Consider the following 72,089-nt stretch of genomic DNA (forward strand, 5'->3'; position numbering starts at 1 on the left):
CATCTAGCATGCATCTATGCCTAAAAAGTCCACTTTCAGGTTATCATCCGAACCCCTTCCGGTATTAAGTTGCAAGCAACAGACAATTGCATTAAGTATGGTGCGTAATGTAATCAACACAAATATCCTTAGACATAGCATCGATGTTTTATCCCTAGTGGCAACAGCACATCCACAACCTTAGAACTTTCTGTCACTGTCCCAGATTTAATGGAGGCATGAACCCACTATCGAGCATAAATACTCCCTCTTGGAGTTACAAGTATCAACTTGGCCAGAGCCTCTACTAGCAACGGAGAGCATGCAAGAACATAAATAACATATATGATAGATTGATAATCAACTTGACATAGTATTCAATATCCATCGGATCCCAACAAACACAACATGAAGGATTACAAATAGACGATCTTGATCATGATAGGCAGCTCACAAGATCGAACATGATAGCACAATTAGGAGAAGACGACCATCTAGCTACTGCTATGGACCCATGGTCCAGGGGTGAACTACTCACACATCAATCCGGAGGCGATCATGGCGATGAAGAGTCCTCCGGGAGATGATTCCCCTCTCCGGCAGGGTGCCGAAGGCGATCTCCTGAATCCCCCGAGATGGGATTGGCGGCGGCTGCGTCTCTGGAAGGTTTTTCGTATCGTGGCTCTCGGTACTGGGGGTTTCGCGACGAAGACTTTAAGTAGGCGGAAGGGCAGGTCAGGGGGCCACACGAGGGCCCCACACAACAGGCCGGCGCGGCCAAGGCCCAGGCCGCGCCGCCCTAGTGTGTGGCCGCCTCATGGCCCCACTTCTTATCCTCTTCGGTCTTCTGGAAGCTTCATGTGAAAATAGGACCCTGGGCGTTGATTTCGTCCAATTCCGAGAATATTTCCTTACTAGGATTTCTGAAACCAAAAACAGCAGAAAACAGCAACTGGCTCTTCGGCATCTCGTCAATAGGTTAGTGCCGGAAAATGCATAATAATGACATATAATGTGTATAAAACATGTGAGTATCATCATAAAAGTATCATGGAACATAAGAAATTATAGATACGTTTGGGACGTATCAGCCTCCCAGCGTCGGATTTCTTCCGGCGCTTCCTTAACTTCTACGAACTCCAACCCCACCATCTTCCAGGTAACTCGATCTTTTACCTTTCCTCCTTCACCTCTTTCATGGAGGGATACACCGGTATCACTCCTTCTGTCGATAACTTCTCTTTCTTTTACTATCTCCGGAAGAATTATATCCAAGATAGAAAACTTCCATACCCCAAACCTTTTGTCCGGTGCAGGGGTTGTATCCTGTCTCCCCGTCCCGGGAGCAACTTCTACAAGCTCTCCGGTCTGGAATCTGTCCGGACCTGGCAGAAATCCTTCTTTTACGTCCGGAACGGTGGCCCGGAGGATTTCATCAATCTTCCGGCGTACGTTCCCGGGCCGCCCACCATGAAGAACTGGCTCCACCATCCCAAGGACGACAAGGAGTCCATACGGATTGCCGGCTTCATCGATACCAACAAGGAGGAGACCAACCTCTGCGCGGAGGATCTGGTTCGGGCTTTCCTTGCGCGTCGGGTGCTGCCCCTTCAGCGGCGCGCCCATAAGATCAGCCAAATGTCGGGCCCAATGGACCCGACGCGGATCACAACTCACCGGTTGAGCTCCAGCGACTTGGTCCTTAAGGCCAAGCAGATCTGCCAAAACCCGCTGAGCCCCAGCGGAAAATACGGGCTGGCCCCTTACAGCCGCAACAATTCTCCTCCGCCCCGAGTAAGACCTCGGGATCTCCGGAAAGCTTTTACCGGTGTAACCATGAGTATTTTGTTCTAACGTGTTCTTTTGTATTTCACAATTTCCGCCGGATCACCCAGGAGGAGCCGGCCTCTTTCACTCCCGACCGGATTTTCCGGGACGATTGCGACGCTGACCCCTTCGTGAAGAAGCACAAGATGGGTCCAACACACACCAAGCTTCCCGGTAACTTCCCCACTCCTCTTCCGGCAAATGATTCCGGTTCTGACGACGAGGTCACCATCCTTGAGGTATTTTGCTCACTCGTTTCCTTTTAGATGGCTTCTTTGTAGATCCTGCCTCAGCCGACGCCAACCCCCAGGTCGTGGAGCGCGCGGCTCCGCTGCAAGCGGAAGTTGGCCAGGAGTTCCTGGACAACCTGGCCTCCCGGGGACGCAAGAACAAGGCCCCGACGCCTGAGGCCAGCCCCAGCGAAGCTCCCCCCGCCAAGCGCTCCAAGAAAGGTGGCGGCGGCAAGCCCTACAGCACGAAGCGGTACCGCGGCCAGATGCCGGTAGCCAGCGGGTAAGCTTCCGGTTTTTCTTTCTTTCTCTTTTGCTTGTGATTTCCCTTGCTCCATTGCTTCTTCTAACTTTCTTTTTTTCTTTTTCTTTCTCAGGCCTGCTCTGAGCATCACCCGGAGCGCACCGGGCAAGAGGCCGGAAGCCTCCGAGGACGCCACCAGGACCTCAATTCCCCCTCATCCAAGTCCGGTACCATCTGGTGCCGGCAAATCTTCAGCCTCCCCTCTGGGAGGCAACACAAGTGCGGGGCGCGCGGCCCCTGATACTTCCCATCACCGCGCGGAGGAGGATTTCTTTTCCCCTCCAGATACCGAAGACACCGGCGCCAGCAACATCGGCGCCGGAAAGGAAGTAGCAGAGCGGGCGGAACCTCCGGTTCCCCCTTCTCCCAAGAAGAAGAAGAAGGCCGCTACCTCTCCCGCCAAGACCATGCCGGAAACTTCCGCGCCGGCAAGCTCACCACCAGCAAAGGAAGCACCGGAAGCTCCTGCGCCATCCAAGGACGCGCCAGCACCTCCTCTGGAAGCCTCAACCGGCAAGCCAGCTCACCCGGGAGGCGCCCCTCTTACCGCCCAGCAACTTGATGTTGTGGTCACAGCAGCGACCGCGCCCCCTTCCGGCTCGCAGGCACTGACGCTGCACGCCGGCCGCGCTGCGGTTACAGCCAGTGATAAGGCTTCAGCTCAGCTGGGCCGGATTACTGAGCTTAGCCGTGGCGAGGTCAGCCTGGGCCCGTTGCAGGCGTACGCTGAGAAGTGGAACCTGGCGGACTTGTCCCCAAAGGTTTCTTCATAGCATTATCAGCAAGATTAACATCCAAATAACAATTTTTCAATGGTGGCAAGTCAAGCATATCATAGATTTTCTTAGGCATAACCGAAATACTTGCACCAAGATCACATAAAGCATTACAATCAAAATCATTGACCCTCATCTTAATGATGGGCTCCCAACCATCTTCTAACTTCCTAGGAATAGAAGTTTCAAGTTTTAGTTTCTCTTCTCTAGCTTTTATGAGAGCATTTGTAATATGTTTTGTAAAGGCCAAATTTATAGCACTAGCATTGGGACTTCTAGCAAGTTTTTGTAAGAACTTTATAACTTCAGAGATGTAACAATCATCAAAATCTAAACCATTATGATCTACAGCAATGGGATCATTGTCCCCAATGTTGGAAAAAATTTCAGCAGTTTTATCACAAGCAGTTTCAGCAGTTTTAGCAATTTCAGGTAATTTTGCATGCTTTGCACTAGGAGTAGAAACATTGCCAACACCAATTATTTTACCATTGATAGTAGGAGGTGTAGAAACATGTGAATCATTATCATTACTAGTGGTGGTAATAGTCCAAACTTTAGCTACATTATTCTCTTTAGCTAGTTTTTCATTTTCTTCTCTATCCCACCTAGCACGCAATTCAGCCATTAATCTTATATTCTCATTAATTCTAACTTGGATGGAATTTGCTGTAGTAACAATCTTATTATCAATATCCTTATTACGCATAACTTTCAATTTTAAAAGATCAACATCAGAGGCAAGTCTATCAACTCTAGAGGCAAGAATATCGATTTTATCAAGCTTTTCCTCAACAGATTTGTTAAAAGCAGTTTGTGTACTAATAAATTCTTTAAGCATGGCTTCAAGACCAGAGGGTACATTCCTATTATTGTTGTAAGAATTCCCATAAGAATTACCATAACCATTACCATTATTAGAAGGATATGGCCTATAGTTGTTACCAGAATTATTCCTATAAGCATTGTTGTTGAAATTATTATTTTTAATGAAATTCACATCAACATTCTCTTCTTGAGCAACCAATGAAGCTAAAGGAACATTATTAGGATCAACATTAGATCTACCATTCACAAGCATTGACATAATCACATCAATCTTATCACTCAAGGAAGAGGTTTCTTCAACAGAATTTACCTTCTTACCTTGTGGAGCCCTTTCCGTATGCCATTCAGAGTAATTGACCATCATATCATCAAGAAGCTTTGTAGCCGCCCCCAAGGTGATGGACATAAAGGTACCTCCAGCAGCTGAATCCAATAGGTTCCGCGAAGAAAAATTCAGTCCTGCATAAAAGGTTTGGATGATCATCCAAGTAGTTAGTCCATGGGTTGGCCAATTCTTTACCAAAGATTTCATTCTCTCCCATGCTTCAGCAACATGTTCATTATCCAATTGCTTAAAATTCATTATGCTACTTCTCAAAGATATAATTTTAGCGGGAGGATAATATCTACCAATAAAAGCATCCTTACATTTAGTCCATGAATCAATACTATTCTTAGGCAAAGATAGCAACCAATCTTTAGCTCTTCCTCTTAATGAGAAAGGAAACAATTTCAATTTTATAATATCACCATCTACATCCTTATACTTTTGCATTTCACATAGTTCAACAAAATTATTAAGATGGGCAGCAGCATCATCAGAACTAATACCAGAAAATTGCTCTCTCATAACAAGATTCAGTAAAGCAGGTTTAATTTCAAAGAATTCTGCTGTAGTAGCAGGTGGAGCAATAGGTGTGCATAGGAAATCATTATTATTTGTGTTTGTGAAGTCACACAACTTAGTGTTTTCAGGAGTATTCATTTTAGCAACAGTAAATAAAGCAAAATAGATAAAGTAAATGCAAGTAACTAATTTTTTTGTGTTTTTGATATAGAGAACGCAAACAAGATAGTAAATAAAGTAAAGCTAGCAACTAATATTTTTTGTGTTTTGTTTTAGTGCAGCAAACAAAGTAGTAAATAAAATAAAGCAAGACAAAAACAAAGTAAAGAGATTGGAAGTGGAGACTCCCCTTGCAGCGTGTCTTGATCTCCCAGGCAACGGCGCCAGAAAAAGTGCTTAATGCGTGCAATTAACACACGTCCGTTGGGAACCCCAAGAGGAAGTTGTGATGCAGACAATAGCAAGTTTTCCCTCAGAAAGAAACCAAGGTTTATCGAACCAGGAGGAGCCAAGAAGCACGCTGAAGGTTGATGGCGGCGAAGTGTAGTGCGGCGCAACACCAGGGATTCCGGCGCCAACGTGGAACCTGCACAACACAACCAAAGTACTTTGCCCCAACGTAACAGTGAGGTTGTCAATCTCACCGGCTTGCTGTGAACAAAGGATTAACCGTATTGTGTGGAAGATGATTGTTTGCGAAGAACAGTAAAGAACAAGTATTGTAGTAGATTGTATTTCAGATGTAAAGAATAGGACCGGGGTCCACAGTTCACTAGTGGTGTCTCTCCCATAAGATAAATAGCATGTTGGGTGAACAAATTACAGTTGGGCAATTGACAAATAAAGAAGGCATAACAATGCACATACATATATCATGATGAGTACTATGAGATTTAATCAGGGCATTACGACAAAGTACATAGACCGCCATCCAGCATGCATCTATGCCTAAAAAGTCCACTTTCAGGTTATCATCCGAACCCCTTCCGGTATTAAGTTGCAAGCAACAGACAATTGCATTAAGTATGGTGCGTAATGTAATCAACACAAATATCCTTAGACATAGCATCGATGTTTTATCCCTAGTGGCAACAGCACATCCACAACCTTAGAACTTTCATCATCGTCCCAGATTTAATGGAGGCATGAACCCACTATCGAGCATAAATACTCCCTCTTGGAGTTACAAGTATCAACTTGGCCAGAGCCTCTACTAGCAACGGAGAGCATGCAAGAACATAAATAACATATATGATAGATTGATAATCAACTTGACATAGTATTCAATATCCATCGGATCCCAACAAACACAACATGAAGGATTACAAATAGACGATCTTGATCATGATAGGCAGCTCACAAGATCGAACATGATAGCACAATTAGGAGAAGACGACCATCTAGCTACTGCTATGGACCCATGGTCCAGGGGTGAACTACTCACACATCAATCCGGAGGCGATCATGGCGATGAAGAGTCCTCCGGGAGATGATTCCCCTCTCCGGCAGGGTGCTGAAGGCGATCTCCTGAATCCCCCGAGATGGGATTGGCGGCGGCTGCGTCTCTGGAAGGTTTTTCGTATCGTGGCTCTCGGTACTGGGGGTTTCGCGACGAAGACTTTAAGTAGGCGGAAGGGCAGGTCAGGGGGCCACACGAGGGCCCCACACAACAGGCCGGCGCGGCCAAGGCCCAGGCCGCGCCGCCCTAGTGTGTGGCCGCCTCATGGCCCCACTTCTTATCCTCTTCGGTCTTCTGGAAGCTTCATGTGAAAATAGGACCCTGGGCGTTGATTTCGTCCAATTCCGAGAATATTTCCTTACTAGGATTTCTGAAACCAAAAACAGCAGAAAATAGCAACTGGCTCTTCGGCATCTCGTCAATAGGTTAGTGCCGGAAAATGCATAATAATGACATATAATGTGTATAAAACATGTGAGTATCATCATAAAAGTATCATGGAACATGAGAAATTATAGATACGTTTGGGACGTATCAGCCTCCCAGCGTCGGATTTCTTCCGGCGCTTCCTTAACTTCTACGAACTCCAACCCCACCATCTTCCAGGTAACTCGATCTTTTACCTTTCCTCCTTCACCTCTTTCATGGAGGGATACACTGGTATCACTCCTTCTGTCGATAACTTCTCTTTCTTTTACTATCTCCGGAAGAATTATATCCAAGATAGAAAACTTCCATACCCCAAACCTTTTGTCCGGTGCAGGGGTTGTATCCTGTCTCCCCGTCCCGGGAGCAACTTCTACAAGCTCTCCGGTCTGGAATCTGTCCGGACCTGGCAGAAATCCTTCTTTTACGTCCGGAACGGTGGCCCGGAGGATTTCATCAATCTTCCGGCGTACGTTCCCGGGCCGCCCACCATGAAGAACTGGCTCCACCATCCCAAGGACGACAAGGAGTCCATACGGATTGCCGGCTTCATCGATACCAACAAGGAGGAGACCAACCTCTGCGCGGAGGATCTGGTTCGGGCTTTCCTTGCGCGTCGGGTGCTGCCCCTTCAGCGGCGCGCCCATAAGATCAGCCAAATGTCGGGCCCAATGGACCCGACGCGGATCACAACTCACCGGTTGAGCTCCAGCGACTTGGTCCTTAAGGCCAAGCAGATCTGCCAAAACCCGCTGAGCCCCAGCGGAAAATACGGGCTGGCCCCTTACAGCCGCAACAATTCTCCTCCGCCCCGAGTAAGACCTCGGGATCTCCGGAAAGCTTTTACCGGTGTAACCATGAGTATTTTGTTCTAACGTGTTCTTTTGTATTTCACAATTTCCGCCGGATCACCCAGGAGGAGCCGGCCTCTTTCACTCCCGACCGGATTTTCCGGGACGATTGCGACGCTGACCCCTTCGTGAAGAAGCACAAGATGGGTCCAACACACACCAAGCTTCCCGGTAACTTCCCCACTCCTCTTCCGGCAAATGATTCCGGTTCTGACGACGAGGTCACCATCCTTGAGGTATTTTGCTCACTCGTTTCCTTTTAGATGGCTTCTTTGTAGATCCTGCCTCAGCCGACGCCAACCCCCAGGTCGTGGAGCGCGCGGCTCCGCTGCAAGCGAAAGTTGGCCAGGAGTTCCTGGACAACCTGGCCTCCCGGGGACGCAAGAACAAGGCCCCGACGCCTGAGGCCAGCCCCAGCGAAGCTCCCCCCGCCAAGCGCTCCAAGAAAGGTGGCGGCGGCAAGCCCTACAGCACGAAGCGGTACCGCGGCCAGATGCCGGTAGCCAGCGGGTAAGCTTCCGGTTTTTCTTTCTTTCTCTTTTGCTTGTGATTTCCCTTGCTCCATTGCTTCTTCTAACTTTCTTTTTTTCTTTTTCTTTCTCAGGCCTGCTCTGAGCATCACCCGGAGCGCACCGGGCAAGAGGCCGGAAGCCTCCGAGGACGCCACCAGGACCTCAACTCCCCCTCATCCAAGTCCGGTACCATCTGGTGCCGGCAAATCTTCAGCCTCCCCTCTGGGAGGCAACACAAGTGCGGGGCGCGCGGCCCCTGATACTTCCCATCACCGCGCGGAGGAGGATTTCTTTTCCCCTCCAGATACCGAAGACACCGGCGCCAGCAACATCGGCGCCGGAAAGGAAGTAGCAGAGCGGGCGGAACCTCCGGTTCCCCCTTCTCCCAAGAAGAAGAAGAAGGCCGCTACCTCTCCCGCCAAGACCATGCCGGAAACTTCCGCGCCGGCAAGCTCACCACCAGCAAAGGAAGCACCGGAAGCTCCTGCGCCATCCAAGGACGCGCCAGCACCTCCTCTGGAAGCCTCAACCGGCAAGCCAGCTCACCCGGGAGGCGCCCCTCTTACCGCCCAGCAACTTGATGTTGTGGTCACAGCAGCGACCGCGCCCCCTTCCGGCTCGCAGGCACTGACGCTGCACGCCGGCCGCGCTGCGGTTACAGCCAGTGATAAGGCTTCAGCTCAACTGGGCCGGATTACTGAGCTTAGCCGTGGCGAGGTCAGCCTGGGCCCGTTGCAGGCGTACGCTGAGAAGTGGAACCTGGCGGACTTGTCCCCAGTCAACCGCGGCTTGAGCAAGGACAAACTTCCGGTTGCTGACCCTTCCGGCCCGCGGAGCTCGGCACAACACCTGAGCCGGCTTAAACGTGCCGTCAAGGAGTTCGACCTCGCGTGGCACGACGTCAGCGGCAACGTGGTGGTAAGTTCGACACCCACAACCTTTTCTTCTTTCAACAATGCCGGTTTTCAATCTCTCAACTTATAGATATATCCTCGTAGTCCCCGAGTTTCGGGTTAAGTGCGCAGTTCTTAGCGCGAAACTTTGCTGAAATAAAAAACCGGCATAGCCAGTCCCCAAGTTTCGGGTTGAGCACGCAGTTCTTAGCGCGAAACTTGCTTGAAAAACAAAAAACCGGCATAGCCAGTCCCCGAGTTTCGGGTTGAGTACGCAGTTCTTAGCGCGAAACTTGCTTGAAACAAAAAACCGGCATAGCCAGTCCCCGAGTTTCGGGTTGAGCACGCAGTTCTTAGCGCGAAACTTGCTTAAAACAAAAAATCGGCATAGCCAGTCCCCGAGTTTCGGGTTGAGCACGCAGTTCTTAGCGCGAAACTTGCTTGAAAACAAAAAACCGGCATAGCCAGTCCCCGAGTTTCGGGTTGAGCACGCAGTTCTTAGCGCGAAACTTGCTTGAAACAAAAAACCGGCATAGCCAGTCCCCGAGTTTCGGGTTGAGCACGCAATTCTTAGCGCGAAACTTTTGTAGAAATAACACGCCGGCATAGCCTTACCGGAATCTCTTTCATGGACAGGGCACGCTGGACAGCCGGAAGCAGCTCTTCGAGGAGCTTCTGTGGGAGCACCGGTTCCTTTCCAAGACCCACAGCAAGTGCCAAGGTGAGTTTCCATCTTCCGGCCTCTTTTCTACCGGTTGCTTTTGATAATGTATATTCACAAGTTTTTTGTACAGCTGCCCTTCCGGAAGCCTCTTCTGAGGACCTCTCCGCCCAGCTCTTCGCGCTCAAAGGTACCATTTCCTTGCTCATTTTACTTTTCCTCTTTTGAATCTACCGGTTTCTTTTTGCCAATCCTTTGTTCTTCCGGATTACAGCTGAAAAGGAGCAGCTTGCCCTCGAGCACCGCAAGGCCCTGGACGCTCAAGAGAAAATCTCTTCTGAGCTGAAGGATAAGCGTTTGCAAGCTGAACTCTGGCACGCGCGGGAGCTCAAGGAGGCCCAGGCCACTGCTGAGACAAAGCTGGACGAGTCGTTGAAGGACTTCACCGATGCCAGCGCACAGCTGCGGAAGGAACTGGAGGAGGAGTCCCGGTTGCTGAAGGAGGTGCGGGACCGGAACGCCGTGCTCACCTCGGATCAGGCTGAGTATGACCGGTTGGTCATTCAAGCCGATACGCTGTCCCTCAGTAAGGCTTTTTTCTCTTCCTTTTTGCTTATAAGCTTATACCTTCCGGTAATATATCCTTATGCCGGTTCCTTTTTTCTTTCCCTTTCTTTCCTTAAAGACCTTTTCCCGGAGTCTCAGCCGCACGCATATCAGAAGGTGGCAGAGCGCAGGGCTGAGCAAGCTCTGAGCAACCCGGATGCGCCCTGGGACGCCTACGACCATCTTGTGGCGCTGGCCACCCGGATCTCCCACATGAGGTGTGTGGACCGGCATCTGGTCGATCTGCCGGATGTGGACATGTAGATTTTCAAGGTCATGTGGCCCGGGGAAGCACCACCGGCGAACCTGACGCTCCTCTCCAACCGTCTGAAAGACACCGGCAAGAGGTTCAGCGACTGGCGACGCTCATCTGCCCGTGCCGGAGCTGACGCAGCGCTACGCGTTGCCTGCTCTTGGTACGAGGATCTGGACCTCGACGCCCTCCACAGCTTGCGCGGCGGTGCGCCAACCGACACCGACCCCGCCAAGACTGCAAAGCGCAAGGACCGTGCATACCGGATCGCCCAGTCCGCTCCTACCAGCACCTTCATCCCTCCTCCTGCTGACTTAGCAGATGAACTGTCTGATGATGATGAGGAGGAGGATGCCGGCGAGGATGAGGAGGAGGCTCCGGAAGACGACGTCGTCCCAGATCAAGCCCCGGAAGCTCCAGCTGCCTGAAGTATCCTGCTTTGTTTGCTTACCACACCTGTTGCTTTAAAACAATGTTCGTTAAATTCTCCCCCGGTGTGCCGGGGTGTTTGATGTAAGATAATACTTGGAAATTCTTTTGGTTGTGCCATATTTCACTATGCCGGTATCTTATATGATACACCGGTAACTTATTAAGTTATGTTGATATGCTATCTTAGCGATTTGCCTTTGTCGTTTTGCTTTGATCTTGCACAGTGAAGATTCCGGAATTGTTTCCGCATCCAATCTGATGCACACTTGGTTCTTTTGCTTTGGCTCTGCCTACCTCTCTGGGTTTTTTGGCGTATGAGTCACAAAGTTCTTTTGCCAAGCAAGCACTTTCTTGAACTTAGAAAAATTCGAATTTTTTCACAAAAAACCGGTACAACCGGGGTTAGTTAAACTTTCCTCGGATTACTTGTTCCCAATTTCCCTTCGGATTTTTCACGTGTTTGGGTCCTTCCGGTTTATCTTGCTTGCCATGAAGCCGGGTTTCGGACAGCAGCAAGTCGAAGACTCCGGTAGGTTTAGCACGTTACTAGACCGGAAAAGACATTGTCCAACAACTAAACCGGTATACCGAAAAAATAAACACATTGCATGCAATTCCGGTAGAGGCAGTCCCCGAGTTTCACTCGAGGTGCCGGTATCTTTTATTCATAGCAAATAAGGTACAAAAAAGGAACTGCTTACAGCACATCTTCGGGAATAGAAAGGACGCAGCAAAGCTATGTTCCATGGATGCTTGGTTTCATCTCCGGACCTGTCCGCCTTTCCTTTGTTCGATTCCTGAGCATCGATTAAGTAGTAGGCATCATTGTGCAGAGCCTTGCTCACAATGAATGGCCCTTCCCACAGAGGTGAGAGTTTGTGGCGCCCCTCAGTGCACTGCACTAGGCGTAGCACCACGTCCCCTTCCCGGAACACTCTCGGATTAACCTTCCGGCTATGATAGCGTCTGAGGTTTTGCTGGTAAATGGCTGTTCTTGCCAGGGCCAGCTCTCTTGCTTCCTCGAGTAGGTCCACATCATTTTCTCAGGCCTCTTTTACCTCTTCTTCGGTATAGAGCTGAACCCTTGGTGAGTCATGAATAATGTCGGTCGGTATCACGGCCTCTGCCCCATAGACCATGAAGAATGGAGTGTATCCGGTAGACCGGTTCGGAGTCGTTCTTATGCTCCACAGCACTGATGGTAGCTCATCGAGCCAACATCCCGGTGTCTTTTCGAGTGGTTCAACGAGCCTTGGTTTGATACCGGAAAGCACCAGCGCATTTGTTCTTTCCACTTGGCCATTGCCTTGCGGGTGTGCCACTGAACACAAATCCAACCGGATGTTGTTATCCTCACAGAATCGCTTGAATTCTCCTTGGGCAAAGTTTGTCCCATTGTCAGTGATGATGCTATGAGGGTATCCATACCGCAAGATAACATCTTTCAAGAACTTCATCACCGTGTGCCCATCACATTTTGCGATAGGTTTCACTTCCAACCACTTTGTGAACTTATCCGCCATCACTAGGATGTGAGTCATGCTTCCCCTTGCAGTTTTGAATGGGCCAACCATGTCAAGGCACCAAACAGCGGATGGCCAAGTTCACGGTATGGTTTTCAGACTGGATGCCGGGGTATGGTTTTGCTTGGCGTACCTCTGGCACCCGTTGCATTTCCGTACCAGATCCTCGGCATCTTCCAGTGCAGTGGGCCAATAGAACCCATGCCGAAACACTTTTGCCACCAGCGCCCTGGACGAGGCGTGATGCCCGCATTCTCCTTGGTGAATTTCCACCAGCATCTCTTTTCCTTCTTCCGGTTCCACACATCTTTGAAGGACACCGGTAATGCTTCTCTTGTACACCTCACCGTTGATGATGGTATAAGCCTTGGATCTCCTCTGGATCCTCCTTGATTAAGTTTCGTCAACCGGCAGCGTGCCGTTGATCAGGAATTCCTTAATAGGTTCAACCCAAGTTGGTGCTTCACGAACCGTAAACACCGGTACATCTATCTCCATGCTATCCACCAGCATAGTTTCCTCCGGTTTCAATTCCGAAGTCCCCGGGTTTGCCGGAACAGTCCACGTGCTTCCTTCGTCAACATCCATTGGCACAACATGTGATTCCGGTACGAAAATTGATTCGGATTCTGGACTTGGTTTGATTGACGGTATCCTTAAGTGAGCCAAAGCTATTCCGGGAGGAATTTCCTGCCTGGACGAGCCCATCTTGGATAAAGCATCCGCGGCTTCATTTTCCGCCCGCGGTACATGGTGAAACTCACACCCTTCAAAGAATCCGGCAATCTTTTGCACATGAAACCGGTACGAGGCCATGTTGGCATCTTTTGCATCCCAATCTCCGGAACACTGCTGCACCACAAGTTCCGAGTCACCGTAGCAAATGATCCGGTGTGAACCAATTTCTTTTGCGACCTTGAGTCCATGGATCAGAGCCTCATACTCAGCGACATTGTTCGATGCCCTGAAATGTACTTGCAGAACATACCGGAGATGATCTCCCTTAGGTGAAGTGAGAACCACACCGGCACCTAGACCTTCTTTGAGCTTGGATCCATCAAAATGCATTTTCCAGTACTCTATTTTTTGTTCCAGCGGCTTGTATTGCATTTCTGCCCAATCAACTAGGAAATTAGCTAAGGCTTGTGATTTTATCGCATCTCTTCTCTCGTATACCGGTACGTAAGGTGACAGCTGAATTTCCCATTTTGCAATCCTGCTACTAGCATCCTTGTTGCACATGATGTCTGAGATTGGTGCCTCACGCACCACTTTCATCGGGTGCTCCTCGAAGTAATATGTTTGAGCTTGGTGGCGGCCATGAACACGCCGTAAGTCATTTTCTGGAAGTGCGGGTAGTTTTGTTTTGAGAGGGAGAGCACCTCGCTCAGGTAGTATACCGGCCTCTGCACGGTTTTTCCTTCCTCTTCTCTTTCCACCACAACCACACCGCTCACAACCCGGTTTGTTGCTGCCATGTATAACAACATGGGTTCTCTTTCCAAGGGCGAAGCCAATACAGGAGCTGTTGCAAGCATTTGCTTAAGCTCCTTGAATGCTACGTCTGCATGCGAGGTCCAGACGAAGGTATCGGATTTTCTCATCAGCGCATATAGCGGCAAGGCTTTTTCTCCCAACCGGCTAATAAACTGGCTCAACGACGCCAAGCTTCCGGTAAATTTTTGCACATCCTTAAGATCTTGCGGTACAGTCATTCTCTCTATGGCTCTGATTTTTACCGGGTTAACCTCTCTACCGCGGCTTGACACCAGAAAGCCAAGCAATTTGCCGGCAGGGACACCGAAGCTACACTTTGCCGGATTGAGTTTCATCTGGAACCTTCTCAAGTTGTCAAATGTTTGCCTCAGATCATCGATCAAGGTCTCTTTTACCTTAGTTTTTATCACGACATCGTCCACATAGACTTGCACGTTTTTACCAATTTGATCAAACATGCATTTTTGCATACAACGCTGGTATGTTGCACCAGCGTTGCGCAAACCGAAAGGCATAGTGACATAGGAATAAGCCCCGTGCGGGGTAATGAATGCAGTCTTTATTTGATCTTCCTTTTTCAGGGGGATTTGATGGAAACCGGAATAAGCATCCAGAAAAGACAACAACTCGCAACCAGCAGTGGAATCGATCACCTGATCAATCCGGGGTAAAGGAAATGGATCCTTTGGACATGCCTTGTTCAGGTTGGTGTAGTCAATGCACATGCGCCACACCTTTGGAGCCTTGGGGTCCTCCTCTTTTTTCTTCTCGACCAGCACTGGATTGGCCAGCCACTCGGTATGTAGCACCTCCACGATGAAACCAGCAACCAGCAACTTCGTCACTTCTTCTCCTATGATTTTCCTCCTGTCTTCGGCGAACCGGCGTAAAGGCTGCCTTACCGGCTTCGCATCTTTCCGGACATTTAAAGAGTGCTCAGCCAGCTCTCTCGGAACACCCAACAAGTCATCAGTTGACCAAGCAAAGATATTTCGATTCTCACGGAGGAAGCTGACGAGCGCGCTTTCCTATGCCTCATTCAGGCCGGCACCGATACGAACGGTACGCTCTGGGTATGCCGGGTCCAGCACAATGTCATTTGTTTCTTTTTTTGGCTTGAATGCCGGTGTGCCTAAGTTTCCGCTCATCACCGCTAAGCTCAGCTGCGAGGACTGATCCAGCGCCACAACAGTTTGCATTCTTTTCTTTTCTTTCGCTATCACCAGCGATTCCGCCAAGTTTGATCCGGCAGAAGCGGTTTCGAGTGAGACTTTATAATTTCCCACCACAGTTAAGGGTCCTCGAGGTGCCGACATTTTCATCTTGAGATATGTGGTATGAGTGGAGGCCATGAACGCCGCCAATGCCGGTCTCCCCAGCAATGCATGGTAAGGGCTATCCAAATCCACTACTTCGAACAGAAGATTTTCGACCCGGCAATTGTCACGTCCTCCAAAGGACACGTCCACCCGGAATTTTCCCATAGGAGAGCAGGACAATCCCGGAACAATCCCATGGAAAGTTGTGTGAGTTGGCTGCAACATGTTCTCTGTGATGCCCAGCGTCCTCATTGTGTGCCGGTACATTATGTTTATGCTGCTCCCATTGTCTATCAGCACTTTGCTGAACTTGACTCTTGTCGTTGGCCCATGCATGATTGGATCCACAACCAGTGCATAACCACCCGGGTTTGGCATTATATTTGGGTGATCTTTGAACGACCAGGTGATTTCCTGATCTGACCACAACATGTACTTTGGAACTGCCGGCATCACCGCGTTCACTTCCATCGAACGGCGATGCATACTTTGCTTATCTGTGGGCTCAGTGACGAACACGACACAGCATAGGTGTGGATCTAGGTAAACATTCCGGCCCAAAGGTGCCGGTGGTGGTGCTTGGTCATTGCCATTTTCCACCTGATGAACCTCTTGCTGCTGCTGCCAGTTAGGCTGAGGCAACACAGGTTGCGCATTCGCACTGGTAAGCGGTGGCGGTGGTGGTAACCTCCCGGAACCTTGATTTCCGCCATCTTTCATCATGCCTCTCTCCATCAACCTCTTGGTCCAGGAGCAATCTTTCGTCAAATGATTTGCCGGTCTCGCCGGATTCGGTGTGTGCCACCGGCACGGTTGATCCATTGCGGATTCCATGGTGTATCTATCTTCATTTTGCCACGGTTTCTTCTCAACCCATTGCTTTTTTGGACCCGCCCACAGCTGTGATCCTGTTTTTTGTCTCTGGCTTCCGCTGGCGCCGGAATGATCCTGCACCGCGGCCACCTGCTGCGGTCCATACCTTCGATCCGAAAAATCCTCCCTTCTTTTGTTGTGCCGGTTATCCCGTTAGTGATCTTGGCGTGGCTGGCTCGATTGTGCTGGCTCAGCCTGAACCGCCGGTTGCATTGGATCTCCCAATGTGTAGCTATCTGCTACACGTATCATTTCTGCCAAAGTCGTTGGCATGTTTCTCTGCAGCTTTTGCCACAGCAGTGAACCTCTTCTGCACCCATTACAAAACCAAGCAATGGCCTATGCCTCAATTACCCCTTCACAAGAATTTCTCGTGGAGTTCCACCGGGTCAGGTAATCCCGGTCTGTTTCGTTGGAGCGCTGCTGGCATAGAGCGAGCTGTTGCGGCCTGTTTGGCCTGCGGTACGTGCTGCTGAAGTTGCTCACGAAAGCTTCCTCAAAGTCCAGCCAACCATTTATGCTTACCTTTGGCAAATTGTTAAGCCAAATTCGTGCCGGTCCTACCAGGAAGGACGGTATGATTCTCACGGCCCAACGCCGGTTTCCTCCGCCTGTCGCGGAACCTCCGCCACCAGCGACGTATACTGCGGTCACATAATCCGCAAGCCAATCTTCCGGCTTAGTGGTGCCATCGTATGTTTTTGTATCACGGGGTAACTGGAAGTTGCGAACCGGTGGTTCCTCTCTCATGATCCGCGGGCCAAAGCACTTTGGACCCGGAGGGCCCTCAGCTTCAATTATCTCAAAGAGATGCACTCTGTCCAGCCTGTGCCTCGCATCCTGGTCTGGCAGAAGTCTTTCTCGAACACGTTCTCCCAATGGGTTCCGGTAAGCTCCGACCCTTTCCATGCCTGAATCGGCTTCATCGTAATATTCCGGTACCGCGGCTCTTGCCTGCCGGTACCTTGGCGGTGGCATTTCATCTTCAACATATGCTTCCCTTGTAGCTCGATAATTTTGCCCGGTTTCACCTTTACCGTCATAATTGTTTCCGGCATAGCCTTTTCCGGCGTAGCCACGACCTGCCCCTTGGCTTTTTCTACCCGCATCGTGTTGCCCGGCCTGTTGTTTTCCGACAAGCACCGGATCATACACAGTCATCTGCTGCGCATTTGCCTCTTTTTCTCTTCTTTTGTCCGGATGGGGGGACGATGCCTGCCCATGGGATTTGCTTTCGGCATTTCTTGCCGAACGCACTGATTTTGATGCCGCAGCTGCTTGGTTTGCCTTAGCAAGCTCAGCATTTTGCTCTTGTATCATTTCTAGCAATTCTCTAACTCGATCTTGTTGCTTAGCTAGAGCATCGCCGGTAAGCGAATCACACATTTCTACCGCAGCCTTAGCAGCTTTTATTGTTTTATCCGGGCTGCTGTACTTAGGTTTCTCTACGATGCTCAAGGATGCCGATGTACTTTTTCCGGCAAGAACTTCCCGGCGCAAATCCTGATCTAGATTGCAAGCTCTAAGCCGGTTTTCCGGCACTCTAGCAGCATGAGCGCTAACAGAAGCAAATCCATGGGCAGCGTTATACTCACGTAGGGTTAGGTTCAGCTCGCGCTGCGCCCTGATGATGTTCGCGCCTCCGGAGAGCAGCTTCTTTCGCGTCGCCTCCAGCTCCGCCTGAGCCGCTGCTGGGTCGATGTTTTGCGCGATGGGCGTCTGATGAGGTCTAAGACCCCGTGTGTGGCCCGATCTCGCGGTTGACCCAAAATCCAAAGGGGAAAGAGAGGGAGAGCGCGAAGAACACGATGAACACGAGGAACTCACGCACGCACACCTACCCGATACAATCGATACTTACCCTCGTGGCTCGATGGACTACGCCAATAGAATCAACCCGGAAGAGACACGCGGTAGAATTCCGAGGTGAGAGATCGGTGAGGGAGATGAATCTAGGAGTGGGAGAGAGAGTGGTAGCACTAGAATCTCACACACCAAATCCAATCATCCAACAAGGGTAGCCTTGATGCAAAGGGGATGAAACCCTAGGGAGACAAAGCTCAAATCCATGTCTAAGCCTAAATCTTGTCTAAGGGGTAAAGGGGATGACCTAGGTGCTTATATAGAGGTACAAGGCGACTTGGGTCGAAAAGGTACGCGGTTGGTCGACTCGGGCCGTTTCCGGTCGAGTCTGTCCCGTGAAATCCGGTCAACCGGGTTTCAACCGGGCCTGGGACCGGGCTGCCTGGCGCCAGGGCCTGTCAACCGGCCGCCAACCGGGAAGTTCGCAAAAGTTTCCCTAGTTGGTTCCGGTACGACGCCGGTTGTTGCCGGGGTGGATCCGATCTGGGGCCCGGTCTGACCGGCCCTGGGACCGGCCTGGCCGGCCTGGGGCCCGGTTTGGCCGGCTTCTGGGCCGGCTGGGCCTCTTCCTCCCGCCTCTTCTTCCTCTTCCTTCTTCTCTTCTTTCCTTCTTCTTCTTCTCTCTTCCTTGCACCATGGGAGTTCCTTCTCTCTTGGTCCTTGTCGATGTCGGCACCTATAGACACAATGATGATAGGCATGAGGTAGCATGCCATTCAAGTTGGTGTTGAGGTCGACCATAGAGAGGAAAGAGTTCACCTTGACATATATGGCGGGGGTTTGTGTTGTTGGTCCACTTGGGGGACTCCTTGACCATGGTGTATCGTCGACGATAGGCGGGGCTGCACTTGATGGTTTTGAGGTGGAGGTGTCCGAAAGCCACCCCGCATCATCTCCCCCCTTGGGGAAGAGTCGTCCTCGACTCTTGTTCCTCCTCAATGATGATGTAGACGTTGATGCTTGTAGCTTGGGGAAGGACTTGTATAGTTTCCCTTGTTTCCTTATGGATGCTCGTCGTGGTGCGGGCGTCCTTGTTGTAGTCCACGTCGGGTCTCCCATGTAGTTGTGGGGGGATAAAGTCGCGGTCGAAGAAGAACTTGGGGAAAAACAACTTGCGAATGGAAAGCTTGTGGATGCCAATTTTGTGATCGGCTAACAAGAGGCTCTCAATCAAATGCGAAGCATCAAGTCGTTTCTCCAAGAGGCAATTGGCAAAAATGGAAACCAAAAGAGTGTCGATATATCCAAAATTTGGTGGGGCAAAAGTTTGTGCATGTAAAAGTTTGGTTTGTAAAGTGTCAAAAATGTGATGTGTAGCATTGTCCCACACAAATGGAACAATCAAAAGGCAAATATCGGCGGCAAAATTTGGGGCAAAATTGTTATGTGCAATGGCAAAGCTATGGAGACCTCTAGCTTGGGAAAGTATGGTTGGCGTGAGCCGATTATGGGTATCCTCAAGTGTCAAAGAATCCATTGCAAATGCCAAAGATGAAATGAGAAATCCAAACGAGAGCAACTTTTGGTGTAACATGTGGCACAAGATGCATAGGGTGTCTCTCACATGTATGACATGGTCCTTGAGATTCTCGGAGTGTATGATGATATCATCAATACATACAACAACCATTGTGCCAACAAGATGTTTCAAGATATGTTGCATAAGAAGCACAAGAGGTGACGAGGAATTGGACCAAACCGGAAGCTCGACAAGAAATGTCGGAAACACACGATGGCGAAGGCGTTGGGAAACATACCCTTTGGTTTGAATCCCATGGGTAAGGCCCTTGTTGGGGTAGCTCTCAATTGCGCGTTTCGTCAACTCATGTTCCGTGGCGGTGGAAGCGGTCGTCCGTGTACCTACACATGGAAGAAGCAAAACAAAAAGCGTGTGTGCATGGTAGATGAATACATCATCCATCATGATGTTCCATGTCTTGTGCACATCACCATTAGTGTCAAGCAAGATAGTATGAAATGCATGGCGATGGTGCATATGGCAAGAAGGTGCATTCATGGCATGTGGTAACTTATGATCATCAAAAATTGAGAAGGCTATGGGGGGCATCTCATGGACAATGAAATAAGCATTCTTGCATACCAAGCATAAGAAAGAGCAATTGTTCACAATCTTGGATGCAAGGAACATGGAATAGTGCAAACATTTTGGGCAAAGCATGTTCAACATGTTATCATTGTTGTCGACAACCCTATGGAAAGAGCAAGTGTTCATCAAGGGTGTCACAACACAAGCATTATCATAATCATTATCATTGCAAGCAATCGGAGCAAATATGAAACTCTCGTAGCATGGCATGTTCATAGTATCACAATCAATCAATTCCACATGATCAACAATGTTATCAAGCAAAGCATCACATGGGAATATGAAGGAAGCATGTGACGTGGCAAATGTATCATCAAGATCATGCATGCACTCATAAGTCATCATGTCCACTAGTGGGATCATGGCATCATTAACACCTATGTTGTTACCTTTGTAGGCCGGCTCATGTGAAGTAGGTGTTGTGGAAGGAGGAGGATCCATGTGGTCGACATGTCCATCTTGGAGCAAGCATGGTGAGATATCATCATCTTCATGCACCATGTACATCTTCTCCATGAGCGGGAACTCGTCCTCCGTGGAACCTAGTGCAACATAAGAAGACACAAACGAGGGAGAGGTTAATGTGTTAGCAAATGCGATGTCCTCCATGGACCTATCATCTACCTCTCTCAACTCACTTTGTGTATCACTCATGTCCTCCAAATGGAAGCACTCAAACTCACATATGGGGTGGAAGTAACTCAACTCACTATCACTCTCGCTCAAGTGGGCTAAGTGGCTCTCATGCTCACATGGGATTGGTACCAACTCATTAATCAAGCACGTAGAAGTAGGTTCGACTTGCTCATCTCCATGCGCCTCCGTGGTTGAAGGGAACTTCCCATGCTCAACCATCTCAACTCCGTTGCCTCCCAAGTCGTCCTCCATCGATGGCGCCGTAGTGTCGTGGAGAGCTAGGCTCGGATCCACGTCATCCGTGCGTTGGCCTTGTAGGTCTTCATCTTGAAGTTTGGGCGCCAAAGGCTTCTTGGTGGCTTGGGCTTGTAGCTCGTCGAAGTAGAGCGTCTTGGCGCTTGGCGTTGTGCATTGCCATGCCTCGTGACCCTTGGCCTTGCACACCTCACATAGGAGACTGGGACATTCCCGTGGAGGGTGGCCTTGTTGCTTGCACTTGTAGCATCGGAGTCCATAGGCATGTGACGAGGTAGGGGCCATTGTGGTGGTGGCACAAGAGGTGGAAGTCGCCTCATGAGGAAGGTATGCGCGATGTGCACTTGCCGTCCTTGTAGTGGTGGACACCCTATGATGGTGTTTGTCGTCTTCATGTCGAGGATCTCGTCTTCGTGCATCATCACCATGGCTTGATGGGTGTCGTCGAGGATCCGTGGAAGATGTTTGTCGATGGCGCTCATGTGGTGACTTGTGTCGGTGAAGATCACGTGGTGACGTATGTCGATGTAGACCATGAGGTGGTAGTGGTTGACGACTATCATGAGATGGTGTGAGTCGATGACGGTCCTTGCCATGCCTAGATGATGGCTCATGCGACTTGGCATGTTGCTTGCGGCGCCTTGTGGAGCTTGGAGAAGAGTGTCGATGACGATCATGTTGGGGACGCTCTTGGTGCTCCATATGATGTACTTGAAGTCGACGATCTTGTGCATAAGCACTCTCATGGTGGCGCCTTGTGGAGCTCGGAGATGAGTGTCGATGACGCTCATGATGGGGACGCTCTTGATGATCCATATGATGGTGTCATCGTGGAGGTCCGCTATCTTCATATGTAGCTCCATTGGCCAAGTAGGTGACTAAGTGAGGCTCCGCCATGGTGTCGATGTCGTAGGCGTGGCGTTGCTCCACCATGTCGTCCATGCTTGATGAGCCATTATCGATGTAGAGCTCGTCGAAGTCGTCCTCAAGGTGGTGCTCCACCATGTCGTCCATGTCGATGATGCTTGGGGAGCCATGGTCGTTGTCGAGCTCCTCGATGTCGGAGATGTCGGTGATGCTTGGGGAGCCATGGTCGTTGTCGAGCTCCTCGATGTCGGACATGTCGATGATGCTTGCGGAGCCATAGTCGGAGTAGAGCTCCACATGTTCCTCCACATCCCTGGTGCTTGAAGAGGAATCCTCCTCGAAGTGCTCCATGTAGTCCTCCGTATCTTCTTCTTCCCTATCCATGTTAGCACGACAAGATCTATATGGTGTATGTTAGTGGAAGAACACTACCTCACAATCTTACCGTGGTATAACAAGATTGGGGTGATCCAACAAACCGAGAGTTAGGACAATTGTATCGGGCACTCACACAAAGACACACGCAAAAGCTAGCAAATATTGTGGTAGGTGAGTGTGGTGGAAAGCCAAAAGACGAAATCCGAAATCAAGTTTGTTGTCAAGAGTGGGTGAAATCCAAAAATCAAATGTCAAAGCGATGATCACTATAAACACGGAAAAGATGTGGAACGCACACACGAGATGAACGGGGTTAGTGCGACCAAGGAATGAGCGGGAAAGTGTAAGAAGCCCGAAAACAAGGGTGCTCGGTGTCACACTAACACAAGGAGAGGCAAAGCTTTGGTTGCAAACGAAGAGACAACAACATTCACACGCGGCCTCTCTTCTCTTTTCTCTCTTTTGCTTAAAAGCTTTTTCTCTTTTGTATTTGGTGGCACTTGACACTCTTTTGTATTTCTATGTATGGGGGCACTTGCACTCTTTTGCTCTTTTTGTGTTTTCGCGGCTTTTTCTCGCACTATGTTAGCGTTAGCTCGCTTTTGCTATCTTGCCACACGAGTTTTGCTTAGAAGCTTGACTCCACACTACACACACACCTCACAATCGGGGCCACGTGCAATGTCTCGCAACACTCAATAAGCAATGCTCGATAGGATAGATCGCAAAAGAAGAGGGGTTACAAGGGAATGCAAGTTATACCTAAGATGTTAGGCGGTGATGAACACACAACTTGCGATGATGGCGGTGATGTCAAGAGTACGGTTGCAAGCTCGGGGTGCCTCGGATGTCGTCGCTTGCGTCGGAGCTGCGGGTTAGTGTCACAAACAAGGCACTCAAACCGGAACAAGCAAACACAAGTTAGCGGAAGAAAAGGGTCAAAGTAGCTTGGCAGTCGTGGCGGTGGTAAGCCGGTGGTGGGTGGTGTCGATGCTCTTGCGGTTGCGGCGGTGGTTATGGGGCCGCGGTGGTGTTTACCGGTGGTCTGCGGGGGTGACGGAGCTTGCCGGCGGATGAGAGGGGTGGTGGTGGTCGGCGGTGGTGGTGGAAGTGGTGGCGCCCGGTCTGGGGGCCGGTTTGACCGGTCTCTGGGCCGGCTGGTCCGGTTGGCGCCCAGTCGACCGGGTGCTGGGCCGGCTGGTCCGGTCTGGGGGCCGGTTGACCGGGTTTCTCAACCGGGTTTCACGAATCTCTCTCTTGTTCTTCCCCAAACCAAGCCAAATCGACCCAAATCGAAGGGAAACGATGGAATTGGAGGCTAAAAGTTGGGGAAATAGTAGATCAAGCACAACAACATCAAATCCATGGACCAAAACCACTCAAAATGCAACGAAATCGCAGATCCGTCCAAAGGCAAATTAGGGCTATTTTTGGGGATTTTTGGGGAAAATTTTCAGAGATGAAATTGGGTGGGTGGGGGGTCAAATCCGCGGAAACCAAAGGCTGCTGATACCATATGATGAGGTCTAAGACCCCGTGTGTGGCCCGATCTCGCGGTTGACCCGAAATCCAAAGGGGAAAGAGAGGGAGAGCGCGAAGAACACGATGAACACGAGGAACTCACGCACGCACACCTACCCGATACAATCGATACTTACCCTCGTGGCTCGATGGACCACGCCAATAGAATCAACCCGGAAGAGACACGCGGTAGAATTCCGAGGTGAGAGATCGGTGAGGGAGATGAATCTAGGAGTGGGAGAGAGAGTGGTAGCACTAGAATCTCACACACCAAATCCAATGATCCAACAAGGGTAGCCTTGATACAAAGGGGATGAAACCCTAGGGAGACAAAGCTCAAATCCATGTCTAAGCCTAAATCCTTGTCTAAGGGGTAAAGGGGATGACCTAGGTGCTTATATAGAGGTACAAGGCGACTTGGGTCGAAAAGGTACACGGTTGGTCGACTCGGGCCGTTTCCGGTCGAGTCTGTCCCGTGAAATCCGATCAACCGGGTTTCAACCGGGCCTGGGACCGGTTTGCCTGGCGCCAGGGCCGGTCAACCGGCCGCCAACCGGGAAGTTCGCAAAAGTTTCCCTGGTTGGTTCCGGTACGACGCCGGTTGTTGCCGGGGTGGATCCGGTCTGGGGCCCGGTCTGACCGGCCCTGGGACCGGCCTGGCCGGCCTGGGGCCCGGTTTGGCCGGCTTCTGGGCCGGCTGGGCCTCTTCCTCCCGCCTCTTCTTCCTCTTCCTTCTTCTCTTCTTTCCTTCTTCTTCTTCTCTCTTCCTTGCACCATGGGAGTTCCTTCTCTCTTGGTCCTTGTCGATGTCGGCACCTATAGACACAATGATGATAGGCATGAGGTAGCATGCCATTCAAGTTGGTGTTGAGGTCGACCATAGAGAGGAAAGAGTTCACCTTGACATATATGGCGGGGGTTTGTGTTGTTGGTCCACTTGGGGGACTCCTTGACCATGGTGTAGCGTCGACGATAGGCGGGGCTGCACTTGACGGTCTTGAGGTGGAGGTGTCCGAAAGCCACCCCGCATCAGCGTCGCCGGCACGCTCATGGCCGCTTGGAGAGGAGTCTCCAGTGGAGCTGCAGATGTACCCGCAGCCACTTGGTCGCGCTCCGTCGGTGGTTTGGCCGTGCGCGCGGACTTGGTCTGTCCCGCGCCTTCCGCCGCTGCCTCCTTGCCGGCGTCAGCCGCGCCAACCACCAGCACCTCCACGGTGCTGGCGGCGCAGCCATTGCGCAGCCCACGAGCAGATCTTGGCGGGTCCGGCGCTACCAGCACCGGCGAGAGGTACTGGCGCACAGGGACGGTGCCGAGGTAGACGCGGTGGCTGCCGAACTCGATGACGCGGCCGTTCTTGGGGAACTTACCGCCGTTGGAGAAGCAGACATCGTTGTCATTGATGAAGTCCAGCGAACCAAGGCGGTAGACGAGGCCACTGACCACACGCTCGCCGGAGATGGTGAGGAGGCCCGCCCGAATATGAAATCCAGCAAGCGCAGCTGCTGGCCCCACGGTGGGCGCCAACTGTCGTCGTGGTGAACAGACAGATGCCATAGGATGGCTTGAGTTGGGGCCGAATGTGCGCTAGAGGATTCGGGGGAGGGTTTTGGTTACACAGGAGTGAATTCCGGATGGAATACCGGTATCTCTATTGATGAACTTGGCCTTGGCCAGAGGTTGAAGAGGAACAGTACAAGCACTCTCTGAGAGATGAATCGATCTTATTGCCTAACTGGGTACCGTCTCATCGTCCCATGCAGGGGTGTGCCCCCTCTCCTTATATAGAGGAGAGGGTGGCTTACAAGGGAAGAAACCCTAACGACATCTTTGACTAGACAAACTACTTTACAAAGCCTCTTTGGCAGCCGCTGACGCCGGTATGTCTTTAATCAGGGACGCTGACGTCCTCCGGTACCTTTTACGTCATCTTCTGCTTTGGCCTCAGAGCTTCGATAAAGCTGAAGTGCTTCGCTCATCTTTGTCCTCTTGCTCTTGAGAGAATCTTTGACCAGCTTGCCGTCGTGCTACAGTGTAGCCCGTGCCGGTACTTCCGGTATCTTCTTAGCCTATTCCGGTATACCCCTCCTGGGATACCGGTATAGTTTCACTTAGCCACACGACCGTCTCTATCATCCGGAATAATCTCTAAACCGGTACATTAACTGCCTAGACAAGGCCAGTATGCCAAGCCTTTGGCATACCGGGGGTCATCCCCCCGACATTGTTATTAATAAAATCCAATGTTCATGATCATGAAACTATGATCATCTATTAATCAACAAGCTAGTTTAACAAGAGGCTTACTAGGGACTCTTTTATGTTTACATAACACACATGTATTAATGTTTTCGGTCAATACAATTATAGCATGAGATGCAAACTATTATCATAAACACAAAGATATAATAATAACCACTTTATTATTGCCTCTTGGGCATATCTCCAACATAAATGTCCTTTGGCATGACGTATTTGATGACACGTGGTGACCTAATCGCAGGTCCTCCGGCTCAATCCCTTGGTAACTCCCCTTTTATAAAGGAAAATATAGATTTTACTCCCTTCATTCTCCTTTTCACCGCTTTCTTCCTCCTCTGTTCTTCCTTCTTGTAACTTCTGCGCCGCTGCCATCGCCGTTCTTCAATCCTCCGCCTTGCTCCCAATCATCTTCCAAGATGGTGAAGAAGAAGGGCTCTGCCGCCGCCACCAGTGTTGCATCGAGCAGCACTGTCGCCAAGGCAACCGCTGATGCGACGAAGAAGGCTGCATCGGAAGTTTTCGCTGCAGCGCCCAAGGATGCCCCCGGCGACTGGCCCGCTTCGACAATGTTGAAGCATGACGAGAAGAAGGCACGCAGCCTTGGCTTGATCCCTCCTGAAGAAGGAAATGTCATCCTACCAGGTTTGGCCTCACGCCCCAATCCTCCTGCCGGTTTTACCGTGATGTTTGTATCGTTCTTGTATCGAGGGTTGTCTTTGCCTGCCCACGAGTTTCTCCGGCGTCTACTGCATACATACGGAATCCAGTTATGGCAGCTAACTCCCAATTCCATTCTTCATCTTGCTATTTTTATCCCCCTCTGTGAGGATTTTCTTGGCATTGATCCTTACTGGGGTTTGTGGAAGAAGATCTTCTCTGTCAAACGCTACAACAGTAGCATTGGATCCTTTGTCACCGGCGGAGTTGGGTTTGTCGTCCGTAAGGAGGCGAATTATTTCAATTTCCCAATGAGAGAGTCAGTCGAGGGATGGAGATTGAAGTGGTTCTACCTCAAAGATTCATCGGCAACTAACATGTGTCTGCCAAAGTTTGTCTATGTCCTTGAAGCTGTGCCAAAGAAGTCTTGGAAGAAATATTGACATCCGAAGAAAAACCTATAGTCGACAAATTTTTTGATAGAGTTCTTCGGATTAAAGAGTCTGACGGCCAAACTATGATGGGAACTGAAATTGTGGTTGTGTTCCTGAAATGTTGCATCCAACCAGTTATGTCCAGAGCCCACCAGATGTGGTTATATTCGGGTCCTAAGGACGAGTCTAGAGTCAACGTTGCAGAATTGTTCGAGAAGGAACTACTAGACGAAGTTAGACGTTTGACTCATTTTAGTCAAGAGGACTCGATTCCACTTCTGGCCCTTCAGAAACCTTATGACTTTTATCATCAACCGTCTGAGGTGAATTTCTTCCCTGTTCACACGGATATTTTCACTCGATACAATCTGTTTCTTTTTATTAAATCTTCATCTAATCTGACAGGTTCCATCAACTGCCAAATATTTTCCAACTGTGTCTGAAGAAAATCTCGAAGAAGGTGGTTCTACTGTCAACATAGAATTGTGTGCCGAAGATAACGAAGTCCTTGAAGAAGAAGACAATGATCCTGCCAACCCCGAAGCTTTTTCTGTAGATCATAGATCCTTTGCTGATGACTTAAGCGATACAGCATAGTCGAATCATGACAATGATGCTGATCGTGCTCCCTTTGTTGATGCAGCTCTGGAGAAAACCAGCACGCAACTGCCGAAGGGACCTTCTGACGGCTTTGCGGATGAAGATGACCTGCTCGACTTGTAAGTTTCTTCTACCCTTCCCAAAGTTGCTTTGTGTTCTTCTACTTAATATGAACGATTTGTATGCCTGTAGCGATGAAGGCTTTATAGAGCCTCTTTCGAAGAAGGCGAAGGCAAGCCCCAGCAGGCCAACTCCCACAGTCTCCGAGGCTTCTGCTCTGCAAGCAGCTGCGGCTGCTCAACCTTCGACTGCCTCTTCTGTTTCGATGGGTAAAGAAGTTCCTTCGGCAGCTGCCATTTCCCCTTCTTCCAGCGAGAAACCTGTAAGTGTTTCGACTTTTGCTTTTCTTGATGATGGTTCTCCTTCTACCAGCCCCCGAGTCTACATTTGACTGCTTGCAATCGAGTGTGGACCTCAAGAGATGCATTGTTGTTAAGATGTTATCTTGACTTTGTCTTCTCTTTTATAGGGCATTCAAGCTGCCATCACTATTTTGAAGGGTTTCGCCTCCCAGGTCTCTTCACTTGAAGTCGATAAGGCTCAACTTCAAGAGGAGGTGCAATCGACTTCCTCAAAGCTTGATCAAGCAATAAAAATGGCTGCTACTGCCCGTCAAAATGTAGATTCCTTCAGAAAGGAACTTGATCAACTGAAGAAGAAGTTGAAGGAGGAGGAAAAGGAAAAGGCCGAAGCCCAAGCCCAAAGGAAAGAAAGGGAGGATCTTCTCCACAAATCCACCTTGGCTCTGCTTGGTAATTTTTTACTGTTTTATCCTTGAATCTCCTTTACTTAACTTTATTGAGTTTCAATTTTAGCTTCTTATTTTCTGCAGAAGCTGCCGAAGTTTCTTCTGGTTCCGTAGGCAAGCTCCCGGATGGTTCTTCTACCGACGCTATTTCTTTGGCGATCGAGTCCGGTGACCTCGTCTGAGCTCTTCTTTAGAAGAACAAGTAGGTCATGTCGAGACTTCATGTCATGATCCTCTCCAAAACAGATCAGCAAAAGACACTGGGCAGCTGGCGGATACTTTCTCCATCGACACCGAAGGCACCATCGAGGTATTCAAACGTACCTCACGTACCTACGGCGCTCTCCTTGCTTTCCAGCTTCTGATGGGGCACGGCTTCAAAACCGAGATGGAACTGCTGACGAAGGAGCTGCCGAAGGATCAGGATGGGCAAGCCATCGACCTCAGCCTTTTCAAAGTATCAACGCACAAATACGCACTGCAGCTTCTTGAATTGGTGTTGGCTAATAAATCAACTGCCGGAAGAGCTGACCCAAGTTCATCGATGCAGACTCAAGCCCCCTGAATTTTTTCCTTTTACCAAGTTGTAATCTCATCGTTTATCTCAAACAATTGCCTTTTCCAATGCCTTTTGATTGTAATGAATTCCATGTTGGCAATGTTGCTAGTTTTTCCCTGTTTAATTGTGATGTTCCTGACTTTTGTATACTCCCGATGGGAGTGAAATCAATTGACACTGTATATTTTCCTTGACACACTCGATGGTGCATTTTTTGCAGGTGGCTCATATATCTTCCTTTGCCAAAGGTTCTCCGGCTAATGGTTCCGAAAGTGATCGTCTACAACGTATGAAGACCCGAATTACTCAAATGGAGAAAGATATGCGCGGAATCCACACCATGGCTTCTATCATAAAGAAGATAGGCAAACTGGCCACTGAAGTAGAGCGATACGCTCTAGGTGGGCTACATAAAGCTACAGAAAGTTTGAACCGTAAGTATTCGATACTCCTTGGATTCCTTCGAGTGATATGATAATTCTCCTTTGGCTTCTGATCTTAGTATAATTGCCTTTTGCCAGTCATAGCTCTGAATTTATCTGAAGAAAAACAAGCGAGTGCATGAACGCGTAGATGTTTTAACCAATGTTTCTCAATTTCAAGAAGTCTTCTGGACAAACAAGCCAAAAGCTGTCATCGTTGCCAAGTTTCAGGATCAGGTGCACCAAGTACACCGATTCTTTGGTAAGTGCTACAGAGGACTGAGGATGATATGGAAGACCATGTTCCCCCTCAATTCAGTTCCTCCAACATTGCTGACTTTGATGTCGAAGTTCAGTAATGCCAAAAAGGTCCGTAAGCTTGTTCGTTCGCAACTTCTGGCGGGAGCCGAATCAGCTTTTGCTTTTGTGCTTTCCCAAGATCCTTTACTGGATTTGGAAGCTATCGCACAGGCCGATGGCGATGTAGGTCAATACTTTCCTGTTGTAAAAACCCCCACCTCCATTGTTGTTGATAGGTTGATAAACACTACTAAGGTAGATGGAGCAGCGGAGATTCCACATGAATAACATTGTAACTTTTATGATTCTAACAATTTGCTGCACCCGAATGTTCGGGTGTGTCGGGTACAAATTTATTCATGTGTATGATGTAACTTGTATTCCCAACTTAAAACAATGCTTTTTGTAAGAATGAATAATTTGTTGGAGACGACATATTTGCCACTTTTGACAAAACATCAATACCTCACAACTTTATCTTCGAATGCCGGTGGTAGATTTTTGGATGTATGTGTTGACTAAGATGCAATTCGTGATGCTCTTAACCTTTTTTAGGCATCGGTATTGTGATGCTCTTTTATGAAAGTTATCAGTGGAAAATTCTTTGTATGATCAGCTCATGTTGTGGGTTCGATGAACCCGTAGTAATCGCAACTTTGCCTCAATCGATGATGTATGTTTTGGCGGCATCCCCCGAGTAAATCGAGGGAACTATGCCTGCTATGACTCCGTCACTCTTAGTACCTCCTTGTTCGATCTACCGGCATGGGCCTTCCATAAGTAGTTTTATTGTTGCCATCAGCAGCACTCGCATGTTCCCTAAGGCTTCGGCAAAGGATACTTGTATGTTGTTATTTTGCAAGTCCCTTTGATTATCATCTATTGCAGCGCTCGTATTTTTCTCGAGGCTTCAGATGATAATTTCGGGTATAACCAGTACAAGCAATCCTCGATCTCTTTTTATCGGGTTCACTTTCTGTACTTATATGTTGAAGTCATGGTTCGCGGTATATATGCGAAATAATCTTGAAAAAATTGTTCTAGTGTCCCGAATCAACTCAATACTTCGAATAAACGAAACTTGGATCTTTATTAGTAAGTCTCTGATGATAAGATAAGCTAATACTGCTATGGCTAAGAAAGCCTTATTGAAAGTAAAATTCTATGAAAATAAAGATGTATGCCACCGCTCGTCTTCTTAAGTAAGAGGAGGGTTTTTTTTTCTCTTGATCCACGCCCGAGGAGCCGGTAGCTCTTGATGTGCCGATGATTTCTGGTGCGATGTCGATGGTTTTCTTAGGAGTACTTGCGATTATCACCAGAGTATTAGCGCATTCGACTGAGACCTTGTCATCAGCTGCCGAAGGTGCAATAGCTGGATCTGCCATTGCAGAATCATCTGGTTTCTTCTTCGACTTCTTAACGCTATCATCCTCCTTAAGCTTCGGATCTTTGTCACGAGAAGCTAACTGCTTAGAGGGGAAGTCAATAGTTTCTTGTTTTACTCCAAACTTAGCAGCAATCTTCTGAAACTCGCGATCGCAATTATCCGACTGAGAGAAACTTCCATGGGCTGTGATATTGGTCTCATTGTTGCCTGGCATTTTGAGCTTTAGGTATGCATAATGTGGCACAACCATGAACTTGGCATAAGCTGGTCTCCCGAGTATAGAGTGGTACTGCGATTCCCAATTCACTACCTCAAACTCGATCTTTTCTTTCCTGAAATTGTCGGGTTTCCCGAAGATGACATTCAAGGAAATTCTGCCAAGAGGATATGCTGGCAAAGTAGGGACAATGCCATAGAAACATGTATCAGACTCCTCCAACATATTGGTTGCGATGCCCATATTCTTGACTGTGCTTGCGAGTATCAAATTTAATCCGCTTCTACCGTTCAGAACACTTTGCTCATACTGAATCCTCCGATATGTGCTTCGACTACCAAAGCAGCATGACCTCGTCTTGGGATAGACATCGGATGGTCGGACCTGCTAAACATGATGCTCTGTGACGATCAATCGACATATTCCGGAATGTTCGCCATGGTACTTTCTGCGAGGCTGATTTCTTGTGTAAGCTTCTTCATCTCTCTTCTAGAAACACTAGTTTTATGAATCATGCTCATCTGTCCCCGTGGTGGGGGAAAAGCTTCATTAGAATTACGAGTTTGAACTTGCTGAACTTGGTGCTCAGGCGAAGGTGGTGGCGGGTTCGGCTGCTGCGGTTGTCCCCTACCTGTTTCGTAGAACTTTTGAATATCAATAAACTGCTGACAATCTCTGAGAAAATGACTTGATTTGTTGGTGTTATCCTTGGGATCGATGTACGCGTGTATGTAACAGGGAGCATTTAGCTGTTCAGCAAACGGTAACTCTGGGACCCTTGAAGGCCGCTCCCTGTAATTGCCGCGATTTCCTCCCGAGTTATTGCGATTGTGGTCCCAACAATCATCACGCCTATCGCCACGCTTATCATCGTATCGATCATCACGTCGATCAGAATATCCGGTAGCTACAATGTTAGTATCATCGTATCCACGCTCTTTCCTCTTCTTACGGCGATCACGCCGATGCCCTGAATCATGCCTCTGCTGGTCATCATCTTCATCGTCACTGCGCGGACGAGGTTTCCTTACTTGATCTTCTCCATCGGCCCAACTGTTGGCAATCTCCATAAGCTTAGTAATGGTTTTTGGGTTCTTTCGACCAAGTTCTTCGATATAGGATTCTCGTCGGATGCCATCACTGAAGGCATCAATCGCTTTGTCGACATAAACATCTTTGGCAGCGTTTAAGAGCTTAGTAAAACGTCAAATGTACGTGCGCATTGATTCCTTAGGCTTCTGCTGACAGTGACATAGTTTTTCGATTTCGACCGGCCTCTTGTATGTGGCTTGAAAGTTTTTGACGAAGGCGTCGACCAAATCTTCCTAGGATCTGATAGATCCTTTCGGCAGGCCTCTCAACCATGCTCGTGCCGAATCTTTCAGGTAAGGATGCAGACATTGCATCGCTGCTATTTGATTTCCCTTGTGTAAGATCACAGTTTGTAAGTAATCATCTATCCAAGATCTCGGCTCCTGCTGCCCGTCATATTTAGCAGCATCAGTGGGAGTAGGCTTGGATCTCTTCGGTGACATCGTTTCCCGAATCTTGTAACTTAAGCAATCGGCTCCTCGAAGTTCGCCATCATATTCCTGGGTTTTCTCAGAATCGTCGCTATCATATCCTTCTTTTGCAGCATGCCGACGTTGAGCTTTGTCGATTCTGCTCTGTGTAATGTCATCGCGAGCGTCTTTCGAACGATGCTTGGATCCACTGCCATGGTGTGTAGTTTTCTCATTCCTAGGGGTGAGCTTATCTCCAAGGATCGCGAGACTTTCCAACGCACCTCGATGTGCTTGTGCCATGGGCCCATTGGGTGTCGGCTGGTGATTGATCAAATAGGTTGCGAGGTTAGCGGTTGCTCCTTCGACAGTTTTCGGCCTGAGCATGCCTGCGGTGTCCATGGTCATAAAGGAGTTGGACAAGTGTGAGGTTATTTCCCTTGCATCATCTTTCGAAAGTCGAGGCATCCTCAGTCGATATCTTCCTGAACCTTGATTGCTACGGGATGCACTTCCATGTCATGCTCTACGTCGCTCACTGGACTGATCGGCTGCGTGCCAGCGTCGATCGAGACCTGCTTGCTCGTCTGACAATCGCTCTCGATTCCTTTCCAAGATAGTATGATATGCATTAAGGGTTCCTGCTGAAGCTCTATAAGGGATTCGAGTATTATTGGTTATAGCAGCACGGGCAATTTCCCACTCTTCCTCGGTGATAGTGTAGTCACTATTATCGTTACTAGCGTTATTCTCAACGTTGGGACGCCTGTGATTGGTGCGCGGGGTGTGTCCTCCTTCTTCTCCGTCGAATGGGTTGAGGATAGCGTAGATTTGATGATGCGCCACTTTCCAGGTGGTTGCCCTGGTGATACTGTCAATACTTCTCTCATCCGAAGAATAATTGGCGCTGCAGATGAACGGTGTGTCATCCGAACCCAGTCCATGCCTGGTGTCGCAGTTGAGACAATAGTACGATGTCAGATCGGATGACGTAGAGTCATCGGATCCAACCGACATAGAAGACGTTGAACGGCGCGGAGTCGATGACGGCGAAGATGTCGATGTTGATGCCGATAGTGCAGTCGATAGGCCGATCGAGACCGGAGTCGATGCGGTTGATCCCGCTGCCGATGACGATGGAGCCCTTGTTGTGCTGGGGGCGAGCGGATCAGGTAGCCGAAGGATGCCCTCGGCGTTGATGCAGAAGTGGACGCTCCCGAACGCCATATCCAGCTCGTCTTGCAGATCCGAAAAGATCGGACGAGACGAGTCGCTGTGCGGAGTAAACTCGAAGGACCCGAATCGAATCAAGTTCCCTGAGCTTGGTGATGAAGGGGCCGACGACGACGTCATCAATGCTGATGGAGTCACAGATGACATAACTGAAGCAGCCGATGACGAGCCTTGTGCCGACAGGTTTCCCACAGACGTCGCCAATTGACGAGGGTGCTCCTCGGCAATGCCCACCTTTTGGGGCTTAGGGTTGACGGAATCCTGCAGGCTGACACGAGACATCGAATACCAAACAGATAGGGAGAGATTTACCCAGGTTTGGGATCCTCGATGAGGTAAAACCCTTACTTCCTGCTTGTCAGATCTTGATTATTGAATATATCGGGTTACAATAGGGTAGCCAAAGGCTATGACTAAGATCTCGTCGAGAGGCTAAGTTCTAATGACCTATCTCTAGACTTGCGATGATTCTATCTGTTGTGATTGTGTGTCCCTCGGCAGACCCTCTCCTGGCCCTTATATTGCAGGCCAGGTCTCAAGAGCTATGTCTGAGTTCGACTGTATTACAAAGAGTTCCATCTCTAATCTTTCCTTGCTCAACGTCTTCTTGCCTTGTTCGTCAATAATCCTTCTTCGGATGAATCTCCCTCTTTTGGAACCGACGTATTGCCCACCTTGGTCGGTAGATGATCTTCATGGGCCCCTGGTTGGGCCATAGGAGGTAGCATAGTACTAGTTACCCGAAGGGTAATGCCCACATCAACGAATGAGTGTTGTTTCTTCGCAGCGAAAATAGGCACGGAGGTTTCCGGTTCTTCTTCCTCGAAAGAACCAACAGGAGCACCGTCAGCAGCTGGATTTTCCAGTTTGGGTGACTGGGAGTGCCTGAGAGTGTTTTTTCTTGGCTGCGAACACACGAAATCTTCGATGCCAACACTAATTAGGTTTCGTTATTTTGCAATGTTTTAAATTTGTGTCAACCATGGTTCAAACTATTATTAGTTTGTGGAAGCCATGTTCCAAACTATGTCTTAGTTTGTGTAAACCATATTCCCAATTATGTATTAGTTTGTGGAATGTTTCTTCTCTCTATTAAAAAAAATAAAAATAAAGAGAGTATTTTTAATGTTTGGAGACGGCGTTTGGGGGACGCGGCTGGAAAGCGATGTACCCAAACGCGGTACGACGAAACACGTCCCCCAAACGCTCGATCCAGCGCCGTTTGGGGGACGGTTTAGGAGACGGGACTCGAGATGGTCTAACATCTTCGAACAAAAAGACGACGCATTCTTGGCTTTGTGCGTCGGTTGGTGCAGACACGCCCATTGGCAGTACCAGCTAAGTGAGCCTAGGAGATTTCTCGATAATCATCCCGCGAGAGCAAAGAGATAAGACAATCATCCTGCAAGAGCAAAGCATGACAATCACCTCGAACGAAGGCAGAGCAGTGCACAGTCCGTTGTCGAGAAAACAATATACACAGTGGTTAGCAAGCGTGTGCTCTAAGTGAAGTAGTGGTCGCCATAGCTGTCGACCCATTCTTTTCTCCTTAACCTCGCACAATCATACCATACGCATGGCGTGCCTCAACGTCTCGACGACGCCCTCATCCATGACCATGGTCCCAACTCGGCAACTCCCAAACCATGACCAATCATCCTCAAGCTCGGCTGCCTGCTAAAGCTATACTGTACTAGCTTCCATCCAGACACACATGGCCGGATGCACGCACTCGCTTTCAGTTCGCAAAAGCCCCGAACTATACCCCCATCATTCTGTCGTGGCACAGCTAGGCGCGCGCATGCCTGTCTCGACGCCTTTGAGCATCGCTCGAGCTCACGCACCTCTCCCATGATTCCATCGATCGGAAACACTTTGTGCTAAAGCGCATCCGACACCGGGAACAGGTTAAGATCGTCGCGACCGTCCACGAGTTGTTTACTTGCTTAGCTCGCCTGCTAGCTAGTGGTTTATCTACCTCCATCGACCGGTTCCTGAAAGTTTACCTACCCGTTCAATCTTATGCTCACCGCGTTCACGGGTATCTTGGAGTAATGGTACTGTAGTATCTTTCACAAAAAGAAAGGAGTAATGGTAGTACAGCTGAAAAGTTTACAAGTGAACTGTATTATGATACTGTCGACTTCTTGGGGTGTTCCGAATGGTACAATTCCAGTGTTCTTTTTTATTTTGTGGCGACTAAATGCATGTGTCCTCAGTTTCTGTGTTTGAAGATGCTATAGGCACCTGAAGGACGGACACAAGGCCAGTACTGTGCCGTTTCAGGCGAGTAATAAATACGCGTGTCCTTCTTGGTGTCTGTTTTGGACAGCATATCCGTACATGCAACATTTTCATGACTTTGCACTCACCAATTTCTTATGGTTTGACTTTCAGCTCCTTCCTAACTAACTTTTGACCACACTTGTTCAGCTGTTCGTCCATTTGACACGGAACATTCAGAAGGCCATGATGCTGATATTGTTGACAAAGTTTCACAGGTAACGCTTGTAAATTGGCGGTGCTAGAGTTGAATAATACGTTTTACGCATTCAACTCCTGCCAAACTAAAAATTACGCCTCCAATTCCATAAAAAAATATCACTTTTCGCCCAACGGTTTTTTCATCGTTGTTGTGCACGCAATGCGTAGTGACCGAGGTGTCACTCGTCATATACCGAAGAAGGATATGTATGCCCAAGATACATATACAAAACTCAAATATCGCTCCAAGTAAGTCGGATCGATACGTGACAGAGACACGTTGTCGAAGCCACAATTGTTCGGTACAAGTGGTGTACGAATCAAGAGTTAGAGAACATAGTGAATTCATGGAGTTGATGATGAAAATCCGAAAAATTATCACTTTTCGGCTACCAATTTTTTTTCCCTTGGTGTTGTGCGCACAATGTGCAATGACCAAAGTGTAACTGGGTACATACTAGCTTTTTAATAAAAATAATAATATATATGTCCAAGAAACATATACAAACACAAACACCACAATAATTAAGTCGGATTTTGTACATCTAAAAAAAGTAATATAAAAAAAGCCAGATATGTAGAGACACAATGTTGAAGCAATGATTGTTCAATACACAACAGATCACGAGGCATGTACAATGGTAGAGAAGACCTGCCTTCGCTTACTCCGCCACATCAGCTAGAGAAGGTATTAAATATAAGTCATACAATGCATTATCTTTTACAACCATCTCTAGTAATTAATATGAATAATTAAATTTTGGTAGGAAATTTGTTGCTAAGTGAAGACATATGTGATACAATGGAGAAAATAGTCTTCCCTTATTTTCTAAGAGATGATCCCTTAGCTAAGGGAAGACAACCTTCTCTCTCTTCATTTTGTCTCCTCCAACTAATCAAAAATCTGATGTGGCATCTCTAAGAGAAGGCTCACATCATCCCATTGGACGTGCCCTTATAGAACATAGTGAACGGTTTATAAAGTTGGCAATGACGAATCGTTAAAAAAAGGAGGTGGTAAAAAAATTGATCTGTCGATGTTGAATTCTTGGACCTAGCTGATTTGCATGTCTATTTTTGGACTTTGAACAATTGTGGTGTTAGCTGTTACCATTTTCAGAACTTATTTTAACTGTTATCTTATTTTGGAACCCATTTTTTGCAGGGCTTTTAAGTTTTTCTTTGAGTGTTGTATCGGAGGAAGTAATTTTGGGTGAGTTGTAGCGGGAAGAGATTGAGGGGAGGAAATTCATGAAACCCCTCCCAAGTTTCAGCAGAGAGAGTGCTTGTCCAGCTGTACCTCACTTACCATGTGGCCCAGGTGTTGTTTTGCCACAACTCACTCATCAACCGGAGCGCAGCCACCCGACTCGATCCCCAATCCCCTCCTTCCCTCTTCCCCAAAGGCAAGCCCAAGCCGCTCCTCCTCGCTCCCTCTGCTCCGCCCAACCGGACGCGGCGACAGGCGGAGTAGCCGGACGAGGCGGCGGCGCTTGCTGCCGGCCCGTGGATACAGCGAACACGACGGTGACAAGGCGGCGCTGTGCTGCGCCGGCCGGCCGGCGATGTCATCGACCCCGCCGCCGCGAGATCTCCAGCGCCACGTCCCCGCCGCCCCGCCCACGCGAGATCTCGCCGGCCTCGCCCTCGCCGCCGAAAGATCTCGCCGCCCCCGCCCTCGCCATGGCGCCCACGCGGCGTCGCCCTCAGGTCAGCACCCCTGATCCATCTCTGCTCGTGTCTGCGACCGACCTGCTATTTCCTACTTAAAGCTAGCATCTTTAATCCTGTAATCGCACCAACTCCCTCAAATTTGATCACTTGGCCACTGTTGCAAGCTTTGCGCACCTGAATTGAACAATTTTGTGCTAGTAGCTTCATACTAGTAATAGCTTACTTGAATCATATGTAATGCCTCAAAGTCCATCCCTTAGACGATCACTAGGCATATTTCCCCTGCAAACTCTGCACACTGTAACCAAAGAACTACCTGCTATCTCGCAGGCCAGTCGCCGGACCACCGCAGCTCATCATCCTCATCCACCTGCAAGGACTTCCTGCGCAAGTTCGTGGACAACGAGCTGCTGACGGCGAGCCTGGAGGACTGGTTCACCGGCAACACCCAAGACAGCGGGTTCCAGAAACCATCCTTCGACGTCCCCTTCGACCTCACCGAGCTGCAGAGCTTCGACTACGCGCTGGAAGGCGTCACCTTCCAGCAGCTGGTCAGGATGCCGAACGCGCTGCACGCGTCCACATCCGACGCGTTCGAGGCCACCGCGCACCTCGCGCTGGAGGACTTCCTGCACGCGGGCATCAAGGGGCTGTGGGAGGCCTTCTGGGGCCCCGAGGAGGCCATGCCCTTCTCCGTCGCCTGCATACACAGCACCAGCTCCAGGTTCTACCCCGCCGAGAAGGCCATCGGCAGTGGGAAGCTCGACGGCGTCTGCGCGACGGCCGTGCTGCTCAAGAACTCCAAGCACTCGCAGGGGAGGTGGGACCATATCGTCGTGCTGGCTTTGCTGAGGCCTGATGTTGGGATGGTCTCCGCGCAGAGCGACCTGCACCCGTCGCCTGCTGTCCTGGGGGAGGCGCTGTTCTTCGCGCTCCGCGTGTTGCTCTCTCGCAGCCTCAGCAGGTCCTCCACCGTCCTCCGGAATTCGGACTCTGTTTACGTGCTGCTGGTGGATTCGCAGTTTGGAGGGGTGGTAAATGTCCAAGGGGATCTCAACAGGCTGAGTTTTGATACCAACAATGTTTATGAGTGCGCCGCTGAATGGATAAAAAATGATGCCAGGATTACGGTTTCTTCCGTGGATCGAGTGTGGAATAAACTTGGGAATGCCAACTGGGGAGACGTTGGGACCCTTCAAGTCCTCCTTGCGGTTTTCCGCTCGATGATCCAATTCTGTGGAGAGCCAAAGTACTCTCTTGATGAACTAGCCACAGAGCACAGTTCCCGGCTGCAGAGTCGAAGATCAGAGAGACACTTGGTTGACAGACAATCTAATGGAAATGGTGTGTATAGGTACCAGCAACGAAGTCATTCTCCTGAAATTGTTGAAGTGCAGGAGGAAGGTACTGTTGATGTAAAACCTGATGAAATCTTGAAGCTTGAGATAGGGTCCATTGTTTTGATGGAGATCTCTAACTGCCAGAAGGGTTTTCAAATCAATGATATCCGAACAGAAAGCGAGCCTCCTATTTATGGTGCTATTCCTGTGGAGGAGCCTACCAAATCCTATTTGCTGTATGTAGGTTCCAGCCCTTCTCATCTAGAGCCAGCATGGGAGAATATGAATTCCTGGTACCAGGTTCAGAGGCAGACCAAAGTGCTGACTTTGATGAAGCAAAGAGACATTTCTAGCAGATACATACCGCAGATGGTAGCTTCTGGACGTGTGGTCCATCCAGGCCCTTGTAACAAGCCAAACTCTAGCGGGAGTTGTGGTCATCCGTTGTGCGGTACTCCAATCCTTGTCACCTCACCAGTTGGTGAAACCATTTCAAATCTGATACGGAACGGATTGTTTGGTGTTGAGGACGCTCTGAGATGTTGCCATGACTGTTTGTCTGCTCTTGCTGCTGCATCATCTGCAGGAATCCGTCACGGTGACATCCGGCCAGAGAATGTGATCCGTGTCAGCAATGGCTCAAGGAGCCCACATTTCGTACTTATTGGATGGGGTCATGCTATCCTGGAAGATAAGGATCGGCCTTCAATGAATCTGTTCTTCTCATCTACATTTGCGCTCCAGGAAGGCAAGCTTTGTGCGGCATCTGATGCCGAAAGTTTGATTTATCTCTTATATTTCTCGTGTGGTGGAGTCTGCCCAGAGCTTGACTCGGTTGAAGGTGCACTTCAGTGGAGGGAGACATCATGGTCAAGGAGAGTTATACAACAGAAGTTGGGTGATGTCGCGGCAGTGTTGAAAGCATTCGCGGATTATGTTGACAGCCTCTGCGGGACCCCATACCCAATGGACTATGAGATATGGTTACGAAGGTTCCGCAGAACAATCAATGAAGATCATGGGAAGGAGGTTGATACATCAAGTTAGTACTGCAACACATGCTCTTCCAAATTGCAACATGGAAGATCAAGAACAGTGTTCCATACCCTGTATTGTTGTTGTAGATAATTTATTTGTAGAATTGTAGGTCTTGTGAAAGGTCCATAGCTCATAGTACCCTTCTCGGTCTTGCTCGGGTACTTTCAAACTTACAATCTGGCAACCTGCTGCTGCTCTCAACTTGGATCTCCTGACTGCATTGCCCCCACAAGAATGCAGCAGAGATCCTTGAGGATATCTGCAACAGGAAGTGTGCTAGAAACACTCTTCTCTAAGCCGGCGAGCTGCGCTGCGGTTGATCTCAGAGATTCTGTGTTAGTTTACTTGGTCTGCCTGGACATATGGACTGGTTTATCCTGATCTGTGCCAAAAATGTTAGAACTTAAAAGGGTGGTAGGCAAGTGTGGATCTCAAGTGTGCGTGCGGTATAGCTGGCTGAATTTTTTTGCTCACCTTTTCTTTTTGAGATAGCACCTGAATGGATTTGTGAATTGTGATTAGAGGTGGTGTACTGGTGCAGCATAGTTAGCATCATTTTGTTCTGACTAAATTATTTTTTTGGTGAGAGGGTGCGGTGGTTAAGTGGGCCAAGTTCATGTAAATGTTGGTCAATGTTCAGTTGTTCAAATTCCTGTCCTGCAACTGCTGGGTGTTGATTTGTGCAATAATCCTGTCTTGGCCCGTACATGGAGAAATTCTTGTCGTGGTGGTGGCGTGAATTGTATCTTTGCACTATGATGGTGTTTCTGTTTTAGCTATCTTTTGGTATCTATTTCTTCTTCCTCTGTTGCAATAGAAGTCTCTGTTTCACCGTAGTCTGTGACTTATTGCAACTTGTTTCAATTTGTAGGTTTACGAATAGGAAAATAGCTACGCAAACATGAATGCTGTAGTTCATCTTTAGAAAGAACATGAATGTTGTAGTGCTATATCTTGATGAAAGTAAGATGTGCTGTTCTTTGTTATATCATCACAAGATAATTGTAAATTTAAGTGCTAGTAATCTCTGTAGCGTGCATGATTTTTTGTTTATTTTGGATTGACTGATTGTAGTACTTATTGAATCATATTCCTGTCCATGTACTTCCCTATAACACACTTAAATTGGTGGAAAGTAATCATTTAATCCATGCCGAAGTTTTTTCTCGGTTTGACCGAAGTTATATATCATGTGTACATAACCTTGCCACTAATCTGCATCACTTTAATCTTTCCCGATCCACAAAACAATGGGCTGGTTTAAAATATGCTTAACACAAAAAAGATGTGTATTGTTATGAATCAATTACCTTGAACGGTTTTTTGGTTTCGTCGAGTAATCAATTACCTTGAACAGTTTTTGGTTTCGTCGAGTATTTGAATGACAATTTCATATTCTCTTCGAATCTTTTTTTTTGACAGAATTTAGTCAAATTTTTTGCAACTGTTTCGCGGGTTTCAAAATTATTTCGAGAAGTAGCTTCATTTCACTATCCCACACATGACTTTTGTGTTCATAGTTTTCTATTTTAACATTCGTATACGTGTACTACACCTTATTAGTACATTGTACGTAGTTGTAGATCTACTCGTTTATCAATGTCGAAACCAAAAACTATAAACACAAAAGTAATGCGAAATGGTGTGGTGAAGCTGCTTCTCGAAGAAAATTTGAAATGATCGACCGTGTGTGAAAATTTAACAAAACTCGTCCACAAATGGCTAAAAAAAACACGGACCCGAGTTTGAAACACTCTACGAAATAGCGAACCGATCACGGGACTGGAATCACAATGTCGAGGTGGATTTTTTTTTCCTTTTGACCTTATCTCGAATCGATGAATAGTTAGGCAGATAAAAAATGATTATAATTGAACTAGTTTAGTTAACTACAATCCTTCTTAACGTACAGCCAACCAATCAAACTATCTTTCGTTTCTCCAACCGAATCCAAATGAAATAGCTAGCATCCAACCGTAGTGCCAAATCTAGTTCAAGTATGTTTCTACTCACACGGTAACTTGCAACCAATCAGGACCTAAGTGACAATACAGAATAACTACAAGGGTGTTTTCAGGAAGCGCCATCAGCCATTTCGCTCACTTCGATCCGGGCTGCGCATGCTTGATCGAACGGCCGCCTCACGCCACGATCCAGAAAGGGCAGTCAGGCCCGCCGCCGGAGCCACCGCCGCCGCCGTCTTCCATCGCCGCCGCCGCGTTGGGCCAGCTTTGAACGAGACGAATCGATGGCGGCCGCCCCAGTCGTGTACCGGCGGGTGATGAAGGCGGTGCAGAAGCACGTCGGCGGGGGCGCCGATAAGAAGCACTTCCGCGAGTTCGTGGCCGCCGAGTTCCGCAGCCCCGTCGGCACGGAGGCCGAGGCCAGAGCGGGGCTGCGGCTGGCCGAGGACTACGCGTACCACATCACCAGCATCCAGCACCAGAAGGTCGGTCCTTTCCTAGAAATGTTTGCTATGCGGAATTTTTTGTTGCTACTTCCGATTGGAAGGTTGTACTTGTGTTCGATGAAATGCTAAAGTAGAGATTGGTACGCGGGCGCTATTTCTATGGTAGATTTGGGCCCGAAATAGTCTGGATTTGAAATTGTTGTATTTTATTACAGCAGATCATTAGATGATGTGCTTATTTGATTCCTGATTTCCATATTTCAGTCTTGTTTTATCACCATTTTAGAGTGTCGTTCCTATGGTGATCGAATGGTGATATCTGACTAATAGAGTTTGCGTTTACAAGTGATGTTGTGATAAGATAGTGCACTTGATTTTTTGCTGATTTCCATAATACAACCACGTCAGATCACCTATTTTAGATTGAACAAGTCATTCACATTATCATATCCTTATAATGGCGGCATATACCATCAGGTTTTCATCATGCACTGTGTACTCGACTAACTGTGTAAAATACGCTTGATTGTCCAGGAGCTGCTATTCTCATATAATATAGCTGTGGACCGATCTGAGGAAATGAAGAAGACATTGAACAAATCTGCTGCCAGTGTAGGCCTTCAGCTTCCAGATGTCTACCAGCCATGAGACCTTCTTTTCTACAATTCTGTGACCCGTGGTACTATTTTCTGGGCAACTTTGCTTGACTTATGAAATTCCAGTTGTTCTGGAAAGTTTAGCTTGCTAGCTGTAAGCACCTGTACGCTTCCCAATAATGAGCTGTAGCATTGGTTTTGTTGATGCTTTACACTACCTTGTGGCGTATTTGTTCCTTTTGAAGTTAATTTATGAGAATCCATCATTTTCCTGTTGTAATTTGCACAGAATCTAAATTGCTTTTTGGTGGGCTGTTCGTTTCTGTGACCATTCGATCCTTCATCTTTATATTACTATTTTGTGGAGAACTTCAGTTATATCTATCTGACCTGCTTTATTACAAAGTCATGAACGAAAGCAATCAATAGAAGTATAGAGCTGCTTAAACTCTTCTCTTACTATGTCCACTTTTGCCATGCAAGGCACATGCCCTAGAATTCGGAATATCTAATGTAAAAATGTACAAACAATACAGTGAGAGATGTGAATAATACTTCAATTCATTACACTCTCCTTAAAAATGTATTTTTTGATGTAATTTAATATTCCTGTACTTCCTTTTTCTCTATATTGTAAAGAATGAGGTCAACTCACAGTGGCCATATATATGGACAAATACTCAAAACATATATGAGTAATACCTATCAGCTCATGTCCTTCACGGGCTGGGCAGATTCAACTTCTATCTGAGCGTTATTCTCCTTAGTATCGTGCTGAACTGTTTCATCGTCGGATATTGCATTACCTTGTGTGGATGTTCGTGCGGGACTTGTATTTGCACTACTAATTTCCTTAGCATCGTCCTCGCTTGTTTCTTCCTTACATGCTTCCATAGCTGCTACTGATGTTCCAGCACCTTCACTTCCTTTTTGTGCCCAAGCTGGGGAAGAAGACACTGTTCTGTTGCCATCGTTCTTGCTCTTGTCATGTGAACCATCTTCAAAGGAGCCGTAGTCTATATTCTGAAGTACTGTTGGAATCTGAATCCCCCCTACGAGTACTTCCTTCTCTCGTGTCTCTATATCAATCTTCTCCCTTGCGCTAGTCACATCCAACCCAATGTATGGAGTGTAGAACCCAGCTTCCAAAGCGCCCTCACCTACCTGTGAACGGAAGTCATTCATTGGAGGAGGGATCTTGGTGAAGAACACTTCAGCAAAGTTTTCTGCGATGCTCCTCCGGTAAGGGTTGTCCTGTTTGTCATAATTGTATCTGAAGTTTTCGTATGTTGTCTGCACAATTTGTAACTAATATCAGTAAAGCTATGCAATGTTGATATTAATATAAAGTACAACAGTAATAAGCACGGCAAATGTTAGAAACTCCTATATCACGAACTATACGTTCATTATCTAATGAGTCCTCTATATACCTTCTATGATGGATGTTTTAATAAATTTTCCAATACGGCTCTGCCCCATTTTTTCACCATGGCAGGAAGCTCACATTTTCCCGCTGTTTCTACTTGATTGACCAAGGCAGGATATTTTCCTGCCCCTCCATCTTGGTAACTGTCACTTGGCTTTTTATGGGTGCACGCTTTCAAAATATGCTCAAACAGTAAACAAGTTTTTATGAGCAGTGGAGCAGATTTCTATGTTTTCTGTAACATCATCTACTATCTAATGTTACAAATTGAATGGTCTCCTTGGGAATGATGCTTGAAGATTAAGAGATATAACACATGGCAAACGGTTCCAATCCCAAACACACTTTGCATGCGCAACAGTACATCACCATTTTTCTGTGTGTGCAATATGATTGCCCTGGGCCACCATCTTGTGCACGCTCTAGCATTGCGGGTACAATTAGTTCCATAACTTCTTAGAGAAACCATTTCATATAAATAGCTAGAGAATGAAACGAACTTTGGCAAAATAGCGTATTTCAGAACAGTGGTGCAGTGATGTCATGGTATATTGTAGTGCTAGTTCAAGAGACTAGACCTAGTATTTTTTAGTGTACTCAAGTGCATTACTTGAGTCTTAAGAGCTAGAAATTGTAACAAGAATTTAACATTGCAGCAGAAGGAAGCAAATTTTACCTGATTAGTACTGATCAGATATAGGTGCAATACTGTTAGGCCACCAACGAACCATACAACAATGGAAGTATAGATGATCAGCACAAAAGAGTACACTTCCTTGCGCAAGGCCCTCCAGATAGAGCCACCGTTGTCTTCCCTTTCGCCATAGACATTCAGCCATGAAAAGATTAAGACGGACATGCACAGGAACGTTGATGTGGCTATGAACATGAAGAAAAAGCGGTAGTTCCTCTGCGAGGGAAGAGAAGACATTGGGATTATGATGGTTCAGTTGCAATTATCTGAGAGTGCAAATATCAGTATGACTCGGTCAGTATTTGTGTGTAAGACATTGTTGGGTTCTTGAAAAAACACATATATGATGCTTAATTTTTGGTTAATCTGGTCTTTCAATGCCTGCTATTCTTCTTTGATGTCAAGTTCTCTTCGTTGTGATGAATTCTTGGAACTGTCCCTGAGGCGGCGAGGCCTCAAAAGTCAGCTGGTGGGGGATATGTTAGTGTTAGGTATAGTCCTTGTAAGGTGATCTTAGCTGCAAACCTGGTCAGATAATGAAATGCGCCCACAACTTGCTATCACTAGCTGTATGCTCTAATTTGACTTCATTGGTTTAAAGAAGTTTTGTAAAGCTTAGACTACTGTTGCAACTGTAAGCACAAGTTTAAATCTCTTGGTAAACTATTTCTTTTGAGATAGCATCCCTTTGCCAGAAAAAAAAAAACAAGAGGTGATTAGGCTTGGTAACTTCTACATGGAAACAACATTTGATCTTCTCTCTTGCTGTCTCTTACTGAAAATAAAGTTCGGTGAACAATATTGGTTTTCCTCTGTTAGATGTCTATGATAATATCCTATATGCCTAATGGTAGGGGAATAGGTAATACTCACATGGTAGGAGAATAGAATGCCAGAATTGCAGACTTAATGCACATGGTCACTTTTGTACTTACGAGTCCAATGCACTGGCCAACCCACGGGCAGTGGTGATCAAACTTCTGGACGCAGTTGTTGCAGATGGAGCAGTGTGAGGATCGTGGCGGGCGGTACCTGAGACAGGTCTCGCAAAACTTGAGCTTCACTGTGAAGCCATTCACGATGACATCCTTCGTCCGGCGGAACCTCATCCGCGGGGTGCCCCCCATACTCCACTCCATCGACGGCGTGGTAGGGAGGTTTCGTTCGTCGGCTTCGGGCGGCGGAGCTCTTGTGTTTCGTGGCACTATTCCCGGGTCTCTGGCCGATGTCATGAACAGGAAGAACAGGTCCTACAAATGTTTTGGTCAATATGAAACGGGTTGTTCATTCTGTGCTGCACATGGTGTATATACTGGCAATTGGAATTTTAATGCTAGACGCCTTGTTGATGTCAGTTTCAGGTGTGAAGGCTGGAAAGGTTTCTGTGTCGATCCATTGTGATTGTGGGGTATGAGTATGACAGCAGAGCTTATGACAAAGGTGCCACTGAAGATATGCAGACAGCAAAGATGAGCACTAACCACTAATGTTGTGATGATAACAATCAGAAGCGCAGCCCGGTGCATGTGTGGTTGCCCGTTGGAGCGAAAGAACTTGGACTGCATCTGGTAGCAGAAGACGATGGCCGGGCCAGCGACGAGGAACGTCGACAGCAGCAGCGAGGCCGCGTCCGGCCCGAGTATAATCCTTCCGCCACACAGGAATACCTGCAGAGACCAAGGATAATTTGTTGTGAATACACTCTGCTATCTCACACAAGAACCTGGAGCTTTCAAGAATCCTCATGTCAGCTGGAAGGCGATTTACAGTTGCGCAGCTGCCATGGCGCCAAGCTCTCCTGACCACAACACGGAAAAGAAAGTGATGAGGGAAGTCCAGCAAGCATGTACATACGTTGTTCCCTTTCCAGTCCTGGTAGAGCCGCTTGGGCCGGGACGGCGACGCCGACGACGGCTCAACCTCCGGCGGCATCGACGGCACCATCATCATGTCCCTCCTCTCGCTGTTGCTGCTTCAAGCATGGGCGAACTTGGGAATTTTCTGTGTCTGCCTAGCTCTGGTCGACGAGACGGACAGATGCAGCCCAGCGAGCCGGCGGCAGGGACGATGACGATGGCATTGATGTCGCCGTCGTTGGGATGGTCGCACACCGTGCTGCCACCTCTGGAGTACCTCGCTGTTGTTTAAGACGTTGTTGCAGGCAGGACAAGATTTGGACTTTGGGGCGTTGAGGAAAGCGAGGGAGAAATTTGTTTGTTTGCTTGTCCGTCCGGTTGGTTAGGCGCGGACAAAGGACAGGGCGGCGATCCCAATTGACCATGATGTGCACCTATCTCTTTTTCGTTTCCCTCGCACTCCCGTGAAATTATGGTCGCCAAACCACAAAACGGCTTGGATGGATGGAGCTTACATTGATTATTTTTCATCTCACAGCTATGCATTTCACGCTCGGCACAAAGCCGATTGCTGGCCCCTGCTCCTGCATATCGGATTCTAAATATGTTATTGAAAGGGTGTGACTATTTTTTAGTCGACTCGTTCTTGGTTACATGATGTCATCAAATCTCAGTTGTAATTTATGTTGCAACTGATAACTAGCACGAATCACGAAGTAAATTTAACGGTTTGGATAATTTTTTCTTAGTTGCTACTCCATTTGCAACTGAAAAAATCTCAATTGTAACTCCACTTGCGACTGAAAAAAGAAGAAGCAACACACGATGCAAATCAAATGGTGTAGGACTTAAATGAGCACGAACTTCGTTCTTAGCTAGCTGAGAACTAGCAAATCCCTATGAAAAAGCTTGTCTGATGGATGATTGCTATCACCTAGAGACCGAGTTTGCGAAAATTCAGTTTCAACATAACTATCATGAATCAAACTCTGTAGATCACGAACTAGCTAGGCTAGCACGGGGTTCTGAGCAACATGTCCGGCTCGATGATCCACCTATGTCTATTATAACTCTCTTTATCAAGGCTGTAACCTATGTGACCAGTGAATAAAAAGTAGTATAATGTTGTTTAAAAACTTAGTTGATTATCTCTACATTTTAGCGATTATATCTCCTTGGGTTTTACGAAGTTTTCTGAAAAACTAAAATATATCCCTTTCTTGACCATGAATAGTAGATTCTGCTTTTGCATTAAAGGAAAGTACATGTTGGTGACACAAGTGTGTCAAAAACAAAAACGTGTCAAACAAAAATAAACAGAGAAAACAACTCCACCCATCGGTGTAATTCTACCGGCTATCAGCACTCAACGCCAATCCAACTAGCTCACAATCTGCACGAACCAAGGTAGCAATAGCTACAGGGTTGACCAACATTGGTATCAATCACGAAAACACCACCTTGTCAATGTAGACATTTTTCATGTAGTGAGCATCATTAACCAAAGCGTTGGCACAAAGAGAAGATGATAAAATGGGAGTAGGGTGAACGAGAAAAACGAAGACAATGGACTCATAACCACTTTGTATATGATTCTCAAATAGAAAACTTAAGGCATAAAGTTGTGCAGTAAGTCGAGATAAAGCTAATGTTCGAAGAAATTTTGAAAATATGTATGCAGCCATTTTTTATTTAGAGATCTCCGCAAACTGACGCACTTCAAAGACATTAGGAGAAAGAGGAATTTGAGGCGAGGTAAGTGCGCAAAACATCACTTGAAATTCACCTACTGAATAATAAACTCATAACCACTTTGTCTACGATTATTGAAAAAGCGAACTCACAACATAAAAATCATGTGAAACAGCAAGGTAAAACTAATGCTATTTTTTTAAATATCGACCATAGGAGACGAATTTGACGAAATTGACCTCAATGAACTTTGAATGGCAACACAAAATTTGGGAGTCACGGTTAACGAGCTTTGAATCAAGTGCATGAATATAACCATCTCTTCGAGGCATTCTCTTTCCTTTGGAGCCTTCGCCAACAAAAGCACTATAGAGATCACACGAGAGGAATATGAGGGTCTTTTATTTCGAGGGGAGAGGAATGTGAGGTGAGGAGAACCACATGTTGGATGGTTAGGAGGGTAGTGGCACCCCAGCCTCCTAGAGTTTAAATCACAGATTGAAAACTTTGATGTCTCATTAAAAGGCAGAATATTCTTCAGTGGGAGGCGACGTTTCCGTCAATAGCGAGGCGTCTGTGGTGATTTCGTCAATTTCAAGACCTGTCGGATTAGTTTCTGTTGAATGTAGATGGGCTGCAGCCCAATAAGGCAGCCCATGTGGTCTACAATTCCTGATATCTCAAGGCCCATCATGTTGACAGCTTGGGACAGCCTTGGGGGACAAAGTTTAGTCCCACATTGCTAGTTGGAGTGGTATATAAGGGCTGCTGTTCTAGTCATTCCAAGTGAGTGAGAATAGAAGGAGCCCTCGCGCACTCCTCCTCCTCCGCCCGCCCGTCTCGGCTCGGCACGACACGTCACGTCACGTCACGCACGCACGTCGCGTTTCGTGACTCGAGTTCGAGTTCGAGACACACTCAAGGAAGCCTAAATTTTTGCTTGGTGCACCAACTATGTTGGGTACGTGTCGACTTGCATGTGCATGTTCGCCGCGTGTCCCTGGCTTCCTACGCGTGTCAACGCGGTCGGGTCGGCTGCCTCCCAGGCTATACAAGGAGACCGATCAGATCTGGAAAACAGTGCTCTTAGATCTCTCCTTTCTCGTGAAGTTCCTTTTGTTGTGCTACTCTCTAGTCTTCCCCATCCCGGTGACTGCGTGCACAGCCGTCCGGGAGAGCAAGCCTCCGAAACCCCGTCCGTTGAGATCCTGCACCGGGAGACGGGCGATAAGGTTTTTGGGGAGCGTCTCGGCGCGACTGCTCGCTGCTGTTCGTGCTCTTCTTCGACGGTTCGGCTGCTTCATCGACAGCTCCGACTACACCATGGGCGACATCAACAACTCCCATGGTGGTGGTGGTGCTGCTGCTAGTGCGACCTTCCCGGTCGCGATGTACGTGCTTTTATTATCCTACCTTGCACTGCTACTTGTTCCATGTTCAGATCTGATGCATGTGCTTAGTCTGATGTGTTTGGTTAAGTATGCTTGTGCATCTGTAATGTTGCTTTCGGTAATTAAACTCACACGGAAATTGCCTAATAATCCAACAATCCAAAAACCTTATATGCTTAGGCAATTTTCACCGTCTGGTTTTGCTGCTGCGCTCAAACCGAGCCCGTTTACGAGTTCTCATTTCAAGAGATGGCAGAGTAAGACCCTCTTGTGGCTCACTTCTATGGGCGTGCACCGAGTTGCGGAAGGTACTCCCAGAGGTCCGCTTACTCTTGACGAGGATAAAGCGTTCGGGGATGCCACCGTAATCTTTGTGGGTGCCGTCCTAAGTGTGCTTGGAGACAAGTTGGTTGATGCTTATCTGCACATTCGAAATGGGAAGGAACTGTGGGATGCACTGGACGCTAAGTTTGGTGCTGCCGATGCCGGAGGTGAACTGCATGCTATGGAGCAGTTCAATGACTACATAATGGTTGAGAACCGATCTGTAGTAGAACAGGCTCATGAGATACAGATCATGGCAAAGGAACTCGAGCTTCTCAAGTGTGTGCTACCGGACAAGTTTGTCGCGGGATGCATTGTCGCTAAGCTTCCCCCTTCATGGAGGAACTTTGCCACTTCCCTGAAACATCAGAGGCATGAGTTTTCTGTTGAGAATATCATGGGCTCTCTGGATGTTGAGGAGAAGGCGAGGGCAACAGACAAACACACTGGAGGAACCGATGGACGTTTTGCTGCCAATATGGTACAGAAAAATGCCCACAAATCCAAGGGAAAGAACAAGGGAGTCTCCGAGACTACCAGCTTCAAGAAGAAGGGGAAAACGGAGAAGAAAGATCCTTGCTGGGTGTGTGGCGAGACAGGCCATTGGGCTAATCGTTGTCCACAACGCAAAGGAAAGAAATGTCAGGCTGGACAGAACTCAAACTCTATCAGCATGGTCATTGGCAACACAGAGGAAGGAACTACAGGGTATGGTAATATGTTACCTACCATTCTTTCGGTGTTTCAGCCCACGGAATGGTGGGTTCATACAGGTGCCAATGTCGTGGGTTCGATTCCCACAGACGGCGCCAATTGACAAGGTATCAACTTGTCAATGCCTATGGATTGTAGGCTAGGGTTTAGTTAGAAGTAGAGGGCAAGTAGATCTCGAAGGTTTCAGCCGAAAAGTACTCGACGATTATGAAAACTAGGGTTTGTAACAATGATTTGATGATCTCTTCGTCCCTCGACTCCCCCTTTATATAGGAGGCGGAGTGATGACCCACAAGTATAGGGGGTGTATCGTAGTATCTTCGATAAGTAAGAATGTCGATCCCAACGAGGAGCAGAAGGTGTTGACAAGCAGTTTCGATGAAGGATTCACTGTAAATGCTCACAGACAAGTATTCAGGGGGTTTTGATGTAACAGTTGAATAAAGTACGAGTATGTAAAGTGCGAGAGTAATAATTGCAGCGAGTGGCCCAATCCTTTTTAGCACAAAGGACAAGCCGGTTTGTTTACTTATAATGACCAAACGTTCTCGAGGACACACGGGATTTTAGTCTAGTGCTTTCGCTACATACGGCTAAATAATCTTCATTGTTATGATAAGTGTTGTGTGGGTGAACCTATGCTAATGTACCGCCCTTCCTAGGACTAATACATACTTGTGATTATACCCCTTGCAAGCATCCACAACTACAAGAAAGTAATTAAGAATTAAATCTAACCACAGCCTTAAACTCTGAGATCCTGCGATCCCTCCTGCATCGATATACCAACGGGGGTTTAGGTTTCTGTCACTCCGGCAACCCCGCAATTAGCAAACGAATACAAGATGCATTCCCCTAGGCCCATAAATGGTGAAGTGTCATGTAGTCGACGTTCACATGACACCACTAGAAGAATAACACCACAACTTAAATATCACACCATTGAATATTACTCAACCATAGTTCACTACTAACATTTAGACTTCACCCATGTCCTCAAGAACTAAATGAACTACTCACGAGACATCATACGGAACATGATCAGAGGTGATATGATGATGAATAACAATCTGAACATAAACTTGGTTCAATGGTTTCACTCAATAGCATCAACAACAAGTAGAGATCGATACCGGGAGAGTTTCCCCTATCAAACAATCAAGATCAAACCCAAATTGCTACAGCGGTGACGAGGTGCTGCGGAGGAGATGGCGGTGATGATGGTGGAGATGATGATGATGGTGATGGTGATGATGTCCAGTGATGTCCACTTCCCCCTCCTTTTCCTGTAGACAGTGTTGGGCCTCCAAGAGCAGAGGTTTGTAGAACAGCAGCAAGTTTTCCCTTAAGTGGATCACCCAAGGTTTATCGAACTCAGGGAGGAAGAGGTCAAAGATATCCCTCTCATGCAACCCTGCAACCACAAAGCAAGAAGTCTCTTGTGTCCCCAACACACCTAATAGGTGCACTAGTTCGGCGAAGAGATAGTGAAATACAGGTGGTATGAATATATATGAGCAGTAGCAACGGTGCCAGAAAATAGCTTGCTGGCGTGTAGTTGATGGTGGTAGTATTGCAAAGAGTAGTAACACGTTGAAACAAGAAACAAGCAGTAGTAACGCAGCAGTATTTAGGAACAAGGCCTAGGGATTAGACTTTCACTAGTGGACACTCTCAACATTGATCACATAACAGAATAGATAAATGCATACTCTACACTTTTGTTGGATGATGAACGCATTGCGTAGGATTACACGAACCCTCAATGCCGGAGTTAACAAGCTCCACAATTTGTTCATATTTAAGTAACCTCAGTGTAAGATAGATCAATACAACTAAACCAAGTACTAACATAGCATGCACACTGTCACCTTCATGCATATGTAGGAGGAATAGATCACATCAATATTATCATAGCAATAGTTAACTTCATAATCTACAGGAGATCATGATCATAGCATAAACCAAGTACTAACACGGTGCACACACTGTCACCTTTACACACGTGCAGGAGGAATAGAACTACTTTAATAACTTTGCTAGAGTAGCACATAGATAAATTGTGATACAAACTCATATGAATCTCAATCATGTAAAGCAGCTCATGAGATCATTGTATTGAGGTACATAGGAGAGAGATGAACCACATAGCTACCGGTACAGCCCCGAGCCTTTATGGAGAACTACTCCCTCCTCATGGGAGCAGCAGCGGTGATGAAGATGGCGGTGGAGATGGCAGCGGTGTCGATGGAGAAGCCTTCCGGGGGCACTTCCCCGCTCCCGGCAGGGTGCCGGAACAGAGACTCTGTCCCCGCATCTTGGCCTCGCGATGGCGGCGGCTCTGGAAGGTTTCTGTGGTTTTCGTCGAACTTATCAGGGGTTTTCGATCCAGGGGCTTTATATAGGCGAAGAGGCGGCGCAGAGGGTCGAAGGGCGACGACACCATAGGGCGGCGCGGCCAGGGCCTGGGCCGCGCCGGCCTATGGTCCTGGGGCCCGTGCCCCCCTCTGGTCCTTCCCGGGTGTTCTGGATGCTTCCGGTGAAAATAGGAACTTGGGCGTTGATTTCGTCCGATTCGAGAATATTTCGTTACTAGGATTTCTGAAAACCAAAACAGCGTAAAACAGGAACTGGCACTTCGGCATCTTGTTAATAGGTTAGTTCCAGAAAATGCACGAATATGACATAAAGTGTGCATAAAACATGTAGATAACATCAATAATGTGGCATGGAACATAAGAAATTATCGATACGTCGGAGACGTATCAGCATCCCCAAGCTTAGTTCTGCTCGTCCCGAGCAGGTAAAACGATAACACAGATAATTTCTGGAGTGACATGCCATCATAAACTTGATCATACTATTTGTAAAGCATATGTAATGAATGCAGTAATCCAAGACAATGGTAATGACATGAGTAAACAAATGAATCATACAGCAAAGACTTTTCATGAATAGTACTTAAAGACAAGCATCAATAAGTCTTGCATAAGAGTTAACTCATAAAGCAATAATTCATAGTAAAGGCATTCAAGCAACACAATGGAAGATTAAGTTTCAGCGGTTGCTTTCAACTTGTAGCAAGTATATCTCATGGATAGTAGTCAACATAAAGTAATATAACAAATGCAATATGCAAGTATGTAGGAATCAATGCACAGTTCACACAAGTGTTTGCTTCTTGAGGTGGAGAGAAATAGGTGAACTGACTCAACATTGAAAGTAAAAGAATGGTCCTCCATAGAGGGAAAGCATCGATTGCTATATTTGTGCTAGAGCTTTGATTTTGAAAACATGAAACAATTTTGTCAACGGTAGTAATAAAGCATATGTATCATGTAAATTATATCTTATAAGTTGCAAGCCTCATGCATAGTGTACTAATAGTGCCCGCACCTTGTCCTAATTAGCTTGGACTACCGGATCATCACAATGCACATGTTTTTACCAAGTGTCACAAAGGGGTACCTCTATGCCGCCTGTACAAAGGTCTAAGGAGAAAGCTCGCATTGGATTTCTCGCTATTGATTATTCTTCAACTTAGACATCCATACCGGGACAACATAGACAACAGATAATGGACTCCTCTTTTATGCATAAGCATGTAACAACAATTAATAATTTTCTCATTTGAGATTGAGGATATATGTCCAAAACTGAAACTTCCACCATGGATCATGGCTTTAGTTAGCGGCCCAATGTTCTTCTCTAACATTATGCATGCTTAACCATAAGGTGGTAGATCTCTCTTACTTCAGACAAGACGGACATGCATAGCAACTCACATGAAATTCAACAATGAATAGTTGATGGCGTCCCCAGTGAACATGGTTATCGCACAACAAGCAACTTAATAAGAGATAAAGTGCATAATTACATATTCTATACCACAATAGTTTTTAAGCTATTTGTCCCATGAGCTATATATTGCAAAGGTGAATGATGGAATTTTAAAGGTAGCACTCAAGCAATTTACTTTGGAATGGCGGAAAATACCATGTAGTAGGTAGGTATGGTGGACACAAATGGCATAGTGGTTGGCTCAAGTATTTTGGATGCATGAAAAGTATTCCCTCTCGATACAAGGTTTAGGCTAGCAAGGCTTATTTGAAACAAACACAAGGATGAACCGGTGCAGCAAAACTCACATAAAAGACATATTGAAAACATTATAAGACTCTACACCGTCTTCCTTGTTGTTCAAACTCAATACTAGAAATTATCTAGACCTTAGAGAAACCAAATATGCAAACCAAATTTTAGCATGCTCTATGTATTTCTTCATTAATGGGTGCAAAGCATATGATGCAAGAGCTTAAACATGAGCACAACAATTGCCAAGTATCACATTACCCAAGACATTTATAGCAATTACTACATGTATCATTTTCCAATTCCAACCATATAACAATTTAACGAAGAAGAAACTTCGCCATGAATACTATGAGTAGAAACTAAGGACATACTTGTCCATATGCTACAGCGGAGCGTGTCTCTCTCCCATAAAGTGAATGCTAGGATCCATTTTATTCAAACAAAACAAAAAACAAAAACAAACCGACGCTCCAAGAAAAGCACATAAGATGTGACTGAATAAAAATATAGTTTCAAGAGAAGGAACCTGATAATGTTGTCGATGAAGAAGGGGATGCCTTGGGCATCCCCAAGCTTAGACGCTTGAGTCTTCTTAATATATGCAGGGGTGAACCACCGGGGCATCCCCAAGCTTAGAGCTTTCACTCTTCTTGATCATAGTATATCATCCTCCTCTCTTGACCCTTGAAAACTTCCTCCACACCAAACTCGAAACAACTCATTAGAGGGTTAGTGCACAATAAAAATTAACATATTCAGAGGTGACACAATCATTCTTAACACTTCTGGACATTGCATAATGCTACTGGACATTAGTGGATCAAAGAAATTCATCCAACATAGCAAAAGAGGCAATGCGAAATAAAAGGCAGAATCTGTCAAAACAGAACAGTTCGTATTGACGAATTTTAAAATGGCACCAGACTTGCTCAAATGAAAATGCTCAAATTGAATGAAAGTTGCGTACATATCTGAGGATCATGCACGTAAATTGGCTTAATTTTCTGAGCTACCTACAGGGAGGTGGACCCAGATTCGTGACAGCAAAGAAATCTGGAACTGCGCAGTAATCCAAATCTAGTACTTCCTCTTCTATCAACGGCTTAATTTGGCACAACAAAACACAAAACTAAGATAAGGAGAGGTTGCTACAGTAGTAAACAACTTCCAAGACACAAAATAAAAACAAAGTACTGTAGCAAAATAACACATGGGTTATCTCCCAAGAAGTTCTTTTCTTTATAGCCATTAAGATGGGCTCAGCAGTTTTGATGATGCACTCGCAAGAAATAGTATTTGAAGCAAAAGAGAGCATCAAGAGGCAAATTCAAAACACATTTAAGTCTAACATGCTTCCTATGCATAGGAATCTTGTAAATAAACAAGTTCAAGAAGCATAATGCAACAAGCATAGAAAGATAAAACAAGTATAGCTTCAAAAATTTCAGCACATAGAGAGGTGTTTTAGTAACATGAAAATTTCTACAACCATATTTTCCTCTCTCATAATAACTTTCAGTAGCAACATGAGCAAACTCAACAATATAACCATCACATAAAGCATTCTTATCATGAGTCTCATGCATAAAATTATTACTACTCCCAACATAAGCATAATCAATTTTATTAGTTGTAGTGGGAGCAAATTCAACAAAGTAGCTATCATTATTATTATTCTCATCAAGTGTAGGAGGCATAGTATTATCATCATAAAAATTACTCTCCATAGTAGGCGGCACTAAAAGACCAATATCATTATAATCATCATAAATAGGAGGCAAAGTATCATCAAAGTAAATTTTCTCCTCCATGCCCGGGGGACTAAAAAGATCATGCTCATCAAAACCAGCTTCCCCAAGCTTAGAATTTTCCATATCATTAGCAACAATGGTGTTTAATGTGTTCATGCTAATATGTTCCATGGGTTTTTTAATTTTCGGATTAAACCATTCATGTCTTGACTCAGGAAATAGAATAAAAAGCTCACAGATGTTTTCCATTATGCCTTACTAGTGTAAACAAGAAACAAAAAGTTGCAATTGCAGGATCTAAAGGAAATAGCTTCGAGTACTTACAATGGCGGGAAATAGCTTAGTAGCCGGGATCCGTAGTGTGAGTACCTTTTACCTTTCCTCCCCGGCAACGGCGCCAGAAAAGTGCTTGATGCTGTTCAGGACTGGCGCGGGGTTGACGAGGGAGGAAATCCCTGTGGTGTAGCTTTCTGGTCCCCGGCAACGGCGCCAGAAAAGTGCTTGATGTCTACTTCCCCCTCCTTTTCCTGTAGACAGTGTTGGGCCTCCAAGAGCAGAGGTTTGTAGAACAGCAGCAAGTTTTCCCTTAAGTGGATCACCCAAGGTTTATCGAACTCAGGGAGGAAGAGGTCAAAGATATCCCTCTCATGCAACCCTGCAACCACAAAGCAAGAAGTCTCTTGTGTCCCCAACACACCTAATAGGTGCACTAGTTCGACGAAGAGATAGTGAAATACAGGTGGTATGAATATATATGAGCAGTAGCAACGGTGCCAGAAAATAGCTTGCTGGCGTGTAGTTGATGGTGGTAGTATTGCAGCAGTAGTAACACAAGGAACAATTAAACAAGCAAGAGTAACGCAGCAGTATTTAGGAACAAGGCCTAGGGATTAGACTTTCACTAGTGGACACTCTCAACATTGATCACATAACAGAATAGATAAATGCATACTCTACACTTTTGTTGGATGATGAACGCATTGCGTAGGATTACACGAACCCTCAATGCCGGAGTTAACAAGCTCCACAATTTGTTCATATTTAAGTAACCTCAGTGTAAGATAGATCAATACAACTAAACCAAGTACTAACATAGCATGCACACTGTCACCTTCATGCATATGTAGGAGGAATAGATCACATCAATATTATCATAGCAATAGTTAACTTCATAATCTACAGGAGATCATGATCATAGCATAAACCAAGTACTAACACGGTGCACACACTGTCACCTTTACACACGTGCAGGAGGAATAGAACTACTTTAATAACTTTGCTAGAGTAGCACATAGATAAATTGTGATACAAACTCATATGAATCTCAATCATGTAAAGCAGCTCATGAGATCATTGTATTGAGGTACATAGGAGAGAGATGAACCACATAGCTACCGGTACAGCCCCGAGCCTTTATGGAGAACTACTCCCTCCTCATGGGAGCAGCAGCGGTGATGAAGATGGCGGTGGAGATGGCAGCGGTGTCGATGGAGAAGCCTTCCGGGGGCACTTCCCCGCTCCGGCAGGGTGCCGGAACAGAGACTCCTATCCCCCAGATCTTGGCCTCGCGATGGCGGCGGCTCTGGAAGGTTTCTGTGGTTTTCGTCGAACTTATCAGGGTTTTCGATCCAGGGGCTTTATATAGGCGAAGAGGCGGCGCAGGAGGGTCGAAGGGGCGACGACACCATAGGGCGGCGCGGCCAGGGCCTGGGCCGCGCCGGCCTATGGTCCGGGGCCCGTGCCCCCCTCCGGTCCTTCCCGGGTGTTCTGGATGCTTCCGGTGAAAATAGGAACTTGGGCGTTGATTTCGTCCGATTCCCGAGAATATTTCGTTACTAGGATTTCGAAACCAAAAACAGCAGAAAACAGAACCGGCACTTCGGCATCTTGTTAATAGGTTAGTTCCAGAAAATGCACGAATATGACATAAAGTGTGCATAAAACATGTAGATAACATCAATAATGTGGCATGGAACATAAGAAATTATCGATACGTCGGAGACGTATCATCCAGCTCGATGACGGTGACGATGGCGTCGATTTCCCCCTCCCGGAGGGAATTTCCCCGGCGGATTCCTGCCCGCCGGAGAGCTCTTTTCTCTCTGGTGTTCTCCGCCCCACAGAGGCGGCTGTAACTCTTCGCGAGGTACCCTCTGTGGCTTAGGTCTTCGGGACGAAGGGTTTGGCGAAGAAAAGGAGGCGAAAGGGGCCGTGGGCCCTCCACACCACATGGCGGCGCGGCCAGGGCCTGGGCCGCGCCGCCCTAGGGTGTGGGCCCACCCTGGCTCCTCCTTCTGGCTTCCTTCGTCATCTTGAAAAATAGGATTTTTGGTATAATTTCCTCCCACAGTTGATCTTCCGAAATATTGCGTTCTGACGGTGCTTTTTCCAAACAGAATCCCGGCTCCGGTGCTTGATCTCCCAATAATGATGAAACATGCAAAATAGATGAAATAACATAAGTATTGTGTCCCAATATGAAATATATCAATGAATAACAGCAAATTATGATATAAAATAGTGATGCAAATTGGACGTATCAACTCCCCCCAAGCTTAGACTTCGCTTGTCCCCAAGCGAAACTGAACTCGATAGACATGACCACATGTTTATGGAGTGAAGAGTCGATAAATAAAATATGGACAAGAAGCATCATATTCATTCACACAGGACATTATAGTAAACAACCTCTTATAACTCATATTGAAACAAGTATAAGGTAATCACAAGTAAAGGTGCATGAGAAATCATAATTGGTGATGGCAAACTTCGTTCTTGGTCAGAGAACATTTAACAGATTATATTTATCTCATTGAGCAGCGCTCTCATGTTAAAGTTTATAAGGCACAACTTGCATACTCAATCATAATGGTCTTCTCATGATCATTGATAACTCGCAAAGCTATATTCATTCAGATAAAACTTGTACTAAACAAGGAAGAATAAAAGACATGATGTAGCAAATCACAATATAATGGTTTGATCACAACTACTCAAATGCTTGCTTGAGATGGAGAGAAATAGGTTTACTGACTCAACATAAAGTAAAAGACAGGCCCTTCGCAGAGGGAAACAGGGATTAAATCATGTGCTAGAGCTTTTTCAGTTTTGCAATCATATAAAGAGAATAAAAGTAACATTTTGAGAGGTGTTTGTTGTTGTCAACGATCGGTAGCGGGTACTCTAACCCCCTTGCCGTACAACCTCCTAAGAGCGGCTCCCATATTATTTTCATTTTGTGTGGCACTCCTTCCAACCTTTCTTTCACAAACCATGGCTAACCGAATCCTCGGGTGCCTGCCAACAATCTCATACCATGAAGGAGTGCCTTTTTATTTTAGCTTTATTATGATGATGACACTCCCCCCAACCTTTGCTTACACAAGCCATGGCTAACCGAATCCTTCGGGTGCCGTCCATCAATCACATACCATGGAGGAGTGTCTATTTAGTTTAATTAATTTGGGACTGGGAATCCCATTGCCAGCTCTTTTTGCAAAATTATTGGATAAGCGGATGAAGCCACTAGTCCATTGGTGGAAGTTGCCCAACAAGATTGAAAGATAAAACACCACATACTTCCTCATGAGCTATAGAACATTAACACAAATAAGAGATACTAAGTTTTGAATTATTTAAAGGTAGCACATGAAGTATTTACTTGGAATGGCAGAAAATACCATGTAGTAGGTAGGTATGGTGGACACAAATGACATAGGTTTGGGTTAAGGTTTGATGCACGAGAAGTATTCCCTCTCGCACAGTGTCTTTGGCTAGCAAGGTTAATTAGCAAGCATAAGAGTCGAGGGAAACAAACAAATATACATATGATAGAAACAATCATGCATCTTCCTTGTAAGCACAAACAATTTTAACTTCAGAATAATAAGCTATGAGTTAACAAGAAAGACAATGAAACATTTACATGTATTTCTCTTTTCTATTTAAACCTCAAAGTGTTGTTGCTATTTACCAATGCTAAGTTTGCCAAAACCAAATAGATTTATTCAATGCTTCCCAAAGTGATACCAATACTAACAACAAGGTGAATCATATAGTAGAGATTGCAAGCTAAAATAAGATGTGCAATATGTAAATGATAAGACTTCTCATTAATATTCCATAACGATAACTCACACCAAGGGATACATAGATAACCAACTAAAGGAGAGATACTTCCAAACGCAACCCATCTTATATGATAACTTCCTACTCATGATATGACACTACTTGACAATAAAAGTAAAAGGTAGTGATGATGTGATACCGCGGCACTCCCCAAGCTTGGAACAAACCAAGGGGATGCCAATACCGATGATGAATTACTCCTTTGGTGATGGTGGTGATGAATTCCCGACAAGCTTCTCAATAAGCTCCCGAAGCTCGTCAATCCCGTATATGAGGTTGCGAATCATCTCTCGAATTGTGCTCGACGCGGTTAAAGAGTCCGTCCGACGGCGAGTCCCAGCTCTTGGAGTTATTTCCCCACTCTTCAAATTTCCTCGTGCTCCTTCTCTCCTGCAGTGTTAGAGCGATCTATATCCCACTGGCTAGGCAATGCTGCCTTGGGAGTCCCTTCAATTTGATTATTGAAAATTAGATTGTGGAAGGGGTGATGAGTGCCTGATGGAGATGTTCTCGGAGCTAGGTAATGACGTGGAACCGCTCCTCCAGTGCGAATTCTTGCGCTCTTGTTTGCACTAAAAGGGTTGTCCACCACCTTGATGCTTGCGACGGTAGCACGCGGATGTGCGCGCGAGTCTTCCTCCACCTCTTCTTCATCTTCTTTCTTGACATCCTTGTCTTCCTCTTTCCACCCAAGATCTCGATCATATTCATCCGGAAACTCCTTGACCTTGTTCTTGGCGACCATGGTGCTTCTAAACCGAAAACAGATCCCGGGCAAGTAAACAGCTCGAAACAAAACACGTCGAGAACACGATATACGGACCTCCAGGGGTCCGGGGGATTATATAGCAAAAATTTTCACGACAAACGGAAAGTACCAGATCGAACCAGAGTCAGAAAGGGGCGACGGGGCGGCCAGACCATAGGGCGGCGCGGGCCCTGGTCAGGCCGCGCCGGCCTATGGTGCCACGCCCTCGTGCGTCCTTTCCACTCCGTTTCGAACTCGTAATTTCTCATATTTTCCAAAAACAGCAAAAATATTGTTCGGAAAGTAAATTGCGTACTTTTCATTACCGCATCGTTACCTATTCAAAGTCGAAGTTCGCGGATCGTCAATTTGCCCTTTGATGAAAGCTTCCGGTGTTTCCACTTGAATAATATCAACATCAACATTATAGGAATCACCTGAGATATAATGCTTGAGTCTTTGTCCATTCACCACTTGCGTAGCATTGCCTTGGAGAGAGCTAATTTTGATTGCTCCTGAACGATACACCTCCTCGACAACATATGGTCCTTCCCATTTCGAGAGTAATTTCCCTGCAAAGAATCTGAGACGAGACCGATACAATAGGACTTTATCCCCAATATTAAATTCTCTTTTGATAATCCTCCTATCATGCCATTTTTTAACTTTCTCTTTAAAGAGTTTAGCATTCTCATAAGCTTCACTTCTCCACTCATCTAGAGAACTCAATTGCAACAACCTCTTATCACCGGCAAGTTTAGGATCTTTATTTAATTCTCTAACAGCCCAATAAGCTTTGTGCTCTAGTTCTAAAGGTAAATGACAAGCTTTCCCATAAACCATTTTATAAGTTGACATTCCCATGGGATTTTTATAAGCAGTTCTATAAGCCCAAAGTGCATCCTTCAATTTACTAGCCCAATTCTTTCTAGTTTTATTAACGGTCTTTCCCAAAATAGATTTAATCTCTCTATTTGATAATTCTACTTGACCACTAGTTTGAGGATGATAAGCGGAAGCAATTCTATGATTAATACCATACTTAGCAAGAGTTTTTCTAAAACCTCCATGAATAAAATGAGAACCTCCATCAGTCATAATATATCTAGGTACTCCAAATCTAGGAAAAATAATATCTAAAAGCATTCTTAAAGAGGTCTCACCGTCAGCACTTTTTGTAGGTATAGCTTCCACCCATTTAGTAACATAATCAACAGCAACAAGTATATGAGTGTTACCTTCCGAAGACGGAAAAGGTCCCATGAAGTCAAATCCCCAACAATCAAACGGTTCAATAACAAGAGTATAATTCATAGGCATTTCATTGCGTCTGGAGATATTACCAACCCTTTGGCATTCATCACAAGATAGAATAAACTTTCTCGCATCCTTGAAGAGAGTTGGCCAATAAAAACCTGATTGTAGAACCTTTTGCGCGGTTCTTTCTCCGGCGTGATGTCCTCCATAAGCACTACCATGACATTTACTCAATATCTCCTGTTGTTCATATTCGGGGACACATCTTCGCATAATACCATCCACTCCTTCTTTATATAAGTGTGGGTCATCCCAGAAATAATGCCTCAAGTCATAAAAGAATTTCCTCCTTTGCTGAGCTGAAAAGGTTGGAGGCAAGTACTTGGAAACAATAAAGTTAGCGTAATCAGCATACCAAGGACTGTCTCGCGAGCTCACCTTTATTACAGCCAATTGTTCATTTGGAAAACTATCATTAACAGGAACATGATCATAAGCAATATTTTCCAATCTAGACAAATTATCAGCAACAGGATTATCAGCACCTTTCCTATCTACAATATGTAAATCAAATTCTTGCAAAAGAAGTACCCATCTAATAAGCCTAGGCTTAGCATCTTTCTTTGTCATTAGGTATCTAATTGCAGCATGATCAGTATGAATAGTAACTTTTGAATCAACAATATAAGATCTAAATTTATCACAAGCAAAAACTACAGCTAATAATTCCTTTTCAGTTGTAGCATAATTTCTTTGAGCAGCATCAAGAGTTTTACTAGCGTAATGAATAACATTCAGTTTTTTATCTACTCGCTGTCCAAGAACAGCGCCTACGGACAAAATCACTAGCATCACACATAATTTCAAAGGGTAAATTCCAATCAGGAGGTTCAACTATAGGAGCAGCTTGTTAAGGCTTTCTTAAGAGTTTCAAAAGCTTCCTTACAATCATCATCAAAAACAAATGGTACATCTTTTGAAGAAGATTAGTAAGAGGCTTTGAAATCTTGGAGAAATCTTTAATAAATCTCCTATAAAACCCAGCATGACCAAGAACACTACGAATACCTTTAACGTCCCTCGGATAGGGCATCTTCTCAATTGCTTCAACTTTAGCTCTATCAACTTCAATACCTCTCTCAGAAATTTTATGTCCCAATACAATTCCTTCATTAACCATAAAGTGGCATTTCTCCCAATTAAGAACAAGGTTAGTTTCTTCACATCTCTGCAAAACTTTATCAAGGTTTCGCAAGCAGCTATCAAAAGAATTCCCATAAACGGAAAAATCATCCATGAATACCTCTACAATACTTTCACAAAAACCATGAAAAATAGCAGACATGCATCTTTGAAAAGTAGCAGGAGCATTACATAAACCAAAAGGCATACGTCTATAAGCATAAGTTCCATAGGGACAGGTAAAGGTGGTTTTCTCTTGATCTTTAGCTTTAACGCAATTTGTGAAAATCCGTAATAACCATCAAGAAAGCAAAAATGAGTATTTTTAGACAATCTTTCTAGCATTTGATCAATAAATGGTAAAGGGTAATGATCTTTCTTAGTAACTTTATTAACTTTTCGAAAATCAATGCACATTCTATACCCTACAACTACTCTTTGAGGGATAAGCTCATCATTATCATTAGGCACAACAGCTCATTCCTCCTTTCTTGGGAACGCAATGCACAGGACTAACCCATCTACTATCAGCAATAGGATATATAATACCAGCTTCAAGAAGTCGTAATACCTCATTCCTTACCACTTCCTTCATCTTAGGAATTAGACGACGCTAATGTTCAACAACAGGTTTTGCATCATCTTCCATATTAATAGCATGTTGGCAAATAGAAGGAGAAATCCCTTTCAAATCATCAAGAGTGTAGCCAATAGCGCCTCGGTGCTTCTTCAATATTTCCAATAACCTTTCTTCCTCAATCTCTCGAAAGCTTAGAACTAATAATAACAGGATATATTTTCTTATCATCAATATGAGCATATTTAAGATTATCGTAAAGGCTTTAAATCAAAAACAGGATCTTCCTTTGGTGGCGGTGTTGTACCCAAATCTTCCACCGGTAAATCATGCTTGAGAATAGGTTGGCGAAGAAAATTTCCTCAAGCTCATCTCTTTCTTTCCTAAAAACTTCACTCTCGCTTATCCTCCAAATGTTGCTGCAAAGGATTATTAGGAACAAGAACAATAGATGCACATTGCTCCATTTTAAAATCATTACTAGGCAAGTCAGCTTTATAAGGAGTTTTAGTAAATTTAGAGAAGTTAAACTCATAAGATTCACCAGCAAATTTAGTCAAAATTTTCTCTTTCTTGCAATCTATAATAGCTCCACAAGTATTTAGAAAAGGTCTACCGAAAATAATAGGACAATAATCACTAGCAGCAGAACCAAGTACCAAAAAGTCAGCAGGATATTTAATCTTACCGCATAAAACTTCCACATCTCGAACAATACCAATTGGAGAAATAGTTTCTCTATTAGCCAGCTGAATAACCACATCAATATCTTCAAGTTCACAAGAATCAATTTCGTGCATAATCTCCGTGTAAAGCTCATACGGAATAGCACTAACACTTGCACCAATATCACATAATCCATAATAGCAATGATCACCAATTCTAACAGATAGCATAGGAACACTAGCTTGTTTGGGTTTATTAGGATGTGAAACAATATTAGAAGCATCTTCACAGAAAATAATATGACCATCCTCCACATTTTCAGTCACAAGATCTTTAATTATTGCAACAAAGAGGGTTCAACTTTTATTTGTTCTTCAGGCTCTACAGGTTTCTTTTCACTTTTATGAACCGCACTATTTATAACAGAGTACTCTTTCATTTTAGCAGGAAAAGGAGTTTTTTTCAATGTAAGCTTCAGGAATAACATGATCAGCAGTTTCAACTACAACGCATTTATTAATAGATGAATCAATTTTATCTTTATACGGTTCATGATACTTATCAAAATTCTTCTTTGGCAATTCATAATGAGAGGCAAAAGCTTTATAAAGATTTACAACAACTTGAGAATCAAGACCATATGTAGCACTCATATTACGAAATTTATCAGTATCCATAAAAGTTTCAATGCATTTATAATCATAAATTATACCTGATTCTCTATCCTTGTCGTTCTCCCAACCTTCAGTATTTTCTTGGATCCGATCAAGAAGGTCCCTTTTAAACTCTTCTTTGTTGCGTGTAAATGATCCAGAACAAGAAGTATCCAACAAGGTCTTGTCTTGAAAAGAAAGTCTTGCATAGAAATTATCAATAATAACATTACCAGGAAGCTCATGAATGGGGCATTTGAGCATTAAAGACTTCAATCTCCCCCAAGCTTGGGCAATACTCTCTCCATCATGAGGCCAAAAATTATATATGCGATTCCGATCCTTATGAATTTCACTTGGAGGATAGAACTTAGAATAAAACCGGGGCATAATATCATTCCATTCAAGAGAATCCCCATTATCCAGTAATTTATACCAATGCGCTGCTTTACCAGACAGCGATAAAGAGAATAGTTTCTTCCTCACTTCATCCATAGCAATACCTGCACATTTGAATAACCCGCATAATTCATGCAAAAACAGTAAATGATCACCGGGATGGACAGTTCCATCCCCTTCATAGCGGTTATCCATAACACGTTCAATAATTTTCGTAGGTATCTTATATGGTATCACTTCCTCACCTGGCGCTTCATCCACTACCGTTGCAGTAGTAGTAGATTTCCCAAATAGAAATTGAAGAGAAGATCTCTCCATAATGACTTATAGCAGCAGGCACAAATAAAATCAGCACAACAGTAAAGGTTTTCCTTACCAATTCCACTTACCAATAGCGCTTCACTCCCCGGCAACGGCGCTTTAGAAAATAGTCTTGATGACCCACAAGTATAGGGGGTGTATCGTAGTATCTTCGATAAGTAAGAATGTCGATCCCAACGAGGAGCAGAAGGTGTTGACAAGCAGTTTCGATGAAGGATTCACCGTAAATGCTCACGTACAAGTATTCATGGGGTTTTGATGTAACAGTTGAATAAAGTACGAGTATGTAAAGTGCGAGAGTAATAATTGCAGCGAGTGGCCCAATCCTTTTTAGCACAAAGGACAAGCCGGTTTGTTTACTTATAATGACCAAACGTTCTCGAGGACACACGGGATTTTAGTCTAGTGCTTTCGCTACATACGGCTAAATAATCTTCATTGTTATGATAAGTGTTGTGTGGGTGAACCTATGCTAATGTACCGCCCTTCCTAGGACTAATACATACTTGTGATTATACCCCTTGCAAGCATCCGCAACTACAAGAAAGTAATTAAGAATTAAATCTAACCACAGCCTTAAACTCTGAGATCCTCGCGATCCCTCCCCGCATCGATATACCAACGGGGGTTTAGGTTTCTGTCACTCCGGCAACCCCGCAATTAGCAAACGAATACAAGATGCATTCCCCTAGGCCCATAAATGGTGAAGTGTCATGTAGTCGACGTTCACATGACACCACTAGAAGAATAACACTACAACTTAAATATCACACCATTGAATATTACTCAACCATAGTTCACTACTAACATTTAGACTTCACCCATGTCCTCAAGAACTAAACGAACTACTCACGAGACATCATACGGAACATGATCAGAGGTGATATGATGATGAATAACAATCTGAACATAAACTTGGTTCAATGGTTTCACTCAATAGCATCAACAACAAGTAGAGATCGATACCGGGAGAGTTTCCCCTATCAAACAATCAAGATCAAACCCAAATTGCTACAGCGGTGACGAGGTGCTGCGGAGGAGATGGCGGTGATGATGGTGGAGATGATGATGATGGTGATGGTGATGATGTCCAGCTCGATGACGGTGACGATGGCGTCGATTTCCCCCTCCCGGAGGGAATTTCCCCGGCGGATTCCTGCCCGCCGGAGAGCTCTTTTCTCTCTGGTGTTCTCCGCCCCACAGAGGCGGCTGTAACTCTTCGCGAGGTACCCTCTGTGGCTTAGGTCTTCGGGACGAAGGGTTTGGCGAAGAAAAGGAGGTGAAAGGGGCCGTGGGCCCTCCACACCACATGGCGGCGCGGCCAGGGCCTGGGCCGCGCCGCCCTAGGGTGTGGGCCCACCCTGGCTCCTCCTGGCTCCTCCTTCTGGCTTCCTTCGTCATCTTGAAAAATAGGATTTTTGGTATAATTTCCTCCCACAGTTGATCTTCCAAAATATTACGTTCTGACGGTGCTTTTTCCAGCAGAATCCTGGCTCCGGTGCTTGATCTCCCAATAATGATGAAACATGCAAAATAGATGAAATAACATAAGTATTGTGTCCCAATATGAAATATATCAATGAATAACAGCAAATTATGATATAAAATAGTGATGCAAATTGGACGTATCACGGAGCCGAGGGTTTCGTTTTGTACAAGTTACAGAGTCCGGGACGGTTTCTAACTCATCCCGCCAGATTACAAATAACACTTCCTATTACAACTCTAATTTCCTTAATATATCTTGGGCTCCCGAATCTTCTTATTCTTCGGGTAATGGGCCTTCAATAAACCCCGGGTACTATCTTTGGCAAGCCCATTTGGGATGCCTATGTCAGCTGATATCTCCATGTTTACCTCTTATCAGGCCCGAGGTTCCTCAGTAATGATGGGGAATGGGTTACATGCATGCTACTGTTCGTGGTGTTGGCACGGTAGATCTGAAGTTTACTTCGGGAAAGATCGTGCAACTGAGGAATGTGCTGCATGTCCCTTCTATCAAGAAGAATCTCGTTAGTGGCTCCCGTCTTATGAAAGATGGGTTTAAGTTGGTGTTTGAGTCCAATAAAGTTGTACTGTCTAAGTATGGAACTTTTGTTGGAAAGGGATATGAATGTGAGGGAATGTTTCGCTTCTCTCTAGAAGACTTCTGTGATAATGTTGTGAACCATGTAAGCACTAGTGTTAATGAAACTAATGTTTGGCATTCACGACTTTGTCACGTTAATTTCGGCTGTATGATGCGGCTTGCTGATATGAGTTTAATTCCGAAATTCACCTTTGTCAAAATGTGATGACACAGCGTACCACTGCATGGTGTAGTACACAAGTCGTTGACATAACAGAAGTGAAACACTGTTCCACTCATATTACATCTCTCAGAGTGGTACAACAGAAACATATGCGAGTCCAAGGTATGTCTATAGAAGTACACACGAACTGTTTACATAAGATCAACACAACCTCCTACGTTACAGTGAGGTAAAACTTCAAATAAAACTCCAGAAGAACGACTCGTATTCTATCTTATTGCTAACTCAAGTTTAAGAGCTACTTGGCTTGCTATAGAAATCTAGCTACTTAGGTGCTATGATTAGGGAAAAGTTCCCTTCTATTACTAGTCTAGGTTTCCATTATAGTTGGTGCAGAAGTTGACTCCATTGACTTCTTTGATTGGATTCTTCATCTTGTTGCACTTGACTCCTTTGTCTTCGAGTTCCACGGTAGTTTCTCCTTCGGTGCCTTGATCTAAGAAGGGGGTTCAAATGGGATAGAATGAGTACGAGCGTACTCAGCAAGTTCATATTAGGAAATAAGTGTATCATGCACTAGCTACAGCCATAGACCAAAAAGTCATAGGCCAATGCAAGTTTTCATAAAAATTTCTTCAAAAGGTTTATTTTATTCTGAAAACTATGCCTGTCAGTCTTCACAGGTTGAACAGAACTTCGTGGAGTTCCTTTCCTGCCGCGTTCGCAGTTCCCTTCCCGGAACAGGGAGTGACAGTCACAATTCTTGATATCCTCTGCAGAGGTGCGTTACTTTACCCCATAAGAGAACTTATCCTTGTTGCCGGCCGAGAGTATGTCCTCGTCCACACTTCCTTTGGTGTGAGGCCCAGTATAAGAACCAAGCCAATCACTGCCTTCTCCGCGACCCTGCAAACCCACCCTTTTGTCCACCCGTACACCCCAGTAGACTTCTCCCGATAATACGGCTTTACTCACGGTGTACTTTGGACAATCCATCATAGACCGTAGAGCTCAGCATCACATATGGATGGGGATTTAAAAGGCTATCCCAACCTACGGCAGTGCCTCCAACACCCCGCAGCTCTACCAGTCCGTTGGCGTGCAGAAGGGAAAAGATACAGCTGACTTCCCCAGAGCCATTGTAGATCTTATGGATAACGCGATATGTATGGCGCTAGAATCACTGGACGGCATTGGTACTTAGTCCTAGATGAGTAGTACCCATGCAATGGAACCTCCACCATATCAACACATACCATGGTTCCATTGCCCACCACATAGTCATATTCATAATTGTAAAATAATACTTTGCTTTTCAATGCATGAGTGATAAGTATAGTACTTTGCATATAGTTTGATACAAATAATCAAATGACATGAGCAAGCGATGAACTTGCCTTTCTTGACTGCAAGATTATGCAGGCAAAAGCTTCCATACGTGAGAACTCCAAATTCTGAAATACCATCATTGTCGGTAAGGACAATGTTTAAAGAACTGGCAAAAATGCTATAATGCATAGTATGAGATGCAATCGTCCTGAGCGTAACCTAACCTCGATGATTTAGGATGTATGAGTTGTAAAGATTTCTTTAGGGTTGGTTGCACTTTTAGAATGGTTCTCAAACAAGATTCTTATTAGGGTTTGGTTATATTAGCATCATAATCAAGTGATATAAGACATCATAACAATCATACACATAAAGAATAGTGATGGAATAATATGTAAGGAACAGTTGTCAATTTTAAGTTCTAAAGGACATGGTTGATGATTACTTATATTATACTTCAAAAGAATAACTTTTGAAGAACATGTTGTTTAAGAAATAAGAAGTATTTCAAATAAGAACTATGGCTTCTATGGTTTGATTGACATTTGTACTTCAAAAGAATAACTTTTGAAGAACAGGTTAAATAAGAATATGAACTACTATACATAGGAGCTATGTAACTCTAGGGTTTACTATTGAGTTCATTTAGTTGCACTAATAGGAACTAGTCGGTTCTTAACTTGGAATGGGTTTCTATATAGCAAGTATTGATAGGTTTATTGCTATGGTTTATCATATACATCATATCAAAGGATGGTTATTAAGATGGTTCCATAGGTTTGCTATTAGGTTTACTATGGCTTCACATTTTCTTTCCTAAATAATCTCTAATGGTTTCTAAGCTAAGTGAATTATCATTTCCTAAATAGGGTTTAGTTGAATAGGAGCATGTGATGTGAATTGCTACATAAGGTTGGTACTAGGGTCCATCATTATAGTTCTACTAGGGTTTGATGGTTGAGGTTGATTCTAATGGTGTGATAT

General features: G+C 45.9%; 3 protein-coding genes across 3 annotated transcripts; 2 read left to right on the top strand and 1 right to left on the bottom strand.

Annotated features, from left to right (window-relative positions):
• Positions 1–37,927: 37,927 nt before the first annotated feature.
• Positions 37,928–41,330, top strand: LOC127299950 (uncharacterized). The gene is made up of 2 exons (XM_051330011.2): positions 37,928–38,299; positions 38,594–41,330. Exons 1-2 carry the CDS (start codon positions 38,155–38,157, stop codon positions 40,648–40,650), a joined length of 2,202 nt encoding a protein of 733 aa, XP_051185971.1. The 5' UTR covers positions 37,928–38,154; the 3' UTR covers positions 40,651–41,330.
• A 1,426-nt stretch (positions 41,331–42,756) lies between these two features.
• On the top strand, positions 42,757–43,970 carry LOC127299952 (uncharacterized). Its single transcript, XM_051330014.2, has 2 exons — positions 42,757–43,090; positions 43,586–43,970. The coding sequence occupies exons 1-2, from the start codon at positions 42,890–42,892 to the stop codon at positions 43,697–43,699; spliced, it is 315 nt and encodes a 104-aa protein (XP_051185974.1). The 5' UTR covers positions 42,757–42,889; the 3' UTR covers positions 43,700–43,970.
• Positions 43,971–44,069: 99 nt separating this feature from the next.
• Positions 44,070–47,907, bottom strand: LOC127299951 (probable protein S-acyltransferase 1). Its single transcript, XM_051330013.1, has 5 exons — positions 47,625–47,907; positions 47,252–47,437; positions 46,706–47,020; positions 45,753–45,986; positions 44,070–44,940 (listed from the first exon to the last, which is right to left on the bottom strand). Exons 1-5 carry the CDS (start codon positions 47,718–47,720, stop codon positions 44,353–44,355), a joined length of 1,419 nt encoding a protein of 472 aa, XP_051185973.1. The 5' UTR covers positions 47,721–47,907; the 3' UTR covers positions 44,070–44,352.
• Positions 47,908–72,089: the final 24,182 nt, after the last annotated feature.

The sequence above is a fragment of the Lolium perenne genome, chromosome 5 (genome assembly GCF_019359855.2).
Source record: "Lolium perenne isolate Kyuss_39 chromosome 5, Kyuss_2.0, whole genome shotgun sequence".
Taxonomy (NCBI): Eukaryota; Viridiplantae; Streptophyta; class Magnoliopsida; order Poales; family Poaceae; genus Lolium; species Lolium perenne.

Bases quoted from the DNA above. Each gene is read 5' to 3' on its own strand.
- LOC127299950 (XM_051330011.2), top strand. From the start codon at position 38,155: ATGTCATCGACCCCGCCGCCGCGAGATCTCCAGCGCCACGTCCCCGCC. The intron at 38,300-38,593 runs GTCAGCACCCCT...GCTATCTCGCAG, and splicing joins CCACGCGGCGTCGCCCTCAG to GCCAGTCGCCGGACCACCGC.
- LOC127299952 (XM_051330014.2), top strand. From the start codon at position 42,890: ATGGCGGCCGCCCCAGTCGTGTACCGGCGGGTGATGAAGGCGGTGCAG. The intron at 43,091-43,585 runs GTCGGTCCTTTC...TTGATTGTCCAG, and splicing joins CCAGCATCCAGCACCAGAAG to GAGCTGCTATTCTCATATAA.
- LOC127299951 (XM_051330013.1), bottom strand. From the start codon at position 47,720: ATGATGATGGTGCCGTCGATGCCGCCGGAGGTTGAGCCGTCGTCGGCG. The intron at 45,987-46,705 runs GTAAGTACAAAA...CTTCCCTCGCAG, and splicing joins TTGGCCAGTGCATTGGACTC to AGGAACTACCGCTTTTTCTT. The intron at 44,941-45,752 runs GTAAAATTTGCT...CAAATTGTGCAG, and splicing joins ATCTGATCAGTACTAATCAG to ACAACATACGAAAACTTCAG.